Source organism: Canis lupus, chromosome 4 (assembly GCF_003254725.2).
Source record: "Canis lupus dingo isolate Sandy chromosome 4, ASM325472v2, whole genome shotgun sequence".
Taxonomy (NCBI): Eukaryota; Metazoa; Chordata; class Mammalia; order Carnivora; family Canidae; genus Canis; species Canis lupus.
The window spans coordinates 65,980,091-66,052,179 of record NC_064246.1 but is presented as its reverse complement, the minus strand read 5'-3'; the positions used below and the strand labels follow the sequence as shown (position 1 = coordinate 66,052,179).

The 72,089-nt window shown below is 36.1% G+C and overlaps 1 long non-coding RNA gene across 1 annotated transcript; it reads right to left on the bottom strand.

Moving 5' to 3' along the window:
* Nucleotides 1–44,683: 44,683 nt before the first annotated feature.
* On the bottom strand, nucleotides 44,684–52,229 carry LOC125754997 (uncharacterized). The gene is made up of 2 exons (XR_007410358.1): nucleotides 51,187–52,229; nucleotides 44,684–47,134 (listed from the first exon to the last, which is right to left on the bottom strand). It is a non-coding gene; the product is annotated as an uncharacterized LOC125754997 (long non-coding RNA).
* Nucleotides 52,230–72,089: the final 19,860 nt, after the last annotated feature.

Genomic DNA, 72,089 nt, shown 5'->3' with positions numbered 1-72,089 from the left:
CAGTTAAATTTTTTTTGTTGATTAATCTTGTCTTTTTTCTCTTCTAGGTGAATTTTAGAATCAGTTTATCAGAATTTGAAAAATTTGTCAATGTTGTGTTTCTTTCATTATCAAAAATAAAAATTTTATATAAATGATAATAAACTGTTAAAAACTAAAATACATAGGAATGTTCAGTATTGGCTAAATTCTATTAAATGCCATAAACCAAACCACTACCTGTAGTAATTTATACCTTAGTATAAATTATAAACCACTATAAGTACTATAAACCACTAGTACAAAACTTTTTGAAATCAGTGCTGTAATAAACCAAAATATGTATATGTTTTGATTTAGTAACCCTCAGTATGTTTCTTTAGGAAAAAAAAAAAAACTTTTTCAAGGATAAATAGATATGCACATAAATACTCACAGGATTTTAAATACTATGCAAAAGATTTGGAAAGAACTCTAATGTCCAACGCAGAAAAAAGTATAGTATGAAGCATTAGTAATCTTTTCCTAAAGGGCAAGTTAATAAATCTGTTAGGTTGCAGGCCATATGGTGTGTGTAGCAAATAGTCAACTTTTCTGTTGCACTACAAAAGCAACTGTAGAATTTAGAAACAAATGGCTCTGGCAGTGTTCCAGTGAAACTTTATTTATGAAAACAGGTAATTGGCCTACGGGCTGTAGACTAACAATTTGTCCTATAGAACCAAAACAGTGTGTATGAATATAATAGCAGTATATCTTGAGAATATCTTTTTTTAAGATTTTATTTATTTATTCATGAAAAACACCGAGAGAAGCATAGACACAGGCAGAGGTAGAAGCAGGCTCCCCACAGAGAGCCCAATGAGGGAATCCATCCTGGGACTCTGGGATCACATCCTGAGCCAAAGGCAGATGCTCAACCACTGAGCCACCCAGGCGTACCTATCTTGAAAATATCTTGTGATCGAGGATATATGAGCGGCAGAGTAAAAATGCATTCACACTGTGATTACAATTATGAGCAAATTGTAGACCTGGAGAAGATCTAGGGAGAAACTAAGAAGACTATAAAAATTTTCAGTTATAACCGGTTAGGCTTAGGAAGTTTTATTTTAATTATCTATTTGCTCTTTCTGCCAAATAATATTGTTCAATTTTTTTTTAAATCAATATTTGGTTCTATACTATTTCTTCAATATTCCGACTCTTTCCCCATTTATTTCCTGTCTGGATTCTGCTTCGAGCCATTTTGTATGTGACCTGATATTCAGTCATTTAAGCTCTGGCTTTATTTTATTTCTTCTTAAAATATTTTATTTATTTATTTATTCATGAGAGACACAGAGAGAGCGAGAGAGAGGCAGAGACACAGGCAGAGGGAGAAGCAGGCTCCATGCAAGGAGCCCGATGCAGGACGCAATACCAGGACTCCAGGATCATGCCCTGGGCCAAAGGCAGGTGCCAAACAACTGAGCCACCCAGGGATCCCCTAAGCTCTGACTTTAATGGCATACTTTACACCATTATCTTTCTTTTACCTCCAATCTGCTTATACTATTATTCGATTCACAAATCTGGCCCCCCTCACTTCTAAAGACTGCCGCAAGTAGCGGGTGCTGGGGTGGTTCAGTCGATTGAGCGTCTGACTCTTGGCTTCAGCTCAGGCTGTGATCTCATGGTCATGAGATTGAGCACCGTGTCTGGCTCTTCAGCAGGTGTAGAATCTGCTTAGATTCTCTCTCTCCCTCTGCCCTTCCCCCCTGCTTGCTCTCTTGCTCTTTATCTCTCAAATAAATAAATAAAATAAAACTTTTACTCTAAATCAATATTGAACTCTTCTTAGATAATGAATGAAAAATGTGTACAGTTCAAAAGGGAAAAATTTCAAATCATGATTGGAGTTCTTATTATAAATTCTTACTATAAAGATGCCTAGCTTTGTGGTTGAGCGTCTGTCTTCAGCTCAGGGAGTGATCCTGGGTCCAGGGATTGGGTCCCACATAGGGCTCCCTGTGCGAAGCCTGCTTCTCCCTCTGTCTATGTCTCTGCCTCTCTCTCTGTGCCTCTTATGAATAAATAAATAAAATCTTTAAAAAAATAAAAAATAAATTCTTACTATAAACATGAGCATTCAGAAAACTAGAAACCTATACATAACTCTATATAGCCTGGATTAGCAAAATCTTAAAAACCTTCAAAGTAATCGGAGAAGAGATTGTTTGATTGCTCTCTGTCCTTAATAGGCCTGAGCTATCACAATGCTCAACATGCTACTGTTAAATTTTAAGTGATCTGCTGGCACCTCCCCTCCATCAAATAAGTCTAAATTAAACACTGTATTAATGGATTATAACCACCCAATAGGTGGTGTAAACTAGCTGAAAATGACTAAGAGTGTGGTGGGATGGATCGTGAGCTCATTAATCAAGCTATTTGTTTGGAATACCAAAGTTTTCATAAATGTATAATGAACACTTTTGCAATATACATTTGTTATAATTCTTCATTATACTTCATCTATGTAGAGGTGATCTAACATTAAACATATGAACTTTTTAGAAATGTAAGCACATATTTATAAATAAAAGAGTTCATATCTCAGTACTTTATATCAGTCTATATTTCATTGCATTTTATATGAATATGTGACTAGCACAACTAAAAAGCCCTGGATGGCTGGCTGTTGTGCCATGAAACTCTTAGAAGGGTGTGCTAAAGATCTTCAGGAAACACTTAAAGTGGCAGCAGCAACTGAAATAGGAATAAAATTTTGAGGACCATCTGTTAGAAAAACCCAAACATCTGGATAAATGTAGGCCCAGAGGCCCCTGAGATTGGCAAAACTATTCTATCACAAACAGGTCTTAGATTTAGAGAGGATGATTTCATTTGACTAGAAATAAGAAACTAATATGGGACATATGTTAGCCATACTTCATGTCATTGTTTCACATCTCAGGTGTGGACCATTTGGGGTTACTGTCTCCAACCTCTGGAGTAGGTCTGCACATTGTGATGGTGGCAATTGGTAGACTGACTTCCTTGGGGGAAATCCTAAACTTTTTCATATAGTGAGCACTTACCTTCTTAGGGGGACATAAATCTTCTCTTTAAATTTTTTTTTATTTCTGCTTTTTTCTTACATATACTTTCTCTGCTTTTAAGATCAGAATCCAGGCTTTGATAGTCAAAGAAGCACTCACACACTTAGGTAAAGTATCTCAAATGTCATACAGCACTTAAAAATATCTTGGAGGTATTATAATAGAGAAAAATATGTATGTGCTATTTAAATCTGAGGATAAAAAATATTCCACTAATTTAAGAATCTCAAACTCGGGACATCTGGGTGGCTCAGTGGTTGAGCGTCTGCCTTCGGCTCAGGGCATGATCACGGTCTGGGGATCGAGTCCCACATCAGTCTCCCTGAAGGGAGCCTGCTTCTCCCTCTGCTTGTGTCTCTGCCTCTCTGTGTGCGTGTCTCTCATGAATAAATAAATAAAATCTTTTAAAGAAAATCTCAAACTCTACGGAACTTCAAAATGTTTTATGCAACCTAAAATTGTGTTTATTCTTTATTTTCTATTCATATTGTGTGCTTTCTTTGAAAACACAGTCATATTTCTTTTTAAAAGAAAAGTTTGCTTGCCTATTTCTAGGTGGTCACAGGAGTGTTTGCAATTGGAAAATGGATTCTGCTAGTTTATGGAAGACTTCTTAAAGAGGACTGTCTGAAGGGTAGAACTTACTGTTTTGTAACAAACACCCTTTTGTCAAAAATTCTTGTTACACTGTGATCAAGTCTCTGTTATTTCCCTGCACCATGCAAAGTAAATTCTCAGAGTTCAAGGTCAGTCGGCATTGTTTTGAGTGAGCTGGCTCACTGCTTCTGGCCTTCCCCATCTCCTGCCTGTTCCCCAAGGAAACAGGCCACTCACTCAGCAAAGCCACTTCTTCTGTGACTTCAATCTCAAAACCATAAAGGCAGCAAGTTACAAAGAAGTCAGAAAACATGACCTTGTTACAGAGAACAACTTGACCTGAACACAAAACAACACAGATGTACAGCCCCAGAGAGAAATAAGCAAGCTTGTGGAATGTTCAGTGACAGCCTTAAGCACATCCTTACGGAGTCTTTCAAAGAACGGTCACCCTAATTGGCTGACCCCAAACAGCTTGTCCTCAGGCTGCAAGTGCTACAGAAGAAGACCACAGCTCCATTGGAAGGTGCCACCCTGGTAGTTGCCAGGATTTTAAAAAGGAGACATGGACCGTCTTAAACCATCTTTGCCTACTCTCTCATTTCACACAGTCCCCTCAAAACATAGCTTTTATCACAAAAATCAGGGGAAACACATACCATACACAAGCACGACTTAATCTCCAACATATTATCTGTCTCTTCTCTTATAAAAACTGTATTGCAAAAGATAAAGAACAAGAAAAAAATACCTTTTATAAATGCTAACTTATGAGTAGAATATTAAAATGCATGTACAAAAATAAAATAAAATAAAATAAAATAAAATACATGTACATAAAAACCTGAATGACCATCATAATTTGAAGAGTAGTGGTCTAAATTATTAGAATTTAAATTATGGTAGCATATTTGGAAAAACTATATTGCTCTGTTAGTTTCAAGGATGTTCCACTTAAAAGGAATTTTATTAGCTCTTTAAGGCTTTGAATGGGTGAATGATTTTCCAAAGCATGGCAGATAATGAGTATTTTAAAGTACATAACTGTTTTCAAATTTAAAAAAAAATGCTTTGCTACAATCTCTTATTCAATAACCCTATGCTTTCTTCAAGATAATACAAAGTAAACTTAATTGTAAACTATGGATTAAGAATAAACTGCACCAATTAGATAAAAAATGATGTTTTATAATTTATTATTACAATTCACTTATAATGTGGTAATTCCTACCAACATTATAATGTGGTAATTTATAATGTGGTAATTATAATGTGGTAATTCCTACCAACATTATTGTAGCCTTTAATGACTTCTTTAGGTTTACATGTATTTTGAAAATGAGATCCAAGTCTTCCTTGGATAGTCCTGCACATCACTGAACTTTACATTTAAAACTCATTTGCCTATATGAAAATTTTGTCTCAAAGTAACAAAGGGCATAATTTTTCAGAACAAGTCCTAAGATATGACAGTAATTTGCATTAAAAAGACATATACAACATTGACCTAGGAATAATATTAGGTATCTCAGAAATCTGGGGGCCTCTAAAGCCTGACTACAAGATGTGCAACTAGGGCAATAACAGAGTGTGATCCTAAAGGACTACATGATGATGAATGTGGCAAACAGTCCATCACCAATAGGTCCAGCATTTCTGCATCTACATACGATATTTGATATATATGATGATCATAGTTTTGCTATATTTAAACCTATTCCTACAACTGTATGATAGTGTTTGTCAGGAGAATATGTAGTGAACAGTTAGTTCAGTGTAGTCATGAGGTGCACTGTATACAAACAAAACAGAAGGTTTACGAGAAACATGTTTTAAAATTTAGTGTTTCTCAAATTGTGATGTGCATATAAATCATCTAGAGATCTTATTGAAATGCAGATTCTGGTTCAGGAATACTGGTGGTGCCTAAGAATCTACATCTTCATAAAATTCTGTGAGATTCTGGATGTTGCTGATTTGAACACCAAACCTAGAGCAGCAAGAGTTGATATTTAGGGTAGCTGATGAAGTACAAAGTCACCAAATGCAAAGCCTGGAGATCAAATAAAATTTAAAAGATAAACCTTCTAAGTGGCCTATCTTGCTATTGAATATTATAGGGTTCCTACTTTGTACGAAGCACGATACACCGTATATATGCATTGCCTCATTTCCATGCCCCTCTAGATGAGGTGCCAACATTAACTTCATTTTTTGATTAGAAAACTGAGCTTTAGAGTCACAGAATTAGTAGAAAAGCCGGCATTTAAACACAGGCTTTCCCAATACTAAGCCATAGTTCCTCTTATGTATTTATTTAAAGGTGTTATTTTATATAGAAACTTAGAGATGTGATAGAGAAGACAGGGTGGGAATATACTTAGAACTTATATTGGTATAATTTTTAATTACCAATGGAGGAAATCCAAGTAATTCACAGAGTTCATTAAAGTAGAAACCACTTTTTTAATAAGGTTTAATTTATCATATGCACTGTTCATCCCTTCTTGATTTAGTATAATGCATATATATATATATATTTTTTTAATTTTATTTGTTTATTCGTGAGAGACACACATAGAGAGACAGAGACATACGCAGAGGGAGAAGCTGGCTCCCCCGCAGACTCGATCCCAGGACCCCTGGATTAAGCCCTGAGCTGAAGGCAAATGCTCAACCACTGAGCTACTCAGGCATCCCATTATATACCTATTTTAAAATTTATATCATTGGACATTAGCAGATGGCATAAGGAGATAATATTTCAGGTTCAGATGATTTCATATGCAAAACAGTGAGTCCAAAACAACGTGTTGTGGTTGGGGAAATAGAGTCTGGTATGCTAGAACATTCAGTCTGAGAAAACAGTCTCTACACAGAGGCTAGAGAATAGTGCATGGGCCCCATCATGAAAAGCCTTTCAGTGAAGTCCGGACTTTATGACATAGGTGGAATACTGCTGAGGAAAAAAACAAACACAGATTTGTTATTTTTAAAAGTAGATTGTCAGAAAAGAGGTGGAAGGATTAAATGGGGAGCAGACTGCTGGCCAACACTCCGGTTTACAAATTTTTCCATAGTTGAGGCAAAGGAAAAATGTCAGTTTTAAGGCCATTCCCACTGAGGGAGAGAGTCAAGAAATATTTCTTTTAAAGATTTTATTTATTTATTCATGAGAGACACAGGCAGAGGGAGCAGCAGTCTCCTTGCAGGGAGCCCAATGTGAGACTTGATCCCAGAAACCCAGGATCATGCCTTGAGCCAAAGGCAGACACTCAACCTCTGAGCCACCCAGGCGTCCCAACTCAAGAAATATTTAAGAGACAATATTCTAGGGACTATGTGGAAAAATGGGTTGAGAGAAGTGATAAAATCAATTTAGATTATAATTTGAAAGTTCATTCCCTGTTTCAAAGGCATTTTGCTGACAATCTTCATCCTGACGCAGGTGGGAAGTTCACTCACCCACCACAGCATGAAGGGGTAGCTGATAACTCTATATATGGTAGATGCTATTGGTAATTCCAGAATAATGAGAAACCCCTCACTTAATAGAAAGGGGACATCATCACAGGCAGGGAGAGGTGCAAATGGATTGTACTGAGCTTATTACAGCTCACTGCCCTGAGCTCTGGCGTACATCTTCACAAGCAGTGCTTCCTCAGCTAATCTGTCAGGATACTTGCCTTGCTCATCCTGGCAAGAGCAGAGCTAGTAGCCTTTCTGTCTGTGCAGACACCTTTATGTAGGGAAAGCCTTTATGTAATCGTGAATCTGGGAAAGGAAAGGATGAAGGAGACTTTGGGTAGGGAGAGTCTTTCACCTACAGTAGCATTCTAATACATGTTCTAGTGAATTTTCAGGCAAGGCAACTGGGAGTCTTTTGAGCCAAAGTTGCACATTTGAGAAGTCCTGTGACTCATAGAAATGAGCTTGTGCCAGTACCATTATTGTGCTCAGTCACTGACTAGGACAACTGGGAGTTGCCCAGGGGAGTAGGGTGGCTCCTGAGGGTTGCCAGCATGGATTGTCAATGGACTCTGCTCTGCAGCAGATCTGAGTGGTATGTTCCCATGGCTGCCGTATTTGTGTGTGTGTGTGTGTGTGTGTGTGTGTGTGTGTGTTTAAAATGTGATAAATTTGATTTTTCAAATTAGTGGAGAAAGAATAGCCTATTCAGTAAATGGTATTGAAAAAAAAATGGCTAGCCTGTATGCTTTCTGGGAGGAGCAACTTGGCCATACTTTTTACTGGAGTCTCATTATCTAAAACTATGCCTGGCATACCATAGTTGCCCAAAACAGTTTTTTAAATTATGTTGAATAGTCTATCCTTAAAAAGAGTTAGATCCCTACTGCATACCTTTTAGTAATATCAGTCTCAGATGATTTAAGTAATTCAACATAGAACTATAAAAGAATTAAAGCATAGGAAATTCTATTTATAAATTTAGCGTAGGAATAATCATCAGGAGAAAAAAGCAAAATATTACAGAAAAGTTGATACATTTGATTATATTTAAATTTAAAGTTTATTTCTAAATTAAAAGGTAGGTAACAAACTAATATATCATAGATAAAGGATGGGTATGCAAATGTTTTAATACCTATGTATCAATAAGAAATAGAAAAAAACCCGGCAATGATCATAAATAAAATAAATGCTCAATAAACATGAATGATGTTTAATAGCTGGTGATCTGGGAAATGGAAATTGAGATAACAAGATAAATTTATGAAAATATAGTTTCATAAAGTGACACATTGGTGAAGACATGGTGAACAGATACCTTCCTTCACTGCTAGCAGAACTGTATTTTAAACAACCACTTTTGACAATATATTTTGACCATTTGGGCATATATTTTAAAGACCTCATGGGACACCTAGGTGGCTTAGCAGTTGAGTGTCTGCCTTCAGCTTGGGGTGTGATCCCAGGAGTGGGTCCCGCATCGGGCTCTTAACAGGAAGCCTGCTTCTCCCTCTGTCTGTGTCTCTGCTTCTGTGTGTGTGTGTGTGTGTGTGTCTCTCATGAGTAAATAAATAAAATCATTATTAAAAAAGTAAAGACTTCGCATATTCTATGTACCAGTAATTTAGCTTCTCATTTTCTATCCTAAAGAAATGCTACATATATACCAAAAAAACCCCAAAACTGTCTTGTACAAGGATGTTCACTGTACAGGCAATATCATTTTTAACAGTGAAAAATTGGAAAAAAACTGAAAATCTATAGAAAGAAGAATGGCTAAAAATATTATTGCATATCTAGAATGGAGGAACTTACAACTATTAAACAAATATAAACTAAGTAAGAAAGGAAAATTATAGAACAACCAGAAACTGTGATATTATGTTTTAAGAATGCAATTATGATAATCACAAGTGTTGGTAAGAACATAGAAAAATCAGAACCTTCATATATTGCTGGTGGGAATATAAAATGGGGCATCCACTTTGGTTTTTTTGTTTTGTTTTGTTTGCACTTTTCTCCTTATTATACTAACATGCCAGATATATTCCCTCTTCTGTCTTTCAGTTTTTATTTATTGAGATATAGTTGATATGCAATGCTATGTTAGTTTCAGATATACAACATTGTAATTTGAGGTGCATCCACTTTGGAAAAGATCTGATGGTCCCTCATAAGATTAAACAGAGGGGCACCTGTGGCTCAGTTGGTTAAGCATCTGCCTTTGGCTCAGGTCATGATCCCAGGGTCCTGGGATTGAGCCCCACATTGCACTCCTTGCTCCCTGCTTCTCTCTCTACCTCTGCCTGCAGCTCCCCCTGCTTGTGTTCTCTCTTTCTAATAAATAAATAAAATAATTTTTAAAAAGATTAAATATGGAGTTACCATCATGACCTGGCAATTCCACTCCTAGGTATACAGAAAATAGAAAAGAAAATATATGTCCACACAAAAATTTGTACATGACTGTTCACAACAGCATTATTCATAATAGCCAAACAGTAGGAACAACCACATGTCCATCATTGATGAATGGATAAGTAAAATGCGTATTCATTAAATAGATTAGTAGTCCATAACAAAATGAAATAAAGTACTGATGCTTGGTACAACATGAATGAGCCTTGAAAACTGCTAAATGAAAGACGCCAATCACAAAGGATTTTGTATTGTATGGTATAATTAATATGAAATATTCAAAATAGGTAAATCTACAAAGACAGAGAGGAGACTAGTGGTTGCCTCGTGCTGAGGGAAATGGTGGGGTTGAGGGTTTGCAAAATCACAGGATTGGCAAAATCACGGGATTTCTTTTTGGGATAAGGTTCTAATATTGGTTGCAGTGATAGACACAAAATTCTGTGAATATACACAGCCATTGAATTGTACACTTTACATGAATGAATTGTATGATCAGTGAATCATATCCCATTAAGTTGTTAGAAATATTATAAAACAATACTATGCATTTTTGTGAGGGTATATGTATGCACATAAATTAACTGAAAAGCTCATACCCTAAGCTAATAATTATATTTCTAAGGAAGAAAATAGGAGGCTAGAATTGAAAATAATGTTCTCAAAATAGACTTTATTTATATCCCTAATGTGTTCAGCTTTTTTCAGGTAGCATATATTTGTGTACTATTAGTATAACTAGTAATTAGTTTTCTAATAGAGGTTTCTCTACATCAGACCTATCAAGCGACTTTCATGCAGGGAGGTTCAGATTCTCATTCAGTGTCTCACCACCAAATCTTATGAAAAAAAACAAAGAAATAAAACAGAACCAAACAAAACTAGGTATGTCTAGAGTATATTCTTGCCAAGTGTAAAGTGGAAATCCTGAGAAGTGCACTAAAGTGCCACCAAAAATGCCGTCCGTCTACTGAGCAGTAACTTGATCTAATAATGTAAGGTCACAGCCTGCAGATAATGTGTCACACTCACTCTTATTTAGCTATAGATTCTATTGGGAGGGCTATCCTGCTTTATGAGAGAGCTAAGAGTTGCTTCCATGACACCTGGCTTACCTTGTTTTTTTTTTCCTTCACTTTCCTCAAATCTTATCATTCCCACCCCAAACCCTATAACAACTGGCAGGTAGAATCACTACTCCTATGTTGAATTAGCAAGAATTAAACAAGGATCTCAATCTGAACTCATTTTGATATGCAAAAGATATGCAACTCAATGTGAGATATTTCTGAAAAATCTAAAACTGTAAGTAACACAACTTTAATTGGAAATATCTAGAAGAATATAAACTATTCAGCTACAGCTGCAAAGTAGAAATTTACTTCTGTAAATCCACAAGTTTCAGTTTAATGACTACATTAAGATTATATTGGGCATTTTTTTCCAGAGCTTACAGAACACCCAGAATGGCACTTCAAATATTTTCTTTCTCCTGTAAGTACAGTAGAACCTAATTCATAACATCTTGAATTTCCAAATTAAAATAACCTTTAATTAAAGAATTTCAGCCAGCCATAGAAACAAAAAGTGCTATATTTTCTAAACACAAGTGATTATAACATTTATCAAAGCTGTATCTGTATTTAAGTGGAAAAGTCTAAACAAATAATAAAGCAAGATTCTGTAGGCCAGAAAGCAATTAGTCTCAGGTGTTTCCTGTTAATAAATTAGGATAAACTTAGGGCCAGACTCGTGAAATTATTTCCATTAATTAAAAAAATCAAGGGTTTAAGGTTTATTATATTTCCCCAAAGTTGAACTGGAAAGCTATAGTCTTAACTAAACAAGAGAACATAATTGCATTTATCCTTAAAGCTATAAGGTGCCACTTTAGTTTTTCAAATGACCAGATGGGATATTAACATAGTATAAAATACTGGAAAATCTGAAAAACAGATCAGTCAATGAGCAATTAATTATTGACCACCTATTTTGTGTACATTGAGCTAGGAGCCAGGATCGGCACAGTATTTTTTTTTCTGCACAGTATTTATTAACCACATATCCTGCCTCAGGAGATTCCCAATCTAAAATATATTTAATAATATGATTCAGTGGTGTCCCGTGGAAGAAACCCTCTACATCATATTTAAACTTCAGAGAAGACCCCATCTGTGGAGGACTACTGTCATTAGGAAGTGGGACCTGTCTGGAACTTGGGAGATGGGTGGGTGACGCAAAGCTGAAGAGGATGAGGGAAGATGCCGGGCAAATTAACCAACAAGGCACAGAGTTCAGAATGAGACTGGTGTACTCACTGAAGAAAAATAAAATCAAGTCTTTCCTGATGGAAGGGAAAGGATGTATAGAAGAGACTAAAAAGAAGCAGATAGGACAGCTTAGTTAGGCTCATGTAATAGAGGCCTTAAACCCACCTCCAGGGACTTACCCTGACTTTTTTGGTTTAATTTTTAATTTAAATTCAATTTGCCAGCATATAGTTTAATACCCTGTGCTCATCCCTTCAAGTGCCCCCCTTATTGCCTGTCACTCAGTCACCCCATCTCCACCTACCCTGACTTTGATTGGAAATAAGCAGCTGTCGCAGTTTTCTGAGCAGAAGAGACTTTATAAAAGTAGTGGGTCAAGACCAGGCTGGAAATGATTTTGCAATAGAGAATTCCTCTAAATAACTTTATTGTAGCAATGTACCTAGATGGAAGTAAAATTGTATTAAAAATTCCCCTAGGGACGCCTGGGTGGCTCTGCAGTTGAGTGCCTGCCTGCTTGCAGCTCTGGTGGTGATCCTGTGGTCCCAGAATCGAGTTCTGCATTGGGCTCCCTGTATAGAGCCTGCTTCTCCCTCTGCCTCTGCCTCTGCCTATCTCTCTCTGTGTCTCTCATGAATAAATAATTAAAAATAAAATCCTAAAAAAATTCCCCTAAAATGTGCATTTGCTTTGACTTACTTACAAAATTATGTATGTCAAAGAAAGGTATAAATTAAAGATAACTTCTTTCCTTCAGTCCCAGCTAAGAACTGATAGATGTGTGGTGAAGATTATGGGTTCACCTTTGAACATGTTGGGTTTGCAGTTAACAGCAAAGAATGCATTTGAATACATTGAAAGGTATATAGAAAGAGCCAGTGATTAGATGAAAAGTCCTGGAAATGGAGATTTGGAAGTCATCAGCATAGTTGAAAAATGAATACATATGAAAGAAGATGAAGATCCAAAAACTAGAGTGTGGAAGTGTCAGTGGTTAAAGAGGAGCCAGCAAAGGAAACAAGGATTAATCGGGGATGCAGGAAGAAAAGTAGCACATTATTTCACAGAAGCCAATGGAGTAAAGTAGTTCAAGAAGGTGAGATCATCAATTTCAAAAGCTATAGAATCAGCAAAGAGATTAAGAACAAAGGCCTTTGGGATTTACAGTCATACACACACACACACACACACACACACACACACACACAAATCTTTGGTGACCTAGAAAGAATACACATGGTGAAGTTTTTTAAACTACATACTGAAGAAAACTCCACAACTCTTAATTTACACAGACATTTAAAATGCTGTTTCTATATCTTCCTGATAGAGAATAAATTGGCTTATCTGGCATTTGTATTATTCGATGCCTTGACACATCTGCAGTGCTATAAAACTGCACTTATAATAATAGTCCTAAGATACTTAAAGGTGATTTTATATCATAAAAAAGTCAACGGAATATAGCACGATACACAATTACCACTTTACCAAGTAATCTGTGCAGGTGATAGAAAGATGAGCCTAATGATATTACAAATTCCACATTGTGAATCTTCAAGTTCATCTGTAAATAGTCAGAAGTAAATATCAATAATCTGCAAGTATCAACATCAACCACACTGTTTTATATTCAGTGTATTTTGCCATATAAAAGAGGCTACTTGATGCACCAAACACAGTACCCTCAAGAGTTAATTGCTCAGAAAGACCTGGAGAGTAAGTCTGAAACCTGTGACTGTTAATTACAGAGTGACTTTCCCTGGCCTGTAATTTTTTTCTACTTTTACTTAAAAAGCTAAATTGCTGTATCTACAACAATAAGAATATCATTATAGTTAGAAATGAAATTAGTAATATGTCTGGGGAATGGCTTTCTCCAGACCATAATAATGCTTTATTCTTGTTTAAGCAAGAAAACAGAGTCCTGTGACAAAAAAAGTATTGTCTTGGGAGCAAACCTGGCTTCTCTCACACCAGCTTCCCCAAACCACCTCAGCTGAGTGCCTTAATCACATCGGTCTGATTATCCTGTCTTTCAAATAAAAATTATGCAGGCTCTGTTTACCTCCTGGGGGCTTCATGGAGGGGGGGAATAAGTAATTAATGTAGAACTCTTTGGCGCAGTAAAAGGTATTAGCTCTTAGAGATTCAATCATGTAATTTCATGCTACATGTAATTGTTTAAAAGTATTAACAAGTAATTCATATGCAGCTTTGTGAAAACAGCTTTCACACAACTGAAGCCTTAGACCGATTAATCATTAAAAGGATAGATTTGGTTTTTTTCGTAGAAAATAACATGGTCACAACATTCTAATTCACTTTAAGTGTACTGTTGCATTTAGAAAGCTTCTTTCGGGCTTGATCACCTTTATAGCATGCCTCTCTTCTGACTTCTCTTTCTTTCCATAACTGCATTAGAATGTTTATATTAGCTGTCAGAGTAGAGTAAGCCCTAAAGCCACAGGCAGCCTGGCCAGCTCAAGGGGGCCATGGCAGGGGCCCATTGAGGGCTTTTATTGTTGGCAGGAGCAACTGCTCACAATCATACTTTAAGACTCCCCGCCACCAAAGAGTTTGTTTTGTGTTTGTGTGCACTCTGAGCAGCTCCTTATTACATGAAGCATTACTCACCAATGCATATGGCCCATTAACATTTGACCGCTGTCCATAGGGCAGAGCTGCATACTCCCGAGGAGAAGGCAGGAGGCTATATAAAGACTATAGGGAGTTCTAGGGTCAATAGATCCTCTTAACTGACTTAATTAGGTTCTAATTAACCATTATGAATAAAAGGCTCATTTGGATCAACATTTACTAAAAATTTGGCTGACTCAGTCAGGCTTTTCATGTTAAGGAGCTACTGCTGTATTCCTGGACACCAATTTATTCTCTCCCACAACCTTGCATTTTAAAAAAATAACCCTTGGATATTTCAGAGAACTACTCCTTAATTATCTTCATTCTTCCTGGCTTTTCCCCCACCCCCATAGGAATCCTTCAAAATATTCATACGGTGATCACCATATATGCGCATTGTATGCATCTAAATGTATTTTTGGTACACCATATTATGCTTACACCCTAAACCAGGTCAAACAGCTTTAAAAATATGTGTAATTGACCTCTAATAACTCCTCACTCTCTTATCATCTGTGTTACAGTGTTTCCAAGCAGTTACTAGAGATAGCGATTGCTAGAATCCAGAGCATCTAAACAGAAACCTCAGAAGAGCCCACTGCTGTGTTGTTTTAATTTTCAAAGCCTGGCAACATCCGAGATATTTTATCATTGCCACATATCTCTAAATCTTCTATCAACTTATTTCAAGAAAATGCTATTTAAAATTTTCAAAACACAACTGCTTAACAATCCCTGAATCTTCTGTTAGCCTATTGTTTATAATCCAGGCCAGGGATTGCTCATCTCCCACAGGCCACCTTTACATCCCAGATGCACAGCCCTCTCCATAACGTGGAGACTGGTTTGTTCAAAGCCAAGAAAAGGCAGCTCCTTGGCCTGAGGCTGCTACTTTGAGTCTTTTTAAAAATAGTTTGCCAGATTAGGTGAGGCCCACCCATGATGATCTTCCTTTTGATTATGTTAACATCGCCTGATGACAGACTTAATTACATCTGTGAATCCCTTCACCTTTGCCTGCCCTGTTGCATAACCTAATCCCAGGAGGGATGTCCATTGTATTCATGTGCCCTGCCCACATTCAGGTGGAGGAAATTATACTGAAAGTGACTGTGGGCAGGAATCCTAGGGCCATCTTAGCATTCTGCTGGATATAATTCTAATAAAAGCAATTTTCATAGTTAAGATATCACTGACTGTGATGTTATTGTTGTTCTTTTCCTGGAGTCTACTTGACAATCATCTCACCTCTCCAGGGCATTGCAGGGAAATAGAGCCTGAAACTTCTGCTGATGACATCTAATAGTTATGATTGTAAGAGAGAATATTCCTAAAGATTGCCTGATTGCTCTAGATGTTCTAAATGTTATTCTGGGTCGAAGCCAGACCTGCAGGGAGCTGAATCACATGTGGTACCTTGTTTGGTCCCTCGAAGATTAGAATTTACTAGTCTTGACTTTCCTATTACCTCTCCACTTACATTTCAACTTAGAATAAACATCTCTGAGACTCTCATCATCATATTTACGATATGGTTGATGCTCACTATAGTACACGGTCTCGTTTTTATGAAAGAAATTTCCCTCAGGTTTCAGTAGAAGGATTAACCATATGTATTCAGGGAGATTAGCTTTTATTTTATGGATGTTGGTGCATATAATGGCTCAAGATTCCAGTTTTATCTCATCTACCATGGAGCATAAAAATAAGATGTATAACATATGCCTAGGATATATACAAGAGATTTTAGGTAAATCTTTATCCTGAATTTAATTTAATTCTGTTATCCTCAAAATGTTTAAAAATAATTTAAATTATTTTTAAATTTAATTTTAAAACATGAATTTTAAAAAATTTTCTTTTTTAACTTGAACTTCTTCATTTTTTTTTCAATCTTATATGTTTATATATCACCTTAAATCCTCCCCGAAATAAATCAGTCAATATCTTTTGAATGTTGTAAATTGAGCAGTTTTAAAATACACTAGTAGGAACCTAAAACACATTCTTTTATTTTTCCCACCTCTCAAAAAGGAAACTAGCTAATGAGTGTACAAAGTAGCTAGGAATGGATATAAAAAAGGATCAGAAACATGTTAAAAGGTAAAGCAGAAATGAGCATATATAGTAACTATTACAACACGCAACAGTATATATAGCACTTTATAGTATGTAAATTATATGCTCCTTCTTTCCTTTAAAACAAATATCATCAGGCCTTACCTATGGTACAAATTAAATTATATTAGTGTTAATCCATACTAATCCCCAAACCACGAGTTCTTCATCTTATTTCCATCCACTCATGCAATGCCTTAATTCCATTGACAATGTATCCTCCATCTATTTTGAGGAGTTCTCCAAAGGATGCCTCACTCTCAACCCAGACTGCCAGCCACAGTCACCATATGGCATGTGTCTTTATGTTCTTCCACTTCTGATCCGGCTCCTATTCCTCAATAGCTGCTGTGCACCACATCTCTTGAAAGGATTGGTGAAGGTGTATTCACCCTGGTGAAGGTGTCTCTAATGAAACCTGGGATATGTGTACACACTGTGATTTCTATCAGTCTTCCCAATCCACTGTGATGGTTAATTTTATGTGTCTGCTTGCCAGAGCCACAGATATATAACCATTATTGTTGACTGTGTCTTTTAAGGTATTTCCAGATGAGACTAACATTTGATGGATGGACAGTAAAGCAGATTGCCCTTCCCAATGGAACTGGGGATCAACCAAGCCCTTATGGGCCTGAATTAAACAAAAAGATGGAAGGAGAGAGAGAGAGAGTTTTCATTGACTTTATGAGCTGGGACATCATCTTCTCCTGCCCTCAGACTGGGACTCACACAAAGAGAAATAATGGTTCAGATATAGACCTAAACTTAAACCACTGATTCTCCTGTTTCTCAGGCCTTTGGATTCAGACTAGAACTACCCCACTGGCTTTTCTAGGTCTAGCCTCAGCCTCCATAATCATATGAGCCAATTCACTGATCATTGTCTTTCCCAAAGACACATTTATTTTGGTGAATAGACACAGATCCCTTTGGGAAAGTTTTAAAAAGGGGAGTCAAAGTATATACCTATGATATTATAACAGAGTCCAGACTCAAAATTATCTATCACTCTCTGGGTTAAAAGACCACTAGATATTTGAACTGACCCTGGTCTAGAAATTGGGTGAAGAAATATAAATTTTGGTGGCTTAAGTAAGGCTTCCATTCACATAAGTTGAGGGTTTATTCAGTTCTGAGTTCATTTCAGGGATCCCATGATCAATGTATCGTCCCAAAAGACCTTATGGATCATACCATTCCCATCCCTTTGCTGATATTGCTACTTTTTAGAGCCATTATGACCCGATTAACCTAGTAGTTATGTTCCATCTCTTACCTTCTGACATCCTGGAATCTAGCATCACGCTGAGGTCAGGGAGCCCATTCCTAGTGCAGTATCTTCCACAAGCACCACTTCTTCCAGAATGCCACCACTTGCCACCACCTTTGAGAGATGCTGGGACTCCACTCCCTGGGGTATTTCTAAAAGCCTTGGAGTAGTGAATGCATGCTGGCCTCTTTAGAGAGCATGGTTAGGGAGCAGTTGAGCAGTCCGGTGTGTTCAATTCTCTCCAACATTTACTAACCTGTGAGCCTTTAGATTCTTTCCTCTACATTATGCCGAAGAATTTGAGTCTAAGGTAAAAGTTAACTAAACTGGAAAAAAAGGTAAAGGAAAAGAAAAGAAGAATCACACCCAACAACTCAAACTAGCACAGTGAATCAAGGACCAGGATGGTCATTGAATCCATATTGATTAATTCAACCTGTTGTAAAATTATTCCTTTTGCTCTTACGTCTAGAATTTTTAGATTCCATTCTTACACATATTCTCCACACCTATATCCGTAAAAATTAAATAAATTATCAAAATCTTATCAGCCCCAGGCTTTGTTTGTGGGTTCCCTGCCCAAACATTCTTGATTCTGGTTCTGATTATAGGTCGGGGAGCAATGTGAGGTGACAGGAGAACCTGGGAAAGTCAGTGTCTTTCAGTAAGACCTATTTACTGGAAATAGGGGCCAATTCTACTGTCAATGTAAGGCTGCTTTCCTCCTATATGTTCCCATTCCAATTTTCATAATTCCAATTTTCCCCAGATCAAAGGCTTGGTGTATTCAATTAGCATGATAATCTGGCAACCTGTGTAATCAAATTTTAAGTTTGGTTTGGGCAATAGCAGCCCTGAGGATGCTAGACAAAAGATAAACTTTTAGTATGCTTGTATGAAAGTGCAGGCATTTGGATGTAGACCAAGATGTGAAGACCTTTGTGAATCATTTTATTTAAGCCACGCATGCTATTAGAACCGATGATCTGCTCTGCGTACCTCCATCCTTTAGGCCTTGTACTCCTTGGCCATTAAATGCTCCACTGGCACCATCCACTTTGTTCTCCTAAATTTCATCTAATCTGAAGTCACTCATTAAATGTCAGGTTGTAAAAAACATACAAACTAGATAGTTAAGCAGAACATGAATTCCTAAAAAGATATTTAGTGACAATATTAGGATGTGTCATGGCAGGTTATATTGTAGGGGAAAAAATGCCTCTTAGTTGCCTGTGAAGAGTGAAGGGTTTATTATTTGCTCATTCTACATGTCAAATGCTGGTGGGTGAATGGCCTCCTCTGTTCATTGCATCTATTCCAAGAACTGGACTAATGGAGTCATTAGTTTGACGTATGCTTTCAAAATCACTGCAGCAATGGAAAGAGAATATGACAAATTGCTCTCTGGCTTGAAAACTCCTGCCACATCACTTCTGGTCAAATTATTTTGGCCAAAACACATCTTATGGCCACACATAGGTTGAAGGAAGTGGAACAGAGCAATCTTACTGTGTGCTCAGAAGTAAAAAGTAAAAATATTTCTGAATATCTCTATTGACTTCTTCAGAGCTTAAAGAGTCTTCAGCAGAGCAGAAGCATCAAGCTTTTATTCCAAGTGGCCTTAAAACAGAGTTTAAAGCCCCTTACAAAAGTGGCCCTCCAAAGATACCTTGATGAGTCTGTGCTCAGCAACATGACTTCATCCTCTGATAACCAGCTGTGAACACCAGGGTCTTCCATGCATCAGATACCATGTTCTCTAAACTGAAGGTATGCCACTGCAGTCATAGTCTCTCTCACCAGCACTGTTTCTGTTGGTCCCTACTAAAGGTTCCTACTTAGAATACTAGGAAGAACCTTAGATCATTCATGTATCTTTGCATAGCTGTGAATATAAGTTCTGGTATTTTCAGTTTCTGTCATTGGAAGTGGGCCTTGTCATATGAAAGGAGTGATTTCATGAGCAAAGGAAGTAAATTCAGATGTTGGGTGGAAAAAATACATATATATTCATTTTACCAATATCATAGTGTGTGTGTGTGTGTGTGTGTGTGTGTGTGTGTGTGTATGTATATGTGAGTGAAGGGGGGAGGATTTAAATATACAAACCGTATGGAGAAAAGTAAATTGTTAAATTATTTGGAAGCAAGTCTGTTTCTGGAATAAGTTATTTCCAAAATCACGAACCTGACCAACTACCATTATTTTTCCAAGTTTTCCTTGGAAAATTTCTACCATCTAAATATCTCCATCCTTAAGGACTCCAAATAAACACATGTAAGCTATTTTACATGGACAAATGGTTTGAAAACAGTTAAAAAATTGTTTCATATCTTCCACCTTCTGAGAAATACCGTTAAGGAGGGCATTTATAATGAAGGACTTAAGCAAGAAGAATAAATAGGTGGTGGGAGTTTTTCCAGTTCTACAATATGGAACTTTTCTTTCTTGTCCTTGGTAAGTTAGCACTACCTACTTACAGTTATATATAGAACTGCTAATTAGATAGATAGTTATAGATAGTTATATGTAAGTATATAAGTACATCGACATCATAATCATCCAAAGTCCATAGTTTAACTTTGGGGTCACTCTTGATATTGTATGTTCTATGGATTTGGACAAGTGTATAATGACACATACCCATTATTATAATATTTTCTCTGCCCTAAAAATCCTCTGTGCTTTGTCTATTCCTCTCTCTCCTCCCTCCCACTACTGCCAACCATTGATCCTTTTTACTGTCTTCATAATTTTTCCTTTTCCAGAATGTCATATAATTGGAACTATACAGGGTGTAGCCTTTTTATTATTTTTAATTTATTTTATTATTTTTTAAAAAGGTTTTATTTATTTATTCACGAGAGACACACAGAGAGAGAGAGAGAGAGAGGCACAGGGAGAAGCAGGCTCCATGCGGGGAGCCTGACACAGGACTCGATCCTGGGTCTCCAGGATCACGCCCTGGGCTGAAGACGATGCTAAACCGCTGAGCCACCAGGCTGCCCTGGGTGTAGCCATTTTATATTGGCTTCTTTTACTTAATAGTATGCATTCAAGTTTTTTTTTTTTTCATGTCTTCTCCTGGCTTGATAGCTCATTTCCTTTTAGCACTAAATAATATTCTATTATCTGAATACACCACAGTTCATTTATCCATTCACCTACTAGGAAACATCTTGGTTGCTTTCAAGTTTGGACAATTATACATATAAAGGGCTATAAACATCTGTATGAGGGTATTTGGGTGGACATGTTTTTAATTCTTTTGGATAAATATCAAGGAGCACAATTTCCGGATTATATGGTAAGAGAATGTTTAGTTTTGTAAGAAACCCCAAGCTGTCTCCCAAAGTAGCTATACCATGTTGCATTTCTACCAGCAGTGAGTGAGAGTGTCTGTTGCTCCACATCCTTGCTAACATTTGGTGGTGTCAGTGTTTTGGATTTTAGCAGGAGTTATGTGCATAAAATTTGTTGAGAAGCCTATTAAAACACAGTAAATGGTTAAGTGTCAAAAAACCTACTAACAACCGTTAGAGGTAAATGTGGGACCAAAAAGTTAAGTGGCATTTCTTTGGGACATCCAGAGTTGAGATGAGAGTTAAAGGAAGGAATATGACTTTATTCATTTATTGAGAACTTTAAATTCACAAAATACATTCATAAGAGAAATCCAAGTATATCTAATGGCATTATGCTAATGAAGATCAAAAGAAGAAATTCAAGTTTATATCAATGCTATTGTTTAGTCTGTCAATTAACCTTCCCCCAAACACCTAAATGTGACTCATTTGCATGGTCTTAGGACCTGTGGCTAATTTTTGAGCTCCAATGGGAGCTGATGTGTGTGAAAGAAGAGCCCAGGAGAATTTGGCAACATGCTCTTTGTACCAGAGTACACACTGATAGATATTTGATTGATTAGGCAAAGAGCAACCTAATAGTTAAAAGTGTATTTAAAATTCAAAATGCCTAGTTTTAAAATGCTTTCAAACACTTTTTTTGGAACATGGAAAGTAATTATCAGACTGTCATTAGAGAATTTTTAACTTAATTTCAACCTAAAAATACTTAAGAAAAATTAAACATTTTGATTGATTAGCTACAGGATTCTGGAGTTTGACATTATATGAGGGGGTGTGTCCATATCGAATTTAATATTCATCCATGATCATGACTCTGTGACTCACATGCTTTGTAGATAATAATCAGCTCATTTCAAAACGCTTTCAAAGTCTTTCAATCATTGAACAGCGCTAAGTCAATCCTGTCTCCTTAGCAATCTTCAGATACGCCATTACATACCTGACTCTAAAGGTGGAATACATTTTAAGACTGTGACAGCACTACTATATAGGTTGTGATGAACATATTATGGCGTGACTTTGAAAGTATAAACTCTTAAACTGAGTCTCAGAGTTCTTTTCAGTGTGGTTCATATAGACAATCTACATCCAGCTTCATTGACAACCTTTGTTTCAAATATGCCATTGGAAGATAAACACATGGAATTGAGATGTATGAAAAATCATCTAATGGATGCTGTTACAGTAAATTTTTAATATAATGCCCCCAAGTGATATTCTATGGTTGTATGATCATGACTCAATGACATACTTAACTATAACACATTATATTTTACTGTAGTCTGATATTCAAGCACAGTATTTGAAAATCTTTCTGCAGGAGGAGTTTCTTTTACTTTTGCATCCATATTTTAATTTACAGTACTGGGTTTCTATTTCTACTACAACATAAGATAAAAAAAGTGCCAACCATGAACAGAAACAACATTTTTAAAAAGTGAGTTTTATCTGGCCTTCATGTTAATGAGAAGAAAATGAAATAGACCAATATATGACAAGTGACATGTTCCATAGGATTATTAATGAAGTTTTGCCTTGAAGCCAATTAATATGCTAGAATGTACTCATTGAACAAAAAAAATCATAATTTTTTAAACAAGAAAGGCTAATTAAGAAATAAATCTCCATTGACCTTCTCCCTTAGCCAAGTTAGTAGGTGAAATTAGAGTAACTGAAAGAAAACAGGCATACCCACATTAAAAAAAAGAAAAAAGTTCTCACTCTTTTAAATTAGGCCATTCTAATAAAGTAGATCATATGATACAATAAGGGAACTACAGTTAGGAATAGATGGAAAGATTACTCTTGTTGAATAACTTAATAGGTATCAATATCCAAAGATATCAACTATACTTAAGAAAAATCTCAGTTTCTTTTTTCCAGAGGTGCAGTAGGATTATTTGAAATGTTGTACTTTCTTCTATGCTAAATTAAGTTTGTTTTTTTCATGTCAAGACTGACTATATACCATAACACAAGTAATCATTCCCATAGATTCTTAGAGGATGAACATCTGGCCCATATTTGCTAATGATGATCATGTTTATATGTTACTGCCAGACTGGACCTGGCATGCCAGTATAGTAATTTTGGCTATTTTGATGGTTGCTACCACTAAATAGAATATGTGATGTTTCAAATCAATTGTTAAGATATCTGAAAGCACAGAGAGTAATAACCTGATTCAATCTGTGATGCTTTGAAATAATAACAATTTATTGTGCGAGTCTATATTTAGAAACATCATACATGGTATATTCTTTATTTTTAAGATTTTATTTATTTATTCATGAGAGATAGAGGCAGAGACATAGGCAGAAGGAGAAGCAGACTCCCTGTGGGGAGCCCGATGCGGGACTGGATCCCAGGACCAGGGGATCATGACCTGAGCCAAAGGCAGAGGCTCAACCGCTAAGCCACCCAGGCATCCCTTTACATGGTATTTTCCATGAATACTTACCTCAAATATCTGAACCGTTTAACCTAATAGAATCATTGGAAGAATTTTCTTGCACTTGCTGGTAGATATTCTTTGACTATATTAAAAGGGCCAACAAATTCCTCTAAATACTCTGAAATTGATTGTTAGCATAAAAGATAGATAAACTAATTCACAAAAGGAGGTGATGATCCACCTTGTTTGCCTGACAATTTGATCCAAATGTAATATTCTCCCTTGTTATGTAAAATGATTTCCTGGGACCCAAAATATGTCAGATAACAGAGAGCAATTTTCATTTATTGAATGGGTACTATGTGCTAGATATAATATAAAATTTGAAAATTACTTGCATAAACTATGAGAATTACTTCCCAGCTAATGAAATACTGACTTTAAAAATTGTCTGAGAGACAGGAACTAGGATTTTCAAATTGTTGTGCATTCACTGAATGAAAAAAAAAAGATGAAATATCCTAATACCACACATTTTTAATCTCTAATTTCTGTAAAAAAACATTTTATGAAATAGATTTTGAAACAGGACTTGAAAAATTCTTTGGAAAAGTTTAAGCTGTTTAAAAGGAAAATCAGTATAAGGTCACTTGCAGGGGCAACAAACATTGGCAGTAGGAATCATAAAGAAAAATGTTCAAGATGGGTCAAAGACACACTTTGTCTTTGGGAATAAGTGATAAAAAGAGTACAAAGTATATATTTTGACAGCGAAACCTGAAGATATTGGGCCAAAATGCAAAGAAAGCATAACATTAAAACTTAAGGGAAAGAGGACTAACAAAATAAGAATAGATTCAGGGAACACAGACCAACAAATAATTAAAGGAAGAAAACTGTGATGAATATAAGTAAAAATTATCCCATTTAACTAACCTTTATTGAGCACTCTTGTGCATCTGGTATTGATTTGGACCAAAAGAAAATCACATACTGGACAAAGGAGCAATGGGCACAGATTGATATGTTTAAAGTCTCTAAGTTTCTTCATTGCTTTATATGTTTGTCATACTATAAGCTAGGAATTAAGCTGTTTAGTAAAACCTTTATGGTATTATTATATGGTGCACAAATTCTGTTAAACATTTTAGAGAAATTTGTTTAACTATTTGCCACAAAACACATTCCCTCTTATGGCTTCAAGTGGCCACACATTACCCAGGGTCGGTAACTCCTCTTTTTGCTTATTGAACTTGTTCCTATAAATTCACCAATCCCTCCCACCCAATTAATGGGACAAAAAGCCTAAATAAACACGAAAGGAAAGACTTTTTAAAAGCTCTACTATCCTCAATAAAAGGACTTCATATTGAATGATTGCAGCTTAGAGTTGGCTTTACTATGACTGACGGTGTAGACATCTCCCCCAACCCACTTATATGTCCCCTGTAATGACACCCACTTCGCCAAGCTTTGAGAGTTTTTATACATTGGCAGTTAAAGTCATTTGGCCTTTGGCCTTGTGCCTCCGGGGGTTAGAGTCATTGACTTAGGAGGAAAGATTAAATTAGCCATAGTTAGACCAAAGAATAACTAAACAAAATAAAAAGGCAAAAAGATGAAGGAATGGGGAAGCACATTAGATGGTATAAATGAGGAAGTCATTAAGCAAATGAAACCTTAGATTGAATAATTGGCAAAATTTCCTGAAACAAAAGAGCTCTTAAACTCTCAAGGACTGTTGTCCTGTGACCAAAGTGATTGAGTTCTGCTTGGGTCAAGTGACACTGGATGGCCAGCCCAGGGCAAGCCAAGCTGGATGAACAACACAATGAGACCAGGAAAATTCCATGAAGCCTAACACTCAGCTGTGGGTGTTTGATGTGTCTGTGGGAACATCAAACCAGTGTTCTTCCTTTCTCACTCCGGAAAAGTGCAAAATTGTCTAGGTAACTGTACCAACACTCCATGTTCATAGTCTACTTGCTGGACAGAATTTTTTTTTAACATTTCAAACTCATCTAAGCAAAAGCAAGCATCTATAAGGAAGGATTCTTCTCATCCTTAATGCTTCATATAGTGCCTGACACTGAATGTGAATGCTAAGGGAATAGGTCTGGTAAGTTAGCCTAGAAAAAAAATGCTCAGGCACATCATTTTGAGTAACTTCCAGATATTTTCTAATTTCTGATTCTGGATATTCCTGATTTCCTTGCCTGTGTTTCTGAAAGTATGATTCAAAAGGGACTGTGGTCATTCATAAATGTTTGTTGCTCATTTTATACCAAAGTTTCACTCTATCTCACCATTCATAATGTTTTCCATGTTGTGCAAACTTTAATAAGATACAGGGATGTTTGTTTTCATCTCCAAGCCCATTGAGGTGCCACTTTTCAAGTTCTGTGTTGAACATTAAAATGCCCTTAATAAATGAGTCCAGATGGAGCGTGTATGTGAGGCGGGTAGGGTAAGTGTGTGAGATGTAAACCACAAATAGCATTATACTCAATCAGTCCATAAGATGCCACATGGCCTGGGGTGATTTTCCGTAGCCGAATCGAAATAACATTGTTCATCTGCTAATGGTCTAAATATCATAATTAGGACATGTTGCTGCCATAGAACTCTAATTACTGATAAAAAGCAACTTTCATCATGACCTTCTCCCGTTTAAGGGAAATGATCATTATACCTAACCCCAGCCTTTCAACCCCTTGATCATTCCAATAAAGCATTTCTGAAAATGCCAAACACATTGCTTGGTTTAGAATTGCTGTTTCTAACTTGCAACTAATGATTTATGTCTTTTTCAAATGTCATACATTTGGAATCATTACCAGGTGAGAAGCAAAATAGCAAAAAAGTGAATGTCTCAGCAACCATTAGACACTTACTAAAGATGCCACTAGCCACTGTACCACTGCTGACAGGACAGGGTATTTTTCCCTCCTCTCTTTCACTGCATCTCATACTGAAGCATTTCCAAGCAAACCAAAAGGAAGTTTAATCTAGTCAGGTTCAATTGCAGCAGTATGGTTCCATGTATCCTAGCATTAGACTCATTGATTCTCTCTGCATATATATGTATCTGTACATGTCCTCATAACATTAAAACTAGGTCAGCTTTATGAAGTGATGGCGTGGGCCATTTACATAATACAATATAGAGAGTGTCTCTGTTTAAAATAATACCTCCCTGATATCTATTATCATTATTGAAAGTCCGTTATCAGAATTTCTTTAGACTGTACTGTGTCCCCAGTGAAAATTCAAATATCCTTAAAAGGAAAAACATGGTAACCTATATCAGCTAAAATCTTGATTAGCCAAGAGTTAGCTGTAAGTAGGTCACGTGGGCAGGCAGTAGTAATAGTAATTCACTCTTGGAAGAGTGAATTGTCATTCACTCACCCATTTAGAAAAATACATGCTGAAAAGGAACCTGTTCTGTTAGAGGCCATGATATAATTTTAAGTCATAAAGATGCATGAAAGTGATTTCAGTACTCAAAAAGCATAGAATTCACTGGAGGAGACAGGCAAGAAATAAGGCAATCAAAGCTAGAAAAGTGTCATGATTAGGAAAGGAGAAATATAGAAGGACGTGAGAAGAGCACCATCCTGTCTGGGTTGAGTGGGACAATGTGGAAGCTTGCTAACAGAGACTGAATATGAGCTAAATGTAAAACAGTCACCCTGGAATATGGCCTAAGTATGTTTTCACACTATATTAATGAAAAAATACTACAATTAACTTCCTTGACTCATAGAAGGTCAATAATAACAATTTCTGTGACTTCCTGGATATGACTGGTTTTATGATCAGAATTGAAACAAGACCCATGAACTAACAATCAGCAGATATGTACAATTTTTCTATTTTGGGTCCCATTTGTATAAATTGAACAATTACTTGGCCTTTTTGTGTCTTAGCTGACTCATTGTGAACTATGCAGGTGACATCTCCAGTCCTACTTGCTTTAGGGTATCTTCCCTGCCCAGACTGGGGATGGAGTTGGTACTTATCCAAGGCTCTGGGACAGAGACCGGGGTACCCTCCCTCCTACCTTTAAAAGAGTAAGTGGTATGTGAGTATTCATGATAAATTTTGCTTATTTCACCATTTTGTATATAACAACTAAATCTCCATCCTTGTATACTACTCATTATATTTGCCATCACATTTGAACAGTTTTCTCTAGAAAGTTGCTTTTCTTAGAACATTATCTAAAAGAAAACATACATTAAACACTACAGTTAATTTTCATAACAGGATGCAATTTAGTTAAAAAGATGAAATCGAGAGGTGACTGGGTGGCTCAGTCAGTTAAGCATCTGCCTTCTGGGGTCATGATCTCAGGGTTCTGAGATCAAACCACGCTTGGTAAGTTCCCTGCTCAGCTCAGTAGAGAGTCTGTTTCTCCCTCCTTTCTGCCCCTCCCCCTGCTGGGGCTCTATCTCATTCTCTCTCTCTCTCTCTCTCTCTCAAATAAATAAATACTAAAAACTCTTTAAAAAAATAAAAAATGAAATTAAGAATGCAATTTCCAAGCTTCTTTATTGTTTTTTTCCACTGCCCCTTCCTTTATTTCTTTTATTATTTTTCTATTTATATTCAATTAATTAACATATAATGTACTATTAGCTTCAGAGGTAGAGTTTAGTGATTCATCAGTCTTTTTTTTTTTAATTTTTTTTAAATTTTTATTTATTTATGATAGTCACAGAGAGAGAGAGAGAGAGAGAGGCAGAGACATAGTCAGAGGGAGAAGCAGGCTCCATGCACCGGGATCCCAATGTGGGACTCGATCCCGGGTCTACCAGGATCGCGCCCTGGGCCAAAGGCAGGCGCCAAACCGCTGCGCCACCCAGGGATCCCTGATTCATCAGTCTTATATAATACCTAGTGTTTACTACATCACATGCCCTTTTTAATGTCCATCACCCAGTTACCCCACCCTCCGCACCCCGCACCCCTCCAGCTTCCTTGTTTCTTTCCTATGATTAAGAGTCTCTTATGGTTTGTCTCCCTCTCTGATTTCATCTTGTTTTATTTTTCCCTCCAAGCTTCTTTGCATTTCCTTTCAGCAGGCTTTCATTAATTTAGGCCTTATTTTTAAAGACCAATGGAAGAAAACTAGTCCTATTAACAATGGACTATATCCATACTTTACTAAAAGTTTTTTTTTTCTGAATTACACTTTTGCAAATAATGAGCCAAATTTCCAAAGGAAATATATTAATAAAAATAGCAGTTTTGAAAGCCCATTAAAACTATATTTCCTCTTACATATGCAGCTTTTATTAAAGAATGGGAGTAAAAAGAATTACATTATTTTTCCCTGTAAAATTGTCTTTAGTTATCTTATGAGAGTAGAGAATACACATGAATTGAGTCCAGATTAGTAAAAACATATGCTCAAAATGGCATTCTTCATATGAATTTTTAGGGTAAGTCAGTCTTCAAAATTCACAAGCTGTCTTAAGAGGTGTGAGTTTGGGCGGAGGAGATAGAACTAAGAATAGCATGACATCAAAAAGAGTTGTTAAATGATCATGGAAAAATGAAATTACTTCTCAGGAAAATGCATCAAAAAACTTGTTTCATATAAACCTCCATTTGAGATAGACTAAGAATGGTTGGCCTTCCTGAGATAATCAGCTCCCTATAAGATATATAAATGTATCCAAGGTACACATATTAGTAGCAGGAAGCTTGTCATGATCAGAAAGAGTAAGATTTGCTTGTCTGAACACTTATATACTGCTCTGAATCTTCACTAGCCAATACCATAAGTGGAAGAGATGGACTATCATAAACACCCAATGTCTCACAACCAGTATTGAAAATACCAGTCCTCTGGTATAACTAAGGTTATGGGAAATCACAAGAGAGACTCATCTTCTAAGGGCAGATTGGTTCTGTTATATTAATAACAGATTAATAAGTATTTCTTCAACGTCTGTCCTTTTTTGGTACTGTGATGACACTTTTAAATACTAAGATTTTATTTAATTTTCTGTAGCATCACTTTTCATTATTTGAAATAAGCACACACTGTATAGAGAATTGTGAATCCCAAGTTGTGATTAGTAATCATGAAGCTCTTCAAATTTTAGAACATTATACTAGATTCTGAAGGTGTAGGCAAATGAAGATTTTTTAGTAAAGTTAAGAAGGGCATGTTAGAATTATGACAACTATAGTTTTCTCTACCAGTTGTTCTTTTTAAAAACATAATACAATAATTTATACCAATATAGGAAATCTTTGTTATTCAGTAATCATAATGAACCATGAAATGATGAACAACACTCTTTGTGAACTAGTTCCCTGTTCATTGAATTTGAAAATAGTTTTCCTACAAAGACCTCTCTTCTCATCATTGACTGTCATCCCACAATGCCTAATTTCTCTTCTGACCCCAGGGAAAAAGAGTATAAGACTCTGAATTAATGATAATAAGGCTTTAATGAATTTGCAATGGAACTACTGGGAAAGAGTCTCTCTGGGTGGGTATCTAGGTTGCTTTTTGCCAGGGTTTAGACACTGAGACAAGGATTTCACTGCAAATAACTTCCTTGGGAGGTGATCCAAAAAATCACCAGATGGGATGTGGTGTGATATGAAATAGATTCCTGATGTGGACAACAGGGCTCTGTCCAGCTAGGAATTATGGCAAACCACAGACTATGCCTCAGAGTTGTCCCACCTGAGTGAGCGTGAAGCAAGGGTGTTTAGCTCCAAATTACATCAGTTAAAATTTTGAGGGCTAAATATGGGCAAATAACCAGGATTACCTAGAAATGTAAAAATATATATATATTTTGCACAGCTCTATACAGTTACTAAAACACAGTTATCATGTATTTTATCCTTTTTTTTTTTTTTTTTTTTTACCATTTTAGGGGAGAGGCAGCGGGAGTGGCCAAGAGAGAACCTTAAGCAAGCTACATGTCTAGTATGAGCCCGGACGTGGGGCTTGATATCAGGACCCTGAGATCATGACCTGAGCCAAAATCAAGAGTCTGACCCTTAACCAACTGAGCCACACAGGTGCCTCTCCTGTAGTTTTTTCTAGAAAAATGTGAAATTTTGTCATAGATGAGATATAAAATCTAAACACAATTATAGTAAATAATTGAGAGAATTTTCAAATATTCACTTTTAAAAAAACACCAGTTGTAGATGGAGTCACAGGTGAAGTCAATTAAACTTTGAAAGAATGGAAAATTCCAATACTTTAAAATTTTTTTCCGAGCATAGACTGCCAAATCTTTTGACAATCAAAGCATATATAGATAGATCATTCATGAATGTTAGCGTAAAATCCTAAATAAATTACATGTAATAATTTTGCAATGCCTCTAAAGATTAGTTTTTTTAAAATGGAGTTTTCAGGAATATAAAGATGATATGCTTTTTTAAACTCTGTTAATATAATTCATCATAGTAATGAGTTGAATGACCAAAAAATAAAGCCATTTGGCAAAACTCACCATCTCTTCATGATCTTTTAAAAAAACTTAAATAAAACTTGATTAAATGAATATTAATTATCTATTGCTACATAGGAAATTACTCCAAAACTTAGAAGTTAAAAAAAGCATGTACTTATGATCTCATAGTTTCTGTGGGTCAGGAATTCAGGAGCAGTTTACCTGGGTGCCCCCAGTTCAAGGTCTCTCCCAAAGTTTTAGTCAAGGCATTGTTCACAGTCATTTCACAGCTCATCGGGAGGATTTCTACATTGCTATGTATACCAAAATATAATTTTAATGATCAAACACTTAAGCACACAAAGACATATACACAAATACTGAAAATAAATGATTTTTAAAAATTTTTGATAGCAAATGCCTTTTTATGCGAGACTCAAAACCCAAGGTTGTAAAAGTACATACATTTGTTTTATAAATATGTTAAAACTTCTTTGCAAAAAGAACACTGTAAACAAAATAAAATAATACAACAGCAAAAACAAACTTGGAAAATATTTTTACTACACAAGAGTAAAAAAGAGCTGATTTCCTTAATTGAGATGATCTTATACAAATAAATAAGAAACTCTAAAATTGTATTAGGATAATATACAAAGTAAATAGATTAAGATATCTGGCTTCATCATTTCTCAATGTTTCCATATTTCCATGGATCAAGTTAGCAATAATTTTTAAATGTGAGATTTCCATGGCAAAAATAAGAATAAACATGTAATTTCCTACACTGTTAGAAATTTAAAATGCTATAATTGCTTTTGTAGATAATTTTTAATTAAAAAAATATGCTTGAGGGGCGCCTGGGTGGCTCAATCAGTTAAGCGTCTGCCTTGGGCTCAGGTCTTGACCCTGGGGTCCTGGGATTGAGCCCCAATCATGCTCAGCTGATGCTCCATGCTCAGCTGGGAGCCTGCTTCTCCCTCCCTCTGCCACTCCTCCAGCTTGTGCTCACTTGCTCTCGGTCATATAAATAAATAAAATACTATATCAATATCTATCTATCTATCTATCTATCTATCTATCTATCTATCATCTATCTATCTATCTATTCTTGATATTTAGCACAGAAATTCCCCTTCTAGAAATCTAGCTACAAAAAATTTATACTGTTTAGCATATCTAAATAACCTATAGGGTTATTCACTTCTTTTTTGTTTATAATTGTGAAAAAAACAGAACAATCTAAAAGCCTTTCAATAGAGCAGTAGTTAAATAAATTATAATATATCCATATAATAGAATACCATGCAATTATTAAAAGTGAGCAGTATGCAGGTAATGTAGAGATATCCAAAGGTACAATTAAGACTATTTTGAGGGGTACCTTTGTGGCTCAGTCAGTTAAACATCTGCTTTTGGCTACTATGGTCATGATTCCAGGGTCCTGGGATTGAGCCCTGCATCAGGCTCTTTGCTCAGGGGAATCTGTTTCTCCCTCTCCGTCTCCCTCCCCTGATCATGCTCGTGTGCTTTCTCTCTCCCTCTTTCTCTCTCTCAAATAAATAAATAAAATCTTAAAAAAAAAAGACAGCTTTGAAAATGGCCCAGACAGGGATTAGAATATATGCCTAATTACATAAATTTTTAAAAACATTTAATTAGAAAATTTGTATGTCGGTGTATGTTTGTGTGTTAACTTCTGGGAAATTGGACTGGATTTTAGGATGGGAGAGAGACTAATACTATACTCTATCCCCTATTGTATGGTTTGACTATTAAAATTGTAAAATCATTTTTGATGATTTAATTACTTTTACCAAATACATAATTTATTGTCAATATTTAAAATGGTACCATTGTTCTATAATTAAAATTGTATAATAACTATCCCCAAAATTAAGAAAATAATAAGATATTCAGTAATTTTTTTGGAGGAAAAGTAAAGGCCAACTTTTTCCAAAGTATGTTTTGTAGAAATACGGGCTTGGAAGTGGCATTAACACAAGGACAACAGTCATAACAGCAATATGACAAAAACGTGCTTTTCAGTCAAAATAACCGAAACAACATGAATGTTACCTCAGACAGCAATAATGTATATTCATGTACTCAAGCCTCTTACAAATCTTGCAAGAGAGAAGCTTTTCAGATACAACTGTTTTCCAAAAACAGTTATTTGGATAATCCTTCTGTACTTTACTTATCGCCTATTAGTGTCTCACAAAACATACTTGTAACATCCATTTAGACCTGTGCTGGAGACAATGCGATCATTTCATCTGTGTTTAAGATTGCTACTGAAACATTGGATTCAGACTTCCCTGGCTGCTAGCTGCAGAAATTCCAGGAGGATGACATTTTGGCCACATTCCTTGGTGCCATTGTGCTCCCCTCTTTCTCCCGGAATTTACAAAATACTGAGAGGTATGCTGCCCTCACCTGGACTGGGACACTGGCTGGAACTCTTCTGAAACCCATGTGTGAGGGAGGAGCTGTAGGACTTGATTCTATTTGGTACCAGACAGAAGCCAAGATACTATTGGCAGAGAAGACAACTGTACTCAGAAACTGGGCAAACATCTTATATGAATACTTCAAGTGAAAGAATCCTCTTGATTCCTTTGCAGAGGGGCTCCACCCAGACTTGCTCTTGGTGGCAGTTTTTGTTCATGGCAGTGCTGTTAGAACTGGAAGGTCGCCGTGCTACTGGCCTGAACTGTTCCTAGTCCCAGCAGTTGGGGGACAAATGCAGTTGGCATGAGGAAAGTACCTACCTGGAGGAGAGAGACTTCTCCCACATGGCCACTATCAAGGTAAGTGTTTACCAGCTCTTTCTTTGTCTTTTGGGGCAAAAAGAAAAAAAAACCCGCTTGTGTATATTCTAATGATAATCTAATAAAACTAGAAATCAGCAATAAAGGATGAAATATTGGAAATTAAGAATCACTTATAAGTAGCCCCCGAGTCAAAGAGAAACTGAAAATAAAACTTACCTAGGAGGCATACAAAAACTACACGCATGGGGATTTTATACCTAAATGACTCAGGGAATTATGGGGAATAAATATGAAGAGTGACTACATAAGTGCTTGCATGTAAAGCAAGTGCTTTTTTTGTTTTGTTTTGTTTTTTTTTTTTGTTGTTGTTGTTCTATCATATTTTCTCTCCGGTGAATCATTATGTATGTAAATTCTTATAAACCTCCTCAAGTAATGTATCAGGCTTTCAGCATGTTTTAGATAACGATGTTCTATTGGAGGAAGACTTATTAACCTAAAATGAAAGCACTGAATGCTAGTTTGGGATGATTATAAAGTTCACCTGACAGAATTAGTTAATGAAGGTAGTAAAGAGGCTGAATGTAGATTTAGTGAGTATCCCTGAATTAAATGCTTCTTTAATTAGAATTTTGGGATTATATGAGAAATGTGGATTTAAAAAATTAGAATAAAAATAGAGAGGTTACAGTTTAGAGATCCTTAAAAAACATTTTGGAACAAATGGGAACAGATGAGAAAAACTGTCTAATGTCATGCAAATAAGATGTAAGTGAGGAAATAACCATCAACTGGGTGTTCAAAAATTGCCAGAGCAGAAACCTCAGTGGAACCAGTGCCCAAGCAGGGAGTCTGCACTGTTATCCATGATTTGCTGTAATAGAATAAAGATTTTTGAAACAAATAGATCAAGAAATTAAAGTAACATAAATTCTATAGGGATAAGGTAGTGATAACATGAAGTAGGAGCAAAAGCAGCTACATAAAATATACAAGTGGAAATACTGAGAATGAAAAATAAAATTGTTTAAATAAAGAGCTCTTCTAAGGGGATGAATAGCCAAATAATGAATTAGTGAGTGAGAATTTCAGATTGAATACCTTTTTTCAGAAGACGTCAAAAGGTAATAAAGAATTGGGAACTCTAAGAGCTAAGAAATGAAGGAAGCTTCAACATCGTTATAATGGAATTTCTGAAACAGAAGTACAAGTAGAAGGAATGGTATGTTTAAATAATAATCAAGGGTTTCTTAAGTAAGGATCTCTGTGAAATTAAAGAATGGCTCAATATTAGATAATTTTCAATGTATTTCATATTTTAATACATCAAAAGGAAAATAATATTCCCTCAATGGATTTGGAGAAAGCAATACAAATGTCTTATCATCTATTTATTACTTGAAATGTTAAAAAAACTAGACACAGAATACTTTTTTTCAATTTCTACAAAAATAGTACTTAGAGAAGTTTAATGACATCAAGAGCAGGATTGAGACAAGAATGTTCAATATCATTGCTACTATTTAACACTGTATTAGAAGTCCTAGCCAATGCTCAAGAGAAGAAAAAATATATATAAGAATTAGAAAATAAATAAAATCTGGGATCCCTGGGTGGCGCAGCGGTTTAGCGCCTGCCTTTGGCCCAGGGCGGGATCCTGGCGACCCGGGATCGAATCCCATGTCGGGCTCCCAGTGCATGGAGCCTGCTTCTCCCTCTGCCTGTGTCTCTGCCTCTCTCTCTCTCACTGTGTGCCTATCATAAATTAAAAAAAAAATTAAAAAAAGGCATTTATTTAAAAAAAAGAAAGTAAATAAAATCTATTATTTGTATAATTTATAAACATCCACTTAGAAAACTTCAAAAAATCATCCACACAGAAAACCTCACAGAATCAACAGCTAAATAGTCAGAACTTCCCAAATAAATAAAATACCGTTTTTAAAAAGTGACAAAACTAAATTATCTATTAAGAAGACTCAAAGAAAGATCCTTAAAGATAAAAATTTTTTAAACATCACAAATAGAATTAAAGTAAATAAAGAAACATACCCTGTTCACTGATGAGGCAACTTAAAATTGTAAAGATTCACCATCCTGTAAACTTAGTAGGTATGAGAAGCTACAATATTCAAAGTACTCTGGGAAATCATATAGAAGATGATTTTTAATACTGACATACCAAAACTGGAATGCTCAAATTAATCGTAACATTAATGTAATAAAAAATACTACTACAGAAATGGACAAATAAGTAATCAAACAGAATAGAGAAACCAGAATTCCATTCAGTTTTTTAATACATGATATGACATATTTTACACTTCAGTTATGAATTATTAATTAAATGACTAATTTTGCTAAGCTAAACATTTAGTTATGAACAAAATTGGAGGTTATTAATTCTGAGAAAAATGATGGTTCATAGAATAAATGACATTGACATAATTCTCTAAGTATTTGGGGGAAAAACATAGATTACATCATACATAAGAGTAAATTTCAGATTATAGTAATAATAGAATATGTCATTTATAACCAAGATTTCTAAAAAAAAAAGGTACCTAAAACTAGAATGGCTAGACAAATAATATAAGTATAATCCATTTAAAAATATTAGCAAGTGACTAAAGAAAAAGACTGAGGAATCCATTTCAGGAAAAGAAAGAAATCAAGGACACCTGGTGTTTTCTCTTTGCTGGTTTTACTCTCCTTACTGCTCCTACTAGAGGAGGCTGGCCAACTGCTACATGAATAGCTCTCTTGTACTCTGAGAGACATTTGTGGCTTTAAATGTACACTGTGGAAAGGAGGTGTTAAAACATACCATAAATAAACCCACAAAGAAAATGGAGGAACATAATAAAAATTAATAGAAATTAATGAAATAGCAAACAAACATAAAATAAAGAAAATTAAGAAAACCAGAAGTTTTCCCCCACCCACTTTGGAATAACTCATAAATTCTTGGTGGAATTGCTCGAGGGAAAAAAAGAGAATGCACAAATAACAACAACTAGGTTGAAAAACAATTACTATATATATTACACATAATATGCCACAGACTTTTAGAAGTTCATAAGAGAACTTTATAAAAACTTTTTTGCCAATAAATTTGAAAATGTAGATGACAAGAAAGACCTACCTTACCAATACCAACATAAGAATAGAAAACGTGAATATTCTTTTATCAAATACAGAAATTGAATCTGTAAATTAAACCCCTTGACTGTGAAAGACTACAGCTTCTGGTGGTGTCAATGAGATATTCTAACAAGTGTTTAAGAAAGAATAAAGGCAGGATGCCTCAGTGGCTCAGTGGCTGAGCAGCTGCCTTCGGCTCAGGGTGTAGTCCCCTAGTCTGATATAGAGACATTGGGCTCCCTGCAAGGGGCCTGCTTCTTCCTTTGCCTATGTCTTTGCCTCTCTCTCTCTGTCTCTTGTGAATAAATAAACAAAATCTTAAAAAAAAAAAAAAAAAAAAAACAATAAAGGCCGTTCTCTGCAAACTCTTTTAGAGATGAAAGTAACAGATAAAACAGGTAACACTTACGACAAATAACACACTATAGGAATACGGAATGTATCACCAGAAAAAGAAATTATAGGCTTTTCTCTCATGAAAAGAAATTCAATGATCTTTACCAAAACATTAGCAAATCAAATCCAGTATTATATTAAAAATGATAATTTATCACAGCATAGTTGGAATCACTGCAGAAATAGAACTAGTTTAATACTAGAAAATTACTATTATTCATCATATATTAATAGAATAAAGCGAAGATAACATATGATCCTCTCTGACAATCCAGAAAATGCATTTACCATAGTTCAGCATCCATGTCTTATTTAAAAAGACAAAACAAAACTTTGTAAACTAGAAACAAAGGCATTTACTTAATTATCAAAAGGTGTAATTTTATTTTTTAAAAGGTTTTATTTATTTATTCATGAAAGACACACAGAGAGAGGCAGAGACATGGGCAGAGGGAGAAGCAGGCTCCCTACAGGAAACCCAATGTGGAACTCCATCCCCAGGTAGAGGGATCAGGCCCTGAGTCAAAGGCAGACCCTCAACTGCTGAGCCATCTAGACATTGCAAAAGATGTAGTTTTAAACTGATTAAGGTTATTTACAAAACCTACAGCAAATTCCACACATGATTGGATATTGAAAATTTTCCTTTTAGATTGAGAATGCAAAACATATTGCTTTATATTCAACATCAATTGGAGAGCTGATTGAAAAAAAAAAGAAAAGAAAAGAAAAAAGAAAAGAAAAGAAATGCATGTCCTGGAAGGGATGAAATAAGAACATTATTATTATCAGTCAATATATTTGCATATATAGAGAATCCCCATAAAATCCAGAGATTAATTAGAAAGATTAAAACATGAGTTTAACAGCATTACTTGGTGTAAATCAGTATTTAAAAATCAATTATATTTCTATATACCAGAAACAAATGAAAATTCTAAAACTCTATTTTATGACAGCCAAAATAAATCAATTACATAGAAACTGGGAGAGATTCAAGAGACTGGAAATGAATTAATAGTTATACTGTACTTCTGGATAGTGTTATTTATCCAAATTGATTCATATTTTCACTGCAATTTTACTCAAAATCTTAGCATTTTTTTTTGTGTTGTGTAGAAACTGAGAAACTAACTCTAAAATATATATGATTGTGCAAAGCGCCCATAATAGTAAAGATGATAGTAAGGATCAAGAAGAAAAAAGATTTGTTCTACTACTTATTAAGACTAATAGGTAATATTTACAAATATTACAAGTTGTAAGATATTACAAATATCATACATATTAAAAGTATGATATTATCACAGGATAGACAATCAGACCAATGAAAAGAGGTTCAAAACAGAGCATCCTTAGGGGCTGCCCTGCAATGTAGTGGGAATAGTCTGGCCTTTCAGAAAATGGATAATTTGGATAATCACATAGAGGAAAAACATAGTTTCATCCTCATCTCATACCATACATGCTATTAATTCCACAGAAATTGAAGATATAAACATGAAATGCAAGACAATAACATTCCTGAGGTATAAGGAAACATCATCATCCTTGGAACAGAGAAAGAATTCTTAAACATGGTACAAAAAAAAAACACTAACCGTAAAGGAAAAGCATGATATATTGGACATTATTAAAATTCAGAGTTGCTTAATTTTCATAAATGGCACTTTTGGAATAAGAAAAAGGAAACAGAGCAGGAAAACAGGGTATTTGTGACATAAAACTGATCAAGAACTCGTATCTAACCATTGAAAGAATGATTACAATTCAATAAAAGAAAGCCCAGTGGAAAAATGGACAATCGGCACTTCTAAGTGAAGATTCAATGACCAGTTAACATGAAATAATGCTTAAAATTTCAAAGAATCAGAGAAAGGTACACTATACCAACAACACTGGAATGTCTACAAGTAAAAGACAAACAATATAAGGTACTGGTATCATAGATAATGATAGTAATTCATAAAAAAAGATATTCCAAGAGATCAATGTGTGTAAAATAGTTCTCAATCTCACTGATAGGAAGGTGCACATTAAATGGTCCAAGTGGGGATCCCTGGGTGGCGCAGCGGTTTGGCGCCTGCCTTTAGCCCAGGGCGTGATCCTGGAGATCCGGGATCGAATCCCACGTCGGGCTCCCGGTACATGGAGCCTGCTTCTCCCTCTGCCTGTGTCTCTGCCTCTCGCTCTCTCTCTCCCTCTCTCTCTCTCTCTGTGACTATCATAAATAAATAAAAATGTAAAAAAAAGGGATCCCTGGGTGGCGCAGTGGTTTGGCGCCTGCCTTTGGCCCGGGGCGCGATCCTGGAGACCCAGGATCAAATCCCACGTCGGGCTCCCTGCATGGAGCCTGCTTCTCCCTCTGCCTGTGTCTCTGCCTCTCTGTCTCTCTCTGTGTAACTATCATGAATAAATAAATAAAAAAAATAAAATCTTTAAAATAAATAAATAAATAAATAAATAAATGATCCAAGTGTGAATTATAAGATCATTTTGGATATTAATTTTTAAATATTTATTAAAAGTAACAATACATTCATCCTTTGACTTTGCAAATTCACTTTTGACCTTCTGTTTCATAGAAAGAAAAGTATAAAGATACGTGCTTAATATTTTTTTCAGCATTGTTGGTAATGGGAAAATATAGGGAAGGGAAGATCCCTGAATACCTTTTACACACACACACACACATGCACACACACACACACACACACACTGAGCCACACATAAATGATTGAATAAATCATACAATAGATAATGTGTAACGATTAAAGCAATTGTGGTCATCATCAACTATATTGATCTGAATGGCAAGGACACATAATTTGGTTTAAAAAGCAAGTTGCAGAGTTATTGTTTCAGTTTTTAAAAAATTCAAGGGCAATAAGAAGAAAAAAATCAAAATGGATATACATGAATATATAAGTTCATAAGCATTTATGAGCAAGGAAAACCATGTGGAAGAAAACACATCAAGCTGTTAGCACCTTTCCTAGGGCAATGAACATAGAGATTTGGGGGAAGGAAAATAATTTTTAACCTTTTCTTTATATGACTTGTGTTATTTCCCAAATTAATATGATAATGTAGTACTATAATTTTTAAAACAATGTAATGTAAAATAAATAAAATAAAAATTGTGACTAAAAAACTTGAAGCAAAACCCAATTGCTATCGTGTTCATGTTCTGGCAAAACATCTTACGACTAAAAACTTCACTGAAAACAAAAACTTCACTTAGGATTAAACTCTCAAGAAGCTGACTTTTTTTAGCCTCCCTGGTGGGTGTGATAAAAAGCAAGGTTTCCTTGGAATAGATGTGTTTGTTTTCTGTGAAACACTGGTGCCTTTATGCATGACTAATGTGGACATTTGGAATTGATAGATTTTGTTATCTAGAAAAAAAAACATGGCAGATTTTGAAGAACTCTTTTCATAGCTGTTGAATCTTTTTGATGACAGTTTTACTCTATTTGGCATGCTTGGTGCTGTGTCTCTTTCACATTTTTATAACTACTTTTTAATGAACATCTTTAAACACTTTCTTAATCTTCCTCAATTCTTGCCAGCTAAACCAGAAACATTGCACGTTTTCTAAAAGTGTGAAATCAGACACATACTTAAGGAGCTGCATTTTGAAGAGTATTTCTCTTTGTCACATCAAAACAGTGCTGGCCTGAGGAATTACATGAATGCCTTTGTCTTTCTGTTTAAATAAAAGTAACTGTTACAAATAGCACAGACGGCATTTTCTCAGTTTTAAAAAAGGTGTATTCTGCATGTTGTCTGTAACCATTTAATTTAGCAAGACAGTAAACCATAAATTAGATCCATATCATCTCTGGGTTTTAAAATATTTTTGCATTCTCAAGGCAGCTAAGATACACAAGCAAACACAGGGTGTTGTTAAACCTAGGATGTTTCTTCATTTTGCCAATTATATGCAAAAGAAATTTCTAGGAAACAATGTGAATCTGCATTTCTTGGATGATTTTTAAAATTTTTTTTAAAGATTTCATTTATTTATTTATGAGAGACACACACACACAGAGGCAGAGACATAGAGAGAGGGGAGCCTGATACAGAACTCGATCCCAGGACCCTGGGATCATAACCTGAGAGCCAAAGGCAGACGCTCAACCACTGAGCCACCCAAGTGCCCCTCTTGGATGACTTTTAATAACAAACTATGTTTTAGCATTTGTGTATTAAGAATTAGTAACTGGGGCGCCTGGATGGCTCAGTCAGTTAAGCATTTGCTTTCAGCTCAGGTCATGATCTCAGGGTCCTGGAATCAAGCCCCATGTAGGGCTCCCTGCTCAGTAGGGACTCTGCTTCTCCCTCTCCCTCTGCCCTTCCCCTCCACTCCTGCTTCCTCTCAAACAAATAAAGTCTTTAAAAAAAGAATTAGTAACTGTGTGATATGTTTCAATATCTTAATTCTTATCTGAAGGTGTTTCAGAAAGCAGTCTGAATGATAAGTTAAATGACTTTCAGTAACTGAAGTATCCTTTTTCTTTTTACTTGCATTATATTATTATATCAAAGTTTGAAGACAAGAAGCAACTCTTTGTTGGCTGACATATTTATTAACACAAAAGTTACTTAAAAATGTTATTTAGGGGGCACCTGGGTGGCTCAGTCAGTTAAGTGTCTGGCTTCAGCTCAGGTCATGATGTCAGGGTCCTGGGGTCAAGCCCCAAGTCAGGCTCCACACTCAACAGGAGTCTGCTTGTCCCTCTCCCTCTGATCATGCTTTCTCTCTCTCTCTCTCTCTCTCTCTCATATAAATAAATAAAATCCTTAAAGAAAATGTTATTTTCCATATGGTTCTCTCTCTTTTATTCAAAAGAGATCACATTTAGGTAACAATCCTTAGAACTATTATGTGTATGACTTTTCTTTAGAGAGTTGATTTTAATGCTCCATCATCATTAATAGATTTTAAATAAATATACATACATGTTTACTTATTTCAAATCATTAATGGATTTGGATTAAACAATCAAACTCATTTGCAAAATTGTTGCTTAGAGTTAAGGATTCACAGTGTGGTAACAGAATAAAGCCAAAACTATATAGCAATTATATAGTAACTGACATAAGTTTTGGCAATGCTATTTTGGATATGACACAAAAAGCAAGCAAAAGCAAAAATGAACAAGTGAGACTATATCAAACTGTAAAGTGTCTGTATAGCAAAGGAAACCATCACCAAAATGAAAAGGTAATGTATGGAATGAAAGAAAATATTTGCAAATAATTTATCTGATAAAGGGTTAATATCCAAACCACATAAAGAACATATACAACTCAATAGCAAAAGGATTATAAGAGTCCAACTAAAAAATGGACAGAGGAACTGAATAGTCATTTTTTTGGAAGAAGACATTCTTGACATCACTAATCAGGGAAAAGCAAATGAAGACCACAATGAGGTATCACTTCACACCTGTTAGAATTGCTATCACCAAAGAGACCAGAGATAAGTGTTGGTGAGAATGTGGAGAAAAAGGGACCCCTTGTGCATTTTTGGGAATGTAAACTGGTACAGCCACTATGGAAAACAGTGTGGAGGTTCCTCAACAAAAATAAAAATAGAGGACGCCTCGGTGGCTCAATGGTTGAGCGTCTGCCTTTGGCTCAGGTCATGATCCCGGGATCCTGGGATCAATTCCCAATCAGGCTTCCTGCATGGAGCCTGCTTCTCCCTCTGCCTATGTCTCTTCTTCTTTCTCTCTGTGTCTCTCATTAATAAATAAAATATTTTTAAAAAATCAAATAAAAATAGAACTGCCAGACCATCCAACAATCCCACTTCTGGGCATATATCCAAAGAAAATGAAAATAAGATATTGAAAAGATATCCACACTCTCATGTTCTCTGCAGCATTATTCACAATAGCCAAGATAAGAAAATGACCTAAGTGTCCATCAACAGATGTCAATGGATAAAGAAGTTATATATATATATACACACACACACATATATGTCATACAATGGAAGAGGTTTTATATATATATATATGTATATATGTGTTTTATAAAACATATATAAGTTATATAATATATATATAAGTTTTATAAAACATATATGTTATATAATATATATATATATATATATATCACACAATGGAATATTATTCAGCCTTAAGAAAGAAGGAAATCCATTTTGCAACAACATGGATGGATCTTGAGGGTAGTGCAAATTGAAATAAGCCTGTCGGAGAAAGAAAATCAAATGCTGCATGGTATGTAGAAATATGTGGAATTTTTTTTAAAAAAGTAAACTGATAGAGTAGAAAAATAGTTTCCAGGAGGCTGGGGAAAATAGGCAGATGTTGACATAAGGGTACAAACTTTCAGCTATAAGATGAATAAGTTCTGAGGATCTAATGTAAAACATGATAACTATAATTGATAACATTGATTATAACATTGAAATTTGCTAAAACTTAAATGTTTCACACCCCCCCCAAAAGAACTTACAAGGATTCAAAATTAAGAACCAAAAAGATTCATAAGCCTTCCATTAACCTCATCTCAGTGTCTTTATCTTCTTACGTCTTTCTGTATTCTATATTTTGGTAGACTGGTTATTTTCCCCCATACGGACAAATTTTAGCTCTTTCCATTTCCAACTCTGTGTTTATTTAATGAGTTTACCTTAAATTTTTCTTCCCCAAATTGCTTACTGGCATTTTTCTTTACAGACTTTTTCAAATGGAAAATGCAGTTCTGTGTTTTGACCTTTTATTTGGTTCATTAGTGAACGGTGGTATTACGTAAAAAAACATTGCACATGAGTTGGGGAAGGAACATGAAGGTTGGGTGTATATGCAAGAGATTCCTTGCATATAAATGCTTGCTAGGAGGGCTCACCTCTCAGGGACTGTGCCCACAGACCCCACTGGCAATTTGGCATGTACCCAGATAATTAGATTTATATATTATGTTATCAAATTAAAGTTTTGCAGTGAGCCTTTAAAGAGTGGCTTTTAAAAGCATCTGCAAAGAAACCGTGGATTAAACATAATGCCAATAATACAAAGCACATATGAGTAAAAAAATAAAATGGCAGAGCTCACATTAAAAAGCATTTGCTAAGATTAATTAAATTATCTGAGGAAATCAGTTAAAAAACTGAAATAATTAAAACTATTTGAATGTGGATTTATAACAGAAGTCATTAACAGTGAACTTTAGCATAAATTATAGCTTGAGATATTAGGCATTAAAACAGAGGTATGTACAAAACATTTATGAATAAAAATACATATACTGGTGATTAATGTCTTAAAATTTTTTATTGAATTGTATACATTCAAATGTTTGGAGACCAGGTCATAATGATTTGTGACTCCTGGCTTACCCTTTGCCTTCCCTCCTAGAACACTGAGCTCTCAAACGCCAAGAACTTCCCAGTTCATGAACAATAATATCTACCACATTTGAGGAATTCATCAGGTTTTTAATAGATAATTCAATATTTTAGGTTATTCAAAGAATAAACCGACTGGGATCTCACCATCAAAGAATTTAGAGTTGTTAATAATTGTGATTAATGAGGTTTTTCCAATGCATATACTATCCCTTATAGAAAACTTTGTTTCCAGTGAAGACGTGCAGTTAACAGTACCGAGTCCACACTATGAAAATCAAACTGTAGTCCTGCTGAACTAAAACTAATTTCTCAGATATGTTCCTGCATTTTAATCTTATTTCTAGTTTCATAAATTCTGCTTTTGCTCTCTTCTCTCTAATTAATTGTTGTTTATCTGCTATTGTTGTCTGCCCATCTTCCACACTCTCGGCAGCCCCTCTTCAATATACATGAATTTCCCCAATACAGTATCACAATCAAGTATCAATGCAGCATTGAAATGAACTAACGTTGACAGACTATATATTCTGAAATATAGACTCTTCTGGGGGAAGAAGTGCCATTGGGGGAAAAGAAAACAGAGCAAAACAATAAAAAGTTCTCATCATCTTTGTTCATTAGTAGTATGATTCAATTAAATGTTCTGTATAGCAACGAACAAAATCGTATAGCAGCGAACAAAATCAATCTTAAAAACTAGGTATCTAGAAATGTAGAGGGAAACTGGTTCACATTAGACTGAGACTTTAGATTCAAAGATGTAATACCTTAAAGAATGCTGATCTCATATTCCAAAGAATAAGAAGATGTTTAAAGAAAAGAAAACAGACCAGGTTCCATGCCAACCAACTATGAGCTCTACTATGGCTTCACAAGGTTTGCTATTGAGCTCAATGAGTTAGATCCTGTACTGAAAGATCTCCTTCCATTGACAGATGCCTGATTCCGGCCAGATCAGAGAATTTTGGAAGAAGGAAATTTAGAAGCTACGGCCTTTTGATACTGAAAAGTATCAAATCGTTTCATAAAGGAAAAATTATATGCAACTAAACAAATTAAATGACATCTCAAAAGTATGTTGTTTGTTTATTTCATGCCTTTTTTAATCCAAAAGAGATTTTGAAATCAGATAAAGAAAGAAATGTATGCTGTTCCATAGAAATATATAAATAATGTAAATGTTTTAACTATTTGATGGAAGTTTGAAAAGTTAGAGAGCCAGGACACTCACAGATAACATATTACTGGAAGAGTCATCTTGTAGATAATGACATCACTGTTCATGACGCCGGCCTTCTGATTTTTGGAGGATATCTGAAGAATTCTCTGAGTTCTCCAAATCAGTTCTGCTGTTCTTTCAGCTGCCAACAATAGCAGTTAAATTACTATGTTTCATTTTAATAACTAAATAATTTCATTTTAGAATAAGATTGAACTGGTATATTTGAAAAGCCACATTGAGATCATTTCCAGTCGTTTCAAAAGCACAGACTTTTCTTCACTTGTAAACTGCCTCACTGCTTGTATGAGAGCACTACATGCATCAAAATTCTTGTTTCTTCCCATCTCTGACTCCAAAGAGACAACGGAAGATGAGAATTAATACAATTCAGCATGACTAGTGCAATATTCATCCTCTGAATCAGTTTAGTTTGATTCGATTAAGTTTACAATAATATGATAAACAGAAGAGCTCCAGATCTTAACTCAATAATTTTTAGTTACATTACACTTCATAGTCTTGCTTCAGCTCTTTATATAGGTCTTCAGATTATCTCATGTATAATTTTGTTTTTGTTTTCCAAACATAGCATATTCTCTGGCAAGCCAAACCCAACTAAGGCCCTTGCCTAAATGAATATACTTTCTATTTCTTTTCCCCATCAGGGGGAATTGTCTTTAGTGGTAAAAGGTCATAGACTATATACAAAAATATTTAAAAATATATAATAATAATATAATACTTCTACTCCAGAAAGAAAAACTCCTCTGAATGAATTACAGTGTTTGGCTGTAATTCTGGGTAGTGGGGGGACAAGTCCATTTAGTGATTGTATCAGTACACAACTGGAATTATAGTAGGTTGGGAGTCAGAGATCGATTTTACCAAAGCCAAAGGAATGAACAGATCTCAGAAGTGTGTGCAGAACCTAAGTTCAAGAAGCTTGGAAAGGGATGGTCACCAAACCAAATGGTTAAGCAGCAGATGTAGAAATTGGACTGAGGTGCCAAAAAGCCAGGAAATCAGAAGATGGGAGTAATTGGAAGCAGAACCAAAGGGGAAAGAGGTTTCTAGTGTAAATGCATATGGTTTGCAGCCCATGATCCAGCTGGTCTCAACTCTGCACAAAATATCTGTGAAGGCAGAGAAAAATCACAAAAGTTAGAACACTATAAACTAGAATTGACAATAAACCCATTACAAGTATCCATGATGAATTTTCATAAACTACAAAGAGAATTGGATAGAAAATTACAATAGGTACTCCATGCTTACTCTGACAATTAAACATAGGTAAAATTTTCCTTCTATGTTGCTTTTCCTGTTTGGGAAATAGATCGTCAATCTAGAAGTTAGGTAACTACTAAATGGTTGCCATATTCTGAGATTCCTCTTCCCTCCTCACAACCCAGTGACTATTACTGCGATGACCATCTCTCCTTGTACATCTCTTTGGAGATTATAAAAAATGAAAACAACTGGTCAGGAATATGTGTATATGTGTGTGTTTGTGTTGGAGAGAGGTAGTCTAGTGATGTTGTTCAACATCCTAGAAGGTATAATCTCAACAAATGAAGTTTTATGGAATGATATTAAAGAGAAAGAACTGAGAACAGTGTGTGCTCAAGTTTGGGAAATACTTCATTTATTCAGAGTACTGCGAAATTAGGCATTGAGGTTTGAAAGACCCTGTCTCAGACCAGCAGCACCTCACTGGCACTCATTAAGTGGCTAAGAATTATATGCATCAAGCTGCTTTCTGTTTGTGGTCCTGGGAAGGGATTCAGCCGGCATCCAAGTATATAGAGGGGCAATGGCAGTCAACAGAATTGGGACATCCAAGATAAAATGATGAGAAGTGTATTTTTTCAGAACTTTCACTGGGGTTACTCAAGTCACTTCAGTGAGACACAGTCCCATATAAGCCCTTGTAACAGTTGAAACTTTCTAATGCCTACTGAGAATGAGCCATCCCATGCCAGGAATCCTTCTGTACCACTCTCACTAGGCCACTGTGGGTCATCTGAGGCAGCAGTTCCACATTTTCATTTTAAAATGTCTGATTGCCATGACTAATTTGTTCTTCTACCTTGATTTGAGATTACAGTGAGTGTAGGGGTGAGATTTTGGAAGCAGAGTAGACAGGCAGAAGCATAAACAAAAATCTGTTTGCCTTTTCCAAGAAGAATATCATTGATCTCACTGTGTGGTGTTTAAGTAGGCTGTGACAGCAATTTTAACATTGAAATTTCAAAGCTGAGTTTGTTAACAGCAGCCTCAACAGATTAAAGGTTAATTTTGTTTGGTGATTCATATGCAGGACAATACACATCTAGATGTATAGGCTTTGAGATGTTTTCTAATCATCTCAAAATACCAGACACACATTAAAATCTCCCTTAATGTTTTACAGCCATTCTTTGGGGAAAAAAAAAAAAAGGCTTTTGGGACACTCACAAAGAATTTGCAAGAGTTTTTTCCTGGTCCCTCAAGGCTTTATGCCCAGATATCTTTTTGTTTCTTAGATCGATTGATTTGGGTCTGTGTCTCTTTTGACCACTTACATAGCCTTGGTCATCAAATCCAGCTGCCCAGTCTCTTTGCTGACCTTACCCTCCAACATCTGCCAGCCTTCTATTTAGTTAAGCTTTTAGGATGAGAATATGGACCTATCTATTAGCCTCTTTTCCTATTTTATCAGCCTGACCCTCTTACCTGCCCTGTGGCTTCTCAAGCCCTGACATGATCTTTCTCTCTCAGTTCAAATGAAACTATCAGTTGAGTTTACAAATTTAGTAGCAACGTCCTTATATAGGCAAAGCCATGAGAACAAAACAGATTGATAAAAATCATACACTTTGTACTTTTATTTCATACAGTTTGCTTGATTTTCAATGGAGAAATCTGATGTCAATGGGAACCAAGGCCAGAAAGTGAAGACAACACTAGGTCCTCTTTGGGGACAGATAAAAATGTAAACAGATGTAATTAAAAGATTGCAAAAATTCTTTTAAAAGTGCGAGCAGTCATCAGAATGATTACTACCAGGTTCTCCTATTGCTTGAAATATTCAAAGCTAATTTATTTGGGAATGCTTAAGATGGTTTTCTTTTTAAATAAGAAAACTTTTTAGGCTGTATATTCTGGAAACTGTTGTGCATTTCTTCTCTGCACATTGAGAAGCTTTTCAACAGCCGTGTTGTTGCTTGTGTCTGAGTTTATTTCAACCATTACAACTTTTATCTTCCCATCTGGAGAGGCTGAGGATTGGAAGCTGCTCTGCAACCAACTTCACTGCATTTGCATTTGTGGCTTTTCTTTCCCCACCAAGGCATATGGCTCAGGTAAAGAAGAGGTTTGGAAATGTATGAATAGGTTCTGGGAGTTTTTTGACTCTTCAAAATGTCTAAAAACAAAATTTCTAGGCTGAAGTTCACACTGAGCTTCAGAGCAGTTAATGTACTGTGTTACCTGTCTTGATGCTGGCCTGGTGTTTTTGTTTGTTTAAAGTGAGTGGTCTTTCGGATCCCACTAAGGTGACACAATGCTTACAAATGTACATCCATTTTACTTTGAGTTAGTGCTTTTCCAAGACCAGACTTCACAAATCAAGGCCTGGACTTTGACAGCAGGAGTAGTTTCAAAAAGTGTTTTCCCCCACCTTTAAAGAGAAAAGGACTAATACTTTTTCTAAGGGATTCCTTTTTTCTCTTCTAAAGATAAACACTGGGAGTGTGGGGGGTGGGCAGGATCAGGGGCTTGGCACAGTCCCTTTGTCCAGAAGTAACTGTTGAGCCTAATGCCTTGAAGTCCTGCAGGTGGAATACCATCAGTGCAATTATTATTGTTGCTTTTCTATTGTTAAATCAATCCCCATTCTTGGAAGGGAAAAATTAACTGGGAATTTCTGTGAGGCACTTTGGGCTGTGCATCAAAGGCTGAGGCAAGCCATAATAACTCTGGGTCTCTCTCTTCACACACGTAAAATAATAGCAGTGATGGCTACCATTTATTGACCAATTAAAGGGTGAGAGGTCCTTCTTGATTCTATTTCTAATCCCCACAATGGCCCAGTTGAGATTCTGAAAGAATTAATTTAGTGAAATGTGTATAAAAATGCCTGCCATGCTATCTAATGTTCTTGTGAAAATCAAATGGGACAATTTATATGAAAACCATCTGAAAATTGAAGTTACCACTCCCACTGGAAAGGATTCTTGGCTACTTTTCTTGAAATCAACTTCATAGCCTTTTTTTTTTTTCATAATTCAGTTGCTCTCAGAGGAAAAAAGAAACTATGTAAAGATTGTAAGTCTTAACAAGAAGTAAGTCAAAATAAGAACATATAGATATACGTTTCCCCCTGAGTAACAACTTGGAAAGAGTCAATGTAACACTTTTGATGGATTTATTAATAGGATATTATGGAATTAAGATACTTAGGTCTGGTGAGAAAAATTTTACATTTGTCTCTGGACTCAATAAGTGCATCACTAATTCAAGAAAAGTAGCCAAGAATCCTTTCTGGATGTCTCCATGCCTTGGCTATAGTAAATAATGCTGTGATAAACATGGGGTGCATTTTTTTGAGTTAATGTTTTCATTTCTTTCAGTTAAATACCCAGAAGTGGAATTAGTGGATCATATAATATTCTATTTTTAATTTTTTGAGGGACCTCCATACTGTCTGCCACAGTGGCTGCACCAGTTTGCACTCCCACTAACAGTGCTCAAAGTTTCCCTTTTTTCCACATCCCCTGATATACACACTCTTTTGTATTCCCTATCAAGAAGTATAAAAAATGAGACCGATTAGCCTGCCCCAGTTTCGCTGATAGTGGTAGAAGGCACAAGACTCCTTGGAGCTAAAAGATAGATTACTGTTACTCTTAACAATAGTAGTTTCCAGAGAATTATCATTTTTATGCTATTTGCTTAAGTATCGATTCTCACAGGCTGACATAAAGAGGACCATATTGCACCTGCGCACATAGTACATTATGTTACAGAAGAGGAACTCCAAGCTAATAGAAACCAAATGGTTTATTATGGGCAGGAAGTTTGCTTAGTGCTGCTCTGATAGGAGACATTAAGGTTTTTTGTTTTTTTGGGTTTTTTTGAGACATTAGTTTTATTATACTGGCCTTTTGCTTCAGGAGACACTGTTTCTGTCTTCTGTACCTACCACTCATTATAGAGCTTTCCTTGAAAAGGCAGTGCAGGGATGCCTGGGTGACTCAGTGGTTGAGCATCTGCCTTCAGCTCAGGGCGTGATCCCAGTCCAGGGATCAAGTCCCACACTGAGCTCCCTGCGAGGAGCCTGCTTCTCCCTCTGCCTCTTTCTGTGTCTCTTTTGAATAAATAAATAAAATCAAGCAAGCAAGCAAGCAAGAAAGAAAGAAAGAAAGAAAGAGCAGAAATGCAAGAGACCCATGTAGAATTTTCTCCCAGAAATTATTTCTAGTTACTAGCTGACATTTTTCTTTGTTTGTTGTGGTACAGGATATGTTCATTTTCATTGTAAAAACTTTAATGTCAGTTCAAGGATCATCTGCTTTCCTGATCCACCACAGGCTAAAAGCTTACCTCCTCAGTTCTTGGAATAATATGGCAGGTTCTGGCTCAAAGAAACCTTATCGTCTTCCCTTTCTAGGCACTTACTCTCTGCTACTGGGGACAAGGTGAAGCAATGGTGTTTCAGGTAAGAAATGTCTCTGGCTTCACTTGGGTATTGATTATCTCATCTTCTCTTACTATCCTTTATTAATATGATGTTTAGGTGATATATGAGATTTTTTTTTTCTTGCCCCAGACTCCTTTCCCTTTCCAAAGGACAGCCCTGACTCCCTTCGACAAGCCAAAGGTACAGAATCATCAATCCTTTCTCTGGTATGGATGCGTAATCACTTGACCTCTCTGACCTTTTAAGCAGCCCACCACTAACCTTTATGCACCTTTGCATGGAGCATCAAGAACCATTGCAATCTCTCTTGTACTCTTAAAAAAATGCAGAGAACCAAGAATAAAGTTGCTCCATCTTCTTCCCAGATACATTTTGCCATGGCCCCTTCAAGACCAGAAGCCATAGCCAATTCCATTAGACCTCCAGGCCCCAGAAATCTCTCTACCAGAAGAGGAAACATGACCTTATTTTCAAATTTCAAAAGATGCATGTCAGGTATCTCTAATTTTTCCTCATACTTGAAGGAAAGCAGCTGAAAAAAATAGTATAACATACTCTAAGCTTTCTAGGATGTTATCCTTAGAATTTTCTCACTGGAATCTCCTCTAGCAGTGGCTTGAGTTGGGCTTCTTATCTCTGTATCTCAGAAAGTCTTAAATTGGGAAAGACAAGATGGCAGGCATCTCTTTGGGCAGGTACTCTCCAGGCTTTATGAAAGATTTCCAGTACATATTTTGGCTTTTGGATGGGAAAAGCAATGCTGTTCCTCTGTATATCACCCAAGCAGTAGTAGTAGTATTGCTTCGGATCCCTCTTTGCAAGCCCTGCAGCTTAGAGGCCAGAACCCACTCGAGACATTTTTCTGAACCTGGGAAATGGAATGCCAATAACAATTGGTCTAGCTTTAGTCTTTTACTGAAACTTCTGAATAAAAGAAAGTCACATTCAACATTTTGAATCAAAGAAAATTCACAATATACACTAAGATAATATATTTCTATTCCATTAATGTTGTGTCATTTTTTTGTTGTTAGAATCTGCTCCAAATACTTTTGCAAAGTGGGTTATTAGAAAATTCCATGCATAAAATAGACACCTGTGTATCTAGCATGCAGACATTACACTTGTCCTCCCAAGTTTTTTATTTACCTGAATTACTTATGGATTGGAGACTCCCAGGAGAATCATAATCAACAAAAGTAGAGCCAAGGTGAGAAACCAGGGAAGGGCTAGAATAGAATGTATTCCAGGTATAATTTAGACAATTTCAAATGGAGGTTTTAGTTCTCTTCATTTCTCCCAAACTCATTGATTCTCAATTTATTACCATAATGATGTGAAGCTTTTATAACAGTCCTCAAATTCAACACCACAAGTTGTTTCTTTCACTTAGACTTCTTGTTCCTTCTTTTTAGAATGAATAAGGATCACATATCATTTGTTAAGATTTCTAAGTCTTCACTCATAGAGTTTATTTCAAGAGTTTGAATTTTTAACAATTTTTTTTCACATGATTCTGGTGTAATTGATACATTGGTCCCTCTTTTTCCCTCCCATTTCAGAATAGGTGGAATCATTAAAAAGAGTGCAAATACTGTGGACACAGTGAGGGATCCTGGGAAGGGTACTGGCTTTAGAGTCAGCTAAATGTGCATTGAGACCCTGGCTCTGTTAGTAATTAAAACCTTCTTCTTTTTGAAAGAAGATAATCTTTGATGATATCTAAGAGGAATTGGTTGGTTGGTACATGCCTTTAATATGATAGGCAGAAGTATCTATCTAGTTTTCTGTAAAGGGTGAGAGAGTAAATTTTTTCAACTTTTCAGTAAATATTTCAGCTGGCAATATGATCTCTATCTCAATTGTTCAACTCTGCAAGGGCATCCATAAACAATAAGTAAGCAAATGAGAATGGCTGTGTTCCAATAAAACTTTATTTACAAAATCAGGTGTTTGGTCAGATTTGGCCTGCAGGCTATTGTTTACTGACCCCTCTATAGATCATGAAAGGAATTCAATCAAATTTATAAATGTATAAATTATGAAACATAATTTGGTGATTAATTTTACAATTATAAATAACTTCTTCTAAAAGAAAAATTTAAAAAGGGCTTGACTATGGGGACATAGTATGGAGAGATTAACCACCACTGGGCCAGATTTTGCATCTCTGCTTGTTACAAATTGCTAGATCTTTATGATGTGGTGTCACCTATTTTTAAAAGGGGATTTGTGTTAAAGTGGATTACTTTTTCATTCTTCACTCCATCCACAGGAATTGAATTATAAATCCATATTCTTTATCATGTAATGTTCAGTGCTTTTCCGTAGTAGAAAAGGCAGACTTTCCCACCCCTTGAAAAAGGATGTTTTAATGTGATTGACTATCTCTGGTCATATATGACATAAATAGGTTTCTAGAGCTATAGCATGATTGACTCTGTAGTTTAGCATTTTTGCCAGTGCAATGAGAAGGGCATGCCTCTGGTCTCATGAGGAAGCTATCAATCATGTGGGGTAGAAGCACCCTCAGGCTTCAGAAGCATGAGGTGAGTCCAATAATGACCACTAGAACCATCCAAATAAGCCCAGCTTAGAAAATCTTCAGCCAATGTGCAGATAAGTGAGTAAAAATGATTTAGTGTTTTAAGCCAATTTTGTTCCTAGAATTTGAATTTTTAACATATTTTTCGTATGATTCTGATTTAAGTTATATATTTGGCTCTCCATTTTCCCTCTTTTTCAGTTTTGGGATGATTTTTTTAATGCAATGTTATTTTGGTCAGGGTTAACTGGTAAAGGAGTAATGCTGTCATATGTATATTACTGTCAGACAAACAGACAGACACACACGTATACACACACACTCACCAATACAGGTCTAACTGGCTTAGAACTTGCATTGATATTTCCCTCTATTTCTTCGACATTTCTTTTTTCCAGACTAAAAGGGGAGAAAAGTGGGACACCTGGATGGCTCAGTCGTTGAGTGTCTGCCTTTGGCCCAGGTCATGATCTCAGGGTCCAGGGATGGAGTTCCACATCAGGGTCCCTGTGAGGAACCTGCTTCTCCCTCTGCCTATGTCTCTGCCTCTATCTCTGTGTCTCTCATGAATAAATAAATAAAATCTTCCAAAAAAAAAAAAAAAGAAAGTTATTAAGGAGACAGAATCTAGGATGATGATTCTCAAATTTTAATATGCACATGAATTGCTTATTAATCTCTTTAAAATGCAGATTCTTATTTAGTCAGTCTAGATTGGTGCCCCCAAATTCCGTATACCAAGAAGATTCCAGAAAATGCCAATATGCCAGTCCCTGGACCACACTATGAGAAACAAGGATCTCATTAAATTCCAGAGCATTTGAAGACTCACTAGAAAAAGTTTGAAGTAGCTTACCATCCTCTAAACTGGCCTTGAGAACTGTCCAGAGCTGTTAAACTTTCTTCTCCAAGTATCCCCAAACCCTGAAAATGTACTTTCGAGATACCATTCAGTATCCTGAATTGAATTACTTTCTGCTCCCCTCAATTCTGTGAAATACCTCTCTATTTGTGTCTTTGGTATGCTTTTGCCTGATCCAGTGGGACATAGAATATTCTCAATAAATGTATGATGAATGACCTGTACTCTCAAGTTAGGTGTGCAAAATATGCCAGTAACTTTACCAAACCTCTGAGAATTGAAAAAAACAAATCTTCATCAGTTTGTTTCCTTTCATTTATAACACAGACTGAACAGCTTGACCACTTGCACTTTCTGGTTACTGGATTTTAAACAAATATGAAAGAAGTATATACTGTATATACTTTCAGTAAAACTGAAAGGATTATTCACCTTCCTCCTCTCTGCCCTCATCCTGCACCCATTGCTTCATATAATCTATTGGCTAAGTGTTAAAGAGCAAAAACGAAAATGATATAATTAATCTGTGATTGAATTTTATTATGGCATATGCTTATAAGAACATAATTCATCTCAAAAGTTTATATGCTTACTATTTTTCCTAAATGATGAAAAGAAGTATGATATGATGGAAAATTTTGGAATCTATACTGATTCTAGAAATATAGTCTTTTTCCAAACATGAAAATAATTATTATATTCTAGGTTTTCTGTACAGCATTCAAACAGCCTGTTGATGAGGTAGTAAGTCAAATGAGAGAGGAGGAACTGATCCAAGTATCAAGAATGCATTTCCAAAGTAAAATTTCCAACAGAACATGTTTAGATCATGGTTTTAATCTATGAATGACATTATTATCATTAAACTGTTATTTTCCAACTGTATATAAGCTCCTTTTGGTTTCTCGCATGCTACACTTGATTTTAAGGTCTAATCCAAAATGTAGAGTTCTTTTTGTCTTGCATAGAAACATCAGTGGCTTTCAAATTATCCCAGACAAATTACCAAAATTCAAACTTGTCTGAATAATTTTTAAGTGATTCCAAGCTACTAATATGTAGAACATGGAAAGTTTTAGCTTCAAATTATGAACTTGCAAAAAAATTTGTAAAGGACCAAATGAATATAAAGGAGGGTTTATGGAAAATATGTGGTCACTTTAATTATAGGCTTATATGCCACAAATGCTATAATAATACTTTGTAGTTTACTTTTTAAAAAAAATTTCTAGGCAAATAAGCCACTCTGCAAACATTAACCCCAATATCTCCTTAAAGTAGGACTTCTCTTTCCACCCCGGGCATCATTTACAGATTGATAAAAGCAGGCAAAAATAAGTATGTTCCTAATGGCAGGTGAGGTACTCTCCATGCTAGAGGAGTTCTGAAAATGGTAACCAATGTTTTACTTTTTCTCTCTATAACTTAATTATAATAAAATATATTGAAATGTTTTTCTTAAATGATATCCCTGGTCTACTATTATGTTTTTATTAATAGTTTTCTATATTTCATTTATTATTATGGGGGTGAAACAATTTGGGGATCTCTTCCTCTACCACTTATTATTTTCAGCAACAGATTATTTTCTGTTATTTGACAGCATACTGGACACCACCTACTCCTTCATATTTGATGTGGTCAGACCACTGTGGTAAGCTAAAGACCACCATTACTGTTTATTTAGTGTTCACATTTTGTTTAGAAGGGGTTTCATATTAGTGGCTACTCTGGGAGATATCTCAGATAATCATGGCAGAAAACAGCAGAAAGATGTCGGAATGACACAAGTCTAGATTGGAATTCTCAATCCTGCCTTCAAGTGAACAACTGTGTTCTCACTACATTCACATCTTTCTCCACACTGTCGTCTATGGACAGAAAATGTTTTTTCATGATAGGCAAAAGATTATGCATTCAGTCTTTAGAGATTTTACTTTTATTGATTTCACATGTTGTAAAAATATTTTGCCTGAAGACTTAGTTCTATTATTCTTAGATTCCACTTGTTTGTAGCTCCCATTAATTAATTTATTTAAAAAAATATTTTATGTAGACAGAGGTGCTGTGGCTATGTCCCAAGATCCTTAGGCAGTTCTCCCATTAAAGTTATCTGTTCTGTTTGTGACATGATAGCTTAGCAGGACACAGTAGGCCATTAGGAAAATAAGCAAATTCTTATCTGGAAGTCATTAACTAGAATCACTCATTCTCTTTTTTCTCTTGCCTGGAAGTTGGTTCTTTTCTCATCCTGGAAAAATATTTTGATAGAGAATTAAGTGCTGGTGAAAAGTGAATATGTGGCAGATGGACAGGAAGGGGGAAGGGGGTAAAACTACATTTGTCTATGTAATCACTAGGGGAGTGGGGGGCACTAACGAAGATGAGGTCACTGACTGGCTGCTGGCATTACCATAGTTCAGTCCGTGCTTAAGTTTTGATGTAGAAATAGATCCATAGCCCATCCATTCTACCTCATTGGAGGGCTTGTAATCCATGTCATAGTTATATGTTGATAGTGTTGAGTAACAGAGTTTTAATACACAATTTTTGATGATGATCCATGGGAATCATCTAGAACTGCAAATTAAAATGAGCCATTGCAAATCCAGTAAGTCTTCTAAACTCAAGACATTAACTGAAGATTATTCCCAGTTCCAATATCAATTTCAAGGAAATATCCTGATCCAAAGTCATTAGTAGCAGAGAGTCCTTCAGCCAGATTCCCTAGTGATGTCCATTGTGCATAAATGAGCAAAATCTGAGAGATCTGCTCAGCAGGAAGAAAAATATGCTTTTCTTTGGAAAATCACGTCAATTTTATAACATTACAAAGGCATGTGCACATGAGGAAATTAATCATCCAAACCCTTCACATTCCCACCAATTTATAATTGATTGTGATATAAGTACCCATTTTTATATTCATATGTCAAAGTTTGTAGTTCTTTTGTTTAGCTGTCTTATAGAGAACAAAACGCTAAGTAAAAGCTAGATCTGTCCTCCAATTGTAAGTCAGCATACCACTCCTGGTATTCACCAAGTTTAGAAGCTGAGTTAACATCCTAATATAAATTATTTAGTGATCCGTTGGATTGCAAAGGCATGATGTTTTAGAACCCATATTCTTTCACTGATGTCAAGGAGCCAGTTGAGAATCTGGGGCCACTTAGCCAACAGGCCCAGTCCTCTGTGATGTTTTCCTGGAACATTTATGATCTCTAACCACAGGGTTGAGTGATGAACTTCCACCAACTCCCACAGAGAATCTGTCCCAATGCTCAGATTGTGCTGAGCTCCAGTGAAGATTCACAGACGCAGAGCCAGCAACCAAGCTGGTGGATCATTACCCCCACATCTCCAATTATAAGAAGACAAGTGAAGGGGATAGCTTTTCAAGGACCTTTTACTCTCCTTCCTCACAATGTCCTGGAACATACATCATTGCTGACCTTAACTATCCTCTGAGGGAAAAGGCCAGAGAGTGAGGTTTACAGTAATTTGTGTTCAGTCTTGTGCATCAGAAAAATCAAGAATAATGTGTCCTTCAGATAAAATCAATAACATTGAAATTAAATTAAAGATACTTAATGAGATTGTGCTTGTTGCTTATAAATGTATTCTTAAGTATTACTTCTCAAGTTAATCTACAGATTCCTTTCAGAAGGAAAAATTGTTCTCACAGACAGGAGAAGAAGGGCACTATGAATCCAAATTTGAAATTTCCTGACTTAAAAAAAAAAAAAAAAAAAAAAAAAAGAAATTTCCTGACTTAAGAACATACCTTTCAGTGCAAAATACCAATGCAAAAAAAAAAAAAAAAAAAAAGGTGTTGGCTCTATATATGATTAAATTGTCTTTTTAATAGAGTAAAATCAAAAGAAAAGCATGGGAAAACCATAGATCTTGTAGATCTCTAAGGTGGGACTCTAGTCTGGATATCTGTATAAGTAAGTTGACAATATACATGTGAATATGGAACATATTTAGTAAATTGCTAAAAGAATTCATAAAGTTTCTAAAATTGCTAATTTAAACTTGGTAGTACCACAGAGCCTATAAGTGAATAGGGTTCAATCTGCTGTCCTCATAACTCAATAATATACATAACTCATAATAGCATATCTATATCATAATTATGACATAGTCTAGTATCCCATTTTGACAGAAATCAGTGGGAACAAATCACTAGATTATCAGTGAAGATGAAATTGTCACTGTGCCAGAGTCAAATTGCACTGGGGCAACGTATTATAAGACTCGTGCCCAGATGATGACTTTCTGTAGAGAGATTGATAACGATGGATAGTGGAGATGGGAGGAAAGTCAGTGAATCTTTAGTTTATAATACGATATTGAGAAATTCATCATCCAATTTCCTGCTGAACTGGCTACTTAAATGCACCCAGGGGATGGAAATGATGTAATGGTGAAAGTCTTTTGAAATTGTCTAAACTGTTTTCATTTAAAGGAACCAATGCAGAGGCTTTGATTTCAATGGAGTCATTTTCTAAGAGACTGAGGGAATAAAGTGTGATATATTATATAAAAGTTTTTATTTTCCTCCAGCAAGTCTTAGTTTTTGGAGAGCCCCAAGTTAAAAAGAAGATCCAGAATCTAAAGAGGTTAGCTACCCGCTCTCTCAGAACACTTTGCAGACTAAAATTTGGTGGTCAAACAAACCAGAGCCAAATGCTACTACTGCCACACTAAGGAAAGGGGGAAGGTCAGTTGGTTAGATTGCTGATAGAGCTTCAGTTAGAAATTAATCCTGTGTGAGACAGTTCTAACCCATCACAGGAAGCCAATTCTCTAATTCTTGACAGCTTTTTCATAAGCAGTAACTGGATTACAGAGAGGGCCAGGTATTCCGGTATTACTGTAAATCCATCAATGTGTTTCTTTAAATATATGTCAATTCTATGTATACAGAAAGTACGAACGTATTTGAGAACTGTTTGTTATTAATCATAATAGCTATATTTTACTGAGTGCACTCTATAGACCAGGTGCTATGCTAAGAGCCTATATACTTTACCTCAATTAACCCTTACACTGACACTGGGAGTAGATACCAAACCAAATATGAGGGCTGCCCAGAGTATCATAGCTAGTAAGTGGGAGACACAAGGCTTGAAACCAGTCCATCTGTTTCTTATTCCTACATTCTAAGCCACTTCTTTATCCTACTCCCCCATTGTTTTCTATTTACTTATGGCCATCAAGCCTAGGTATTATATTCTAAAAGAATTCATTTAAAACAATAAAAAATAAAAATAAATAAAAAAAAGAGTTCATTAATTCATAGGTTTATTTAAATCTAGATGACAGTTCAAACATGTGGGATTTCAAGTCCAGTTCCACCTGACTTGCTTTGGCTACGTTATTACAAGAAATCTAGCAAATATGACATTTCCCTTTCTGTACTATTGGTACAGATCACATGGTACAGTCACATGGAAAGACTCCACATGAATAAGTACTCATTAAATACACACACATAAATATATATATATATATATATATATATATATATATATATATATATAAAGAGAGAGAGAAAATTGTATCTCAAACATATATATATATCATGGCCTGTGTTAGTAAAAGAGGAAATGAAGCTGAGAGGACAAACATCTTCTGCTTTGTCAGCCATAGCCTAGACATAAGAAGCATTAAGGTTCAAGATAAGGCTAGAGGCGTAGATGGGGATCAGAAATGTGCACACACATGTGCACACACACGCTTACACACACTCAGCAGACCACTAGGAACCCAGGTGGCAGTATTTCATTAGCAGAGGGTTTACAAAGGGTTGATAAAGTAATAAAGTGAGTGATGTCATTAGGCTCCCCAAACAGGCCCAATGCATTCTTGGCTCCTCCAGCTATGTCTGTCATATTAAATTTCACTTCTGGGAGTCATATTTTAAGACTACTGCAAGTCTATAAGATCAGAGAAGAGTAGCCAGATGATGAGGATCTAAAAGTAGTATTAATATTAAAATGGCCAAAAAGTCCAAGTGAGTTTAGGAAAATGAAAGAGAAGCTTAGAGAAGTAAATGATAAGTGTTACAAAGTATTTGAAAGTCTGTTATGTAGAAGCAGGAAAAGATTTAGCCTTGTGTGGTTCCCAAAGACAAAAGTAGGACCCATGGGTAAAGGCCACAGAAAAGTAGATAGCTAGCTCAACCAGGAAGAACTTTCTGGTCATTATTTATATTCAACAATGGACAAGGCTACCGTAAATTCACAAGGAATGGAAAAAGTGAAAGGTACTGTCAGGAAAAGAAGAAAAAGAGGGAAGAGGATTTTAGAGAAAACAGACTGAGTAAACAGCACAACCATCAGAGAGTTAGAGTTATGGGATCTGCTATGGAAATCAAAACTGTTATATCCAGGAAAGTTTAAATATAGACGTGCTGGAAGCAGGGAGTTAAAATACACTTCTTTCTACTTTACCTTCAGAGTCATTTTTAAAAATTATGTAGTGGAAAAGTAAAAGATACAAATTTAATCATTTTATTTCTAAGTTATTGTTTGGGGATAAGACCAATTCTAGTTATGTAAGCATCTTGTATGATGCTCTTCTTTCATCTTCTATTAAATTTTTTCTCGAGGAAATGTTCATTAGCGAAAATAACACTATTGTTACTGCTCAAAAGGATAATATAACCTCAGAGTGATTTCTGTGGATTTGTTTTCTATTTAGGAATAGAGCATTCAACTTCATTAGCAAACCATATTGTTTTAAATTAAATTTCCAAATAAATGTACTTGGGTGTGAATTCAAGGAAAAATATTTTGTGAAACTCAGAGAAAAAAATGTAGCATCCCAAACTCAAAACACTCTAGTGGTTTTGTAAATCGAGACATTGGGGAGGTTAATTATTACCAAGATTTAAAAAATAATGGTTTCTAACCACATAGGCCCTGCAAAACCTAACTGCTCCTTGAGGCAACTTTCTTGCTCATACATTAGTTAATAGCGACATCTTGTGGTTAGTTTTTACTTCTAAAAAAGCGCATATATGCAAACATACATAAATACAAAAATGTATCCGTGTCTGTGTGTGTGTGTGTGTGTGTGTGTGTGCAAAGTTAAGGAATATATCCTATTGTTTTACTGCAAAAATACTCAATTTCTCCTGGCACTTCCAGATATTTTTGTCGTGTTTATCCTCTATGCAAATTTTCAGTTGTTGTTGAATTCATTTAAAATCATCACAAAAATTTGTCATGTTGATAGCATTATGCTTGATGTTATTTGATAAGAATGGCACTTTACTTCTGTGATGTTCCTCTCTGAAACCCATAACCCCAATCTAACCATGAAGAAAATATCTTACAAACCCATTTAAGAGGTAGTTGCCAAATAAACTGAGCAGTACTCTTCCAACTGTCCCAGTCAGGAGAAACTAGGGAAGTCTGGGAAGCTATCATAGACCAAGGGATGCTAAAGAGAATGAAAACTAAATGTACTGTAATATCTTGGATTGGATCTTGGAACAGAAAAAGAACAGTATGGAAAGATTATTGGATTCCAAATAGAGTGGAGTTTGGTTAATAGAAATGCACCAATGCTGATTTCTTAGCTGTGACATATGCACCACAGTCATGTAAATGTTAAAAACTGGAGAAACTGGTTGAGGGGAATATGAAAAACAATTCTATAATATCTTTGTGACTGTTTTATAAATCTAAAACTACTCTAAAGGTTTTTTTAAAGCCTCTTCGCATTTGAAATACTCTCAAATTATGAAATATTTTTGGATTCTTTGGATGGAACATATCACCCTTTCCAAAAATAAGAAACAACAACAACAAAGATTTACAGAAAGAAAAAGTTCTTAACCGTTTCTTAATGTTCCAGACCTTATGAGGTGAATTTGCATTGCTGTAAACATGCAATTAATAAAAACTTTATTTCTTTACAGAAAGAAGGCCTAGGGCTTAACCTTAGATACCAATCATAAACAAGACGATTTCTTTCTGGAACTATGAATACAATGGAAGTAACACCTGGTATGTTTGATATTGTCTCTTGCCACTTCTTCCTTCTCTCTTCCCTTAAGAACCTTTGCAATTGCTCTCTTGTTGGCCTGGAACTCTCTTTCCTCAGATACCTTCAAGGCTCACTCTTCCATTCCCTTCAGTTCTCTGCTCAAATCTCCCTTAGTGAAGTTTTTTCTGATCAACTTAGATAAGAAAGCAACTCCATCATCATTCTTTGTTCTCTTGTCTTCTACTTTATTATTCTCTGGAGTGTTAATCTACCATGTGAAGCATTAACTATTGTTTTTTTTTTTTTTCCTATCTCTCCGGGCTAGCACATAAGCTTTATGAGAGCAAGAGTTTTGTTTTATTCACAGCTGAATCCCCAGTGCCTAATACAGTGTGAAGTACATGATATGCACTATTTATTCTTTTTAAAAAGATTTTATTTATTTACTCATGAGAGACATACAGAGAGAGACAGAGACACAGGCAGAGGGAGAAGCAGGCTCCCCATGGGGAACTTGATGTGGGACTCAATCCCAGGACCCCAGGATCACCACCTGAGCCAAAGGCAGATGCTCAATCATTGAGCCACCCAGGTGCCTCTCAATATTTGTTCAATGAAGCTAAAATTTTCTCATCTGGAACTAGTGTCTACTATTCCAGTCCTTCTAATTGGAAATACAAAGAGGAGATACTGAGGAGATACCCAATCTGTCTTTTGAATTACAGCTTCTATTAATGACAGCCTCAGCTCCCATTTCTGTCCTTCTTTTCGTTCAGGCTTCACAATATATGCACTGCTTATTGTCCATCTGCACCCAGCTTCCAAATCTATTCTCTGCCCTTCTCTGCCATGCTCCCTGTACTGGAAGCTGAGCCCTGAAGATCGCCTGCCCTGGGGCTCCTTTGCGGACTGGCTTCTAGCTGGTTTGGATAAAGAGTATGAAGGGAGAAGTTAGGGTATTTTTTCCTGATGTCCTCCCTGTTTTGTACCTGATTTCGCAAGATGACAGGTCCCATCAAGTGGTTCCTCCTTAAAAGTACAGGTCTCTCGGGGCTCTGGTAATGTGCTTTCTTTTTTTGCCCATTCAGAACTTGAGGTGGGCATGTCCACTTCCTGTTGCTAGTCTCTGAGTATTTCACCATCCCTTGTTTGCTCACCTAACCCTACTTGCATCTCTGTAAGCAGCCTGCTAATTGAAATCTTTGTATTCCATATAGGATAAATTCTTTTTCCAGCCATGACTCAGATTGCCACTCTAAAGCAATGGTTCTCAAATGTTAGCATGCATCAGAGTGAACAAAGGCATTTGCTAAAATATGGATTGCTAGGCACCACCCACCAGAGTTTGTTATAGTGGATCTAAGGTGAAGCTTCCAAATATACCTTTCTCATTAGTTCCCAGGAGGATACTGTTAGTTTGATAGCCATACATTAGAGCAATGTTATCACTGCTCTAGAGAATATTCTTTTATGATCCTAAGTGGCATATGTTGGGGCTGTTATAAATGAAAACTTTCCACAAACAAAAATAGGTATTGTGTGAGTGTCAGAGGATCAGGGGTTGGGGCAGGCTCAGGTACATTCAAGGAGGATTATTTGAAATTGCCAAAAATGAGAAACAATGCAAATGTCGAACAACAAGAGGATTACCCTATTGAAGTCTCTCCACAAAAGATAATATTATATAACATAAAAGCAAACTACAATGATCACATTTAAAATGGATAAATCTCAGAAACCTACAGTTGAATGGCAAAGTTCATCACAGATGAAAATACATAGCATGAGTCCATTTATAAAAAGTTCCAGGGTGCCTGGGGGGCTCAGTCAGTTAAGCATCTGTCTTTGGCCCAGGTCATAATCCCAGAGTTCTGGGATCAAACCTGGCATCGGCATTGGGCTTCCTGTTCCATGGGGAACCTGCTTCTCCCTCTCTCTATGCCTGCCCCTCCCCCTGGTTGTGCTCTCTCTCTGTGTCAAATAAATAAATAAAATCTTTTAAAAAATAAAATAAAAAGTTCCAAAACATTAAACATTGAAACTAAAGAATACATAACTAGGACCACCTTGAACAGGACTTGTTCACTGCACAAGTCCAGGGCGGACATTCAGAGTAAATATTTAAGCATATCCACTCATGATAAAACTAAGCAGGCAAACAAAAGAATTGCAAACACAAAGTTCAAGATAGTGGCTACCTCTGTGAGGAGAAGGAGGGATGAGATTGGGGTCTCAGTGGAGGGGGCAGTTCTACAAAGCTACTGGTAATGTTCTACTTCCTGAACTGAGTGATGGATACCTGGCTGTTTCATTCTTTAAATTTTAGAAAAATATTATTAATATCATCTTACATGTGTTCAAAATTAAATTACAATTTTTGAAAAGGACTCATGGACTCCACTTCCTCACCTGTACAACCCAAGAGCAAACTAGTTCTCAGTTCACCCCACAATTACATTCTCACTAATGTTTGTAGGGGCTTCTTTGTTCTCAAATCAATAGGAATAATCTGTTTCTTATTTGAGTTCTCTTCAGGTTTCAACACTATTTGGGATTCTCTAGTATGATTCCTACTAAACTACTCTTTCCAGTCCATCTCCCTACCCCTGGAGGTGTTTGTCTTCCTTTGCCTTGGTGAAGCTTCTCTAATTTGTCAACTTCTAAAATATTGGTGTTCATTAAGGTCTAAACTACTTTCTTCTCATTCTCTGTAATGTCTCAAGGCAATCTCACCGATACCCATGGTTTCAACCTACCACCTATTTATTGACTCCAACATTTGTATTTCTAGCCTAGTCCTTTGTCCTGAGTTCCATTATCCTATATCAAACAGTTGGTAAGAGGCTATCCCAAACTGGATTCTTCATCTCCCTCCAGAAAAACATTCTTTCCTTCACATTTGGAAAATTATGCTACTGTCTGTATTGTTTCCCTTAGAGTTGTTCTAGAAAACTTATTTTCCCTTATTTCCCACCTATAAGTTCAATTAATTATAAATCCAAAATCTCTCTCCTAGGGGCACCTGGGTGGCTTAGTTGATTGTATGCCTTTAGCTCAGGTCATGATCCCAGAGTTCTGGGGATGGAGCCTCACATCAAGCTCCCTGCTCAGCAGGGAACCTGCTTCTCCCTCTCCCTCTGCTTCTCACCCTGCTTGTGCTCTCTCTCTCTCACTCTTGCTCTCACTCTCGCTCTTGCTCTCCCTGTCTTTCTCTAACAAAAAATAAAATCTTAAAAAAAAATCTCTTCTATAGATCTTTTTTTTACCACCACTTCAGCCAACTTTGTTGGCTCATTTTTCTCTTGACAGTTCCTATCCCTCCATTCTGACCCCTTACATTTATTTTTTGCTGCATCAGTTACTTTTCCAAAGGAAATAATTTCTCTGCTTGTAGTTCTGTCATAGTTGGCCAGCACCTCAAAAATCATATGCAAAATTTATGTGGCATACGAGGCTCTACACAGAAGATATGGCCATTACAACATGAAGGATAAACTCAGGTCCCAAATCTTTAGCTCACGTCAAAGATTTCATGTTCTGATGACTGCTGGGCTCAGGGAGTCTAGAGGTGTAGCTATAAAAGAAGCAGCTCCTCTGTCAAGGACATCACTTTCTAATTCATGACACTTTGTGGGTGCAAGTCTAAGATTCTATTTACTCTCCCACTGATGTAGAGTGGACAGGTTGGATATGACATTGTGCCTTTTATCTTAGTCCTCTTCCTGCTGTCTTCTTGTGAAACCTCTGCAACCGTTCTGTTGTTTTGTTTTGCTTTATTTTTGTCAGCTCACATCGTAGGCCTGAATTCCACTTTGGATTAGAATTCTACTATATAATCTGATATATTTAGCAAGTAATTGGCCATCTCATGGAATAATATGTGAGGCATCTATTCAGATTCTGGTAATATCTTACTTTTTCTCTTAATGTCTTCTAAGTTAAATCTTGTTCTGATTTGTAAAAGAAAGAAAGAGTAAAGATAAATCCAGTAAAGATAAATTAGAAATTACAGGGAAGAAAAATGCCAATAATTTCATCACCTGCTTTCAATATTTGGGAACACTTTAACTGCACTTCTTTTTTTTTTTAAGACTTTATTTATTTATTTGACAAAGAGTGAGAGTGTGAGAGAGCACAAGCAGGGGGAGAGGCAGCAGGCAGAGGAAGAGGAAGAAGCAGCCTCCCTGCAGGGAGCCCTACATGGGGCTAGATCCCAGGACCCCACAGGATCATTATTTGAGCCAAAGCAGCTGCTTAACCAACTGAGCTACCCAGGTGGCCCTGCCCTTTTTTCCTGGGTTTTTCTATGTGTGCATGTTTCTTTTTAGATCATGCAGTTTCTGCAGGCTTTTTAAAAATCTTGATTTTTTAAAAATTAATCTGTATTTCAAAAGCATTTTATTTTATAAATTTTACTTTAATGGTTTCATAGTATTTTTTTCATTTTAAATGTACTACAACTTATCGAAACAGTCCCATTATTAGATATTGTGTGTGTGTTCTTTGCTATTACAAATATTTGCTATTACAATGTTTACTATTTAGAATCACAAATTTCCCATTACAAATAACCAAGATTATATTTGCCAGGCGCCAAGCAAGTTATTCTTGATGTCTTTCCCCCTTTCCCTTTTTCACTTTTACCCTGAGACCATTTTCTCCACCTTAGACTTTACTGAAGGATAAACAGTGATTGGATTCCTGTAACCCTGAAATAGAACCCATGTTTCTCAGGGCTGTTTTCCCTCTCACGCATGACTATATAAAATAGAGGAGGGAGAAGAAGAGGCAAAGTGGTGTTGCAAATGCAGGAGAGAAAGTGTAGAAGGTGCTACTAATTGGGAAGAGGATGAAAAGTGTTGCTGGCAGAGGACCAGGAAGCTGGGTGGAAGGATTCACAGACTAGCAATCCTAGAGGGAGGACTGACCCTATATGCAGTTGAACCATTCTGGGATCTTTAAATACTGTGATAAAAGAGTAAGGACTTATATCTGCTGTGGGGGTGGGTGGACGATAATGGTGCAATGAGAGGTGAGTCTCTGGCCCCATCTGGGCACAGCTAAACTTATTCCTGGGAGTGAGCAGCAGTTGACCTATGGTTATCCTTACAAGTTGTATATATATATATATATTTTTTTTAATTTCTGAAATTATATTGAGCCACTCTCTTTGAATTATGAATTATTTCCTCAACGTTGCAAGTAATGGGCATCTTAGGAGGCTGAATTCTATCACCAAAGTACTCTCCGGAAGGGTGGTAACAATTTACTTTCCCACTATGAATAACACACTTTGATAACTATTTATAAGTTAAGACCGTTCTAACTACTTGAGTTATTTTAGGAAAAATTAATGTTTAGACCAACTTAGATTGATATGAGTATGAAAAAAGTCTAATGAATAATGAGAGGAGAATCATTGTTTTTCCCCTGTCATATTGCAGACAAGTTTCCATAAAACTGAGATGATGACTTCACTTGCAAAAGACATCTGATGTATCAAATGTAGCCATATGTTCTAAATATAACAGATTACTGCCATGTGCATAAGTTAAGGAACATTGTGTTGTGTAAGTTGAAAGAACATTTGAAATATATGTTTGGATTTGAGATAGTTCATATTGCAGACGTGTTCATATTTCAATGACAAATAAATAGGAAAATATATAGCCTCGTGCTTAGGGTACAATCAGTTTGAGGAATACTAAGCCATATTAAAATCTGGCCCTGTATATTAAAAAAAAAAATCTATTCATTGGACACCTGGGTGGCTTAGTTGGTTGAGCAACCAACACTTGATTTCAGCTCTGGTCATGATCTCAGGGTTGTGAGATCCAGTCCCCAGGCCTGCTTAAGATTCTGTCTCTCCCTCTCTCTCTGCCCCTCTCCTCCTAAAAAACAGTATATTCAATTTCATTGGTGTCCTCTTAAGAAGTCCTTGTTGGGGAGGAAGGACCAGAAACAACAGGCAAATGGAAAACAGGATGAAGGGAAACTCACCGGCTTAGTTTTAAGGAATCACAGTATGCATTCCTGTGAGGGCTCACTTCTGGACTCTCTGATTAGACTAAGAGTATGTCAGCACTTCTGTTGATCTTGTCTTTATTTAAAATTTTCTTAGTTTGTTCATCATTGACTTTTTTATATTAATTTTTATTTTTAAGGATGTTTAATTAAAATATTATTTATGTTGATTACTGAGTTTTTTGAACCCCTTGCAGTTTGCCCTGGAGGTGAGTGAGACACTGTGCTACTGGCTCCATAAGCTTGCCCCACTTACTCTTTTCTCCTCATCTTTTTTTTTTTTTTTTTTTTGAGAATTTTTTTTTTTGGAGTTCAATTTGCCAACATATGCATAACACCCAGTGCTCATACCATCAAATGCCCCCCTCAGTGCCCATCACCCAGTCACCCCCAACCCCCTCCCTTTCCACCACCCCTTGTTCGTTTCCCAGAGTTAGGAGTCTTTCATGTTCTGTCTCCCTTTCTGATATTTCCCACTCATTTTTTCTCCTTTCCCCTTTATTCCCTTTCACTATTATTTATATTCCCCAAATGAATGAGACCATATAATGTTTGTCCTTCTCTGATTGACTTATTTCACTCAGCATAATACCCTCCAGTTCCATCCACGTCGAAGCAAATGGTGGGTATTTGTCGTTTCTAATGGCTGAGTAATATTCCATTGTATACATAAACCACATCTTCTTTATCCATTCATCTTTCGATGGACACCGAGGCTCCTTCCACAGTTTGGCTATTGTGGACATTGCTGCTAGAAACATCGGGGTGCAGGTGTCCCGGCGTTTCATTGCATCTGAATCTTTGGGGTAAATCCCCAGCAGTGCAATTGCTGGGTCGTAGGGCAGGTCTATTTTTAACTCTTTGAGGAACCTCCACACAGTTTTCCAGAGTGGCTGCACCAGGTCACTTTCCCACCAACAGTGCAAGAGGGTTCCCCTTTCTCCACATCCTCTCCAACATTTGTGGTTTCTTGCCTTGTTAATTTTCCCCATTCTCACTGGTGTGAGGTGGTATCTCATTGTGGTTTTTATTTGTATTTCCCAGGTTTTATTATTATTTATTTATTTATTTATTTATTTATTCATTTATTCATGAGAGACACAGAGAGAAGCAGAGACATAGACAGAGGGAAAAGCAGGCTCCCTATGGGGAGCCCAAGGGGAACTCGATCCCAGGGCCCCAGGATCACAACCAGAGCCAACGGTGGACACTCAACCACTGAGCCACCCAGGCATCCCACTTTTCTCCCCTTTTAGCCTCATCTCTGCCAAGGAGGGCAGCATATTCATGTGGCCACCGAAAGAATCAGAAGCTCCTGCCGTATTCTCCAACCAGACAGACCTTTTTTCCTTGGGCTGTTTTTCATGTCTCCAAAGGTTTCCATCTTGCTTACCTCACCACCACCAAATATGTCGTAAAGACATTCTATGCCTAGATCTTCTCTTAGCTAGTTGTAGACAACATAATAGATAATCTATATGGCACATGAATGTTGAAGGGTCATTTAATTATTATTCTTAGGGTATATGTATGTGTTTAAAAAGAATACACCTAGAGATAAGATCCCTGCCTATTTGTTTACTACGGAAATATATATTCTCCTGGCGCTAGGGAAATAGCTGTGAAAAAAATCTAGATTTTGGCTCTCGTGGAATTTACATTATGGGAGATATATGTGGATATGCTAAAGAATGGTGACATTTTGTATACCTTGGCAAATATGGTGAGAATATGAGAAAACGTGCAGTTTATGCACAATATAGTAGGAGCATAACTTGTTGGTAAGATGTCTAAAAATAAAAATGCATTATTACCTGTGTCACAGAAACTCCACTTTTCAGAGTCCAGCTCACAAAAATAAAAGCATCAGTACTTAAAAATATTTATTACCAGGCAGCCCTGGTGGCCCAGCGGTTTGGTGCCGCCTTCAGCCCAGGGTGTGATCCTGGAGACCTGGGATCGAGTCCCGCGTCGGGCTCCCTACAAGGAGCCTGCTTCTCCCTCTGTGTCTCTGCCTCTCTCTCTCTCTCTCTGTCTCTCATGAATAAATAAAACCCTTAAAAAAGTATATATTATTACACTATTGCTTGTAATGTAAAAAAAAAAAAAAGAAAAAGAAATTAGAAAAAATGAATTAACCTGAATGTTCATCCAAGAAATGGCCTAAATAAATTATGGCAAATGCATACCATGAAGCTATGGAAAAAAGTGTTACAATTTTATCTATTGCCCTAGAGGACTGTTCATGGTATGTATGAGATTAATTCTTTTTATTTAAAACAAATCCTCCTCAAACAGAAAAAAAAATCATCATACGTTTTCTCTCTATATAAGCATCAATATTAAAATATTTATAGCTTTATGAGCTTTGTGGGAGGCAATGATCAGGTCTGCTGCTCTGAAGCCAAAAGTAAAAAAAAAAAAAAAAAAAAAACAGATTGCAGATAAACATTATCTGTAGCATAGCAATAAACCAGTATTGCTCATTTTTTGCCCTCCCATAACAAGAAGTCTGGAGGCAAGCATCTGAGCTAGTGCATGACTTAAAGAAGATATTAATGTCCCACAAACACCTCTTTCTGCTTTTTATCCACTCTTAGAATGAGGCTTTTATCCTGACAGTTAATGTCTTCCTGCATCTTCAGTCCAGGAAGGAAAAAAAAAAAAAAAAAAAAAAGAGTAGGGGGTCAAGAGTTTCCCTTTTTGAAGATTACCTTTATGTTCTGGAAAGATTACTTTCCCCAGTGACTTTCTTAATGAGGCAACAGTTGGGGAAATGGGTGATTTGATTAATCCAATGTGTTTATTCTTATAATATGACCATACATACTTGTGGGTGATCAATGCTTGTATTAGAATATAATAAAACTCAAAAATTATGATGAGAATATTTGATTCCTTGATGATACACCCAAAAAGATTTCAAAAAAGAGGGTATCTCTTTCCCCTCCACCCCATTTCTCTCTCATT